The 53,526-nt window shown below is 26.5% G+C and overlaps 4 protein-coding genes across 4 annotated transcripts; 2 read left to right on the top strand and 2 right to left on the bottom strand.

The window, feature by feature from the left end:
- Positions 1-9,231: 9,231 nt before the first annotated feature.
- On the bottom strand, positions 9,232-10,127 carry LOC135926624 (uncharacterized). The gene is made up of 2 exons (XM_065462551.1): positions 9,906-10,127; positions 9,232-9,615 (listed from the first exon to the last, which is right to left on the bottom strand). Exons 1-2 carry the CDS (start codon positions 10,054-10,056, stop codon positions 9,380-9,382), a joined length of 387 nt encoding a protein of 128 aa, XP_065318623.1. The 5' UTR covers positions 10,057-10,127; the 3' UTR covers positions 9,232-9,379.
- Positions 10,128-22,084: 11,957 nt separating this feature from the next.
- Positions 22,085-49,705, top strand: LOC135926541 (eukaryotic initiation factor 4A-III-like). Its single transcript, XM_065462454.1, has 5 exons — positions 22,085-22,556; positions 28,198-28,384; positions 47,777-48,004; positions 48,758-48,925; positions 49,381-49,705. The coding sequence occupies exons 1-5, from the start codon at positions 22,117-22,119 to the stop codon at positions 49,579-49,581; spliced, it is 1,224 nt and encodes a 407-aa protein (XP_065318526.1). The 5' UTR covers positions 22,085-22,116; the 3' UTR covers positions 49,582-49,705.
- Positions 32,615-35,888, bottom strand: LOC135926543 (uncharacterized). Its single transcript, XM_065462456.1, has 4 exons — positions 35,702-35,888; positions 35,627-35,659; positions 35,319-35,468; positions 32,615-35,199 (listed from the first exon to the last, which is right to left on the bottom strand). Exons 1-4 carry the CDS (start codon positions 35,829-35,831, stop codon positions 35,063-35,065), a joined length of 450 nt encoding a protein of 149 aa, XP_065318528.1. The 5' UTR covers positions 35,832-35,888; the 3' UTR covers positions 32,615-35,062.
- LOC135926542 (uncharacterized) lies at positions 37,372-38,481 on the top strand. Its single transcript, XM_065462455.1, has 5 exons — positions 37,372-37,558; positions 37,601-37,633; positions 37,792-37,941; positions 38,061-38,210; positions 38,330-38,481. Exons 1-5 carry the CDS (start codon positions 37,429-37,431, stop codon positions 38,464-38,466), a joined length of 600 nt encoding a protein of 199 aa, XP_065318527.1. The 5' UTR covers positions 37,372-37,428; the 3' UTR covers positions 38,467-38,481.
- Positions 49,706-53,526: the final 3,821 nt, after the last annotated feature.

Genomic DNA, 53,526 nt, shown 5'->3' with positions numbered 1-53,526 from the left:
TTAGGTTTTGGTTAGAGAGAAAATAAGTGTGATTTGATTGATTGATTAAAAAGAATATGATTATATTCATTAAAAAATTATTCTCTATAAAAATATAAATAATTTCATGCCAATCTTTTTTTTTAAAAACAAATTAATGTTTTTTTAAACATTTATCTTAACCTTGATTTTTATGAAAAAATTAATGATTTAATTTATTCATCATCCTCAAACTAGAGTCGAGTTAGAGAATAGTGATTTTTGTTTTTAACAATTAAAAAGAAATTTGTCAAAAATACCCTATTTTTTTTTTTAAATCTATTTTCTAGAGTTTTCCAGAAGTTTCTGGAAAAAAAAATTTTAAATTGTCGGTCCCAATAAATTTATTTTTGTACCGCCCCCCCCCCCCTTAGTGATACGCTTTTTGATTGACAGTTAAAAGTAATTTTTTTATAAATAATTTATTTCGCATGGTTTTGACATTTTTTAAAAAAATCATCATTTTTTTTACCCTTTTACAAGGGCTCGATCCGGGTTTTCAAAAATTGGAGTAATCTTGTACGGGACTCTTTTGGGCCGGCATTTTAAAAAAATATGATAATAACCAATTGGCCGACAAAGATAAATTACATTAATCCTTTCTTAGAAAAGCATTTTTTTTTTTTAAAAAACAACTCCTTTTCAAATTCGCGAATAAAACAAGAATTGTTTTTTTTCCTTTATAAATTATATATAAATAATCTGTTTTTTTTTTCAAAATTTATTATTAAGTATTAAGTTGTTTTATTTTCCCATTCTCCGATTGAAGCACACAAACACAAATTATATATAAAATTAAAAAAAAATAAAAAACAAATTAATAAAAAACTTTATTAAATAAAAAACTAGATGTGACTGGTTAATTGCTGTAAGTTAAAGTTTAATAAAAATATTATAAAATATTTATTTTTATTGTCAAAAGTTGAAGTTCGGGTTTATTTATTTATTAAAAAATAAAATTTAATTTTATAATAAAAAATTTACGTTTTCTCGGAAAAATCAAAATTTAATATTTTTTAAACTTTATAATTTTAATTAAAAAAATTAAAAATTAATTTTAAAATGAATAGCGTTTCGGTAGCGCCCGTCAATCAATGCGAGTCCGACAAAGGTCTAGACAGCTGGAAAGTAGACGATGACCTAAGGACGGCTTACGAAAACTTGTCCAGCGAGTTGTACACCAGAGCCATTTCCATCATGGACCAAAACATGGTTATGAAACCTGATCCCACCGCCATGGATTGTATCGCCGGGGTCTTATCCAACTCCCAAATCGTGGCGTTAAACATAATGGGGTCGGAAATTCGCCCGAATACCTTCGAAGGAAGTCGGCCGGATTACGAGATCCGCAACGCGAGGAGAGACGAAATTCCGCAGATAAGCGAATGGAGGTACAAAGAATTCGGTTACCGCGCTCATATAGACTACCTGTTAAACGTGTACGACTCGGATCCGGAGGGCTGGTTCGTGGCGGTCTTGAGTAGCGGAGAAGTCATAGGTAATTAGTCACTATTTCATTATCATAAATAATTAAACGGGTGGACTTCGCACTATCGGCCTCCAATTCTATCTATAGCATTCAGGAGGCAAATCTAGGATTTTGTCACCAGAAGGCGGGAGAGGGGGGGGGGGTGAGATGGTGATCAAAAAAACAAACCACGTGATATTTATTAATAAAATTCGATCCGTAAATAAAATTTATGGAAACAATTTTTGGGATGGTAAAATTAAACCACTTCTCCTCTATTTTATTTTAACAGAATTTATTAAAGATTAAATTTTTTTTTATTTATTTTTGAATCAACAATCAAATAATATATAAATGAAATTATAAAAATTTTATCTTTATTAAATTTCCTTTTTTTTTAATTAATTTATTTTATTTTTTAAATTAAAAAATATATATAAAATTAAAATTAACATATCAAATATAAAGTAAAACAATATTATATAAAAACGGAGGTGGGACTACAAGTTCCCAAAAATTCCTTTAATATATGAAAAATGATAGACAAATAAATTCTTTAAAAAAAAATAGTAAAAACACAATTATATAAAAACGGAGGTGTGGCATGGCTTACATAGTTCCACCAAAACAAAACACGAATAATTATATAATTAAAATGGTAAAGTATATACATATTTTGTATGTTTAAAAAAAATAAAATTCTATGGGTTCTGATATTAGTGTTGTTAAAAGGCTCGCTAACCGAATATTTTAGCCAGAAAAATATAGCCCCATAATACTTTTGTTCTTTACACGAACACAATCTTCAAACATTCGTATTGCGTTGTTCTGGAGATATTAGTGTTGTTAAAAGGCTCGCTAACCGAATATTTTAGCCAGAAAAATATAGCCCCCTAACACCTTTGTTCCTTACACGAGCACGATCTTCGGGCATGCGTATAACATTATTCTGGACGAAATATTGAGTGTAGCCGTATGTTTAAAAATCGGCTTTAAAAACGAGACGTTTACCAAACACTATTTCTGATGTGAGGGTTCTTATTTTGCCCGCCTATAAAAAATAAATATAAATTAGTTATATAATAATATTATTTTTTTTTTATCCGCAAAAAAAAACATGTTTGATATTTGTTTTTTAGGACCTAAAGATAGTTTTTTTTTATTCAATATCTTTACCTCCTCCTGCATGATGACCGGGTACACGGGTCGGGTAGTGTTTTGATTTTTTTTTTAAAAAATAATATACCCGAATCGGACCTAAAAAAGTAAATATCCGGGGTGGGCCTTTTATAAAAAATAATACCAGGGGCCTAGGCCTTGCCGTATATTTTAAATCGCCATTATTAGCTATAAAAAAAATTTTTGAATAAATGTATAATACATGTTTTTTTAAAAAGCGGGCCGGGAAATAAAAAACCGGGCCGAAAAAAACCGGGCCGAAAAAAATCCGGACCGTGTAAATGGTACATCTGCAGGTCTCTGATATTTACCAATATTTTTTAACTATGAAAAAATATTCATTTAATTTTCTATGAACGAGAAACCAAGAACTCATTTTTTTTTAAAACATTTTCAGAAACCATATAAGTAAGTGTTGTGTTGTTAAAAAACAAAATTTAAATTTGTCAGTCTTTTTTTTTAATAACCAAAACCTATATATCTTATTCAAATTTTGAAATTAGACAAAAGATGGCGAGAACATCTTGAAATCTTGAGTAATAGTCGTCCATTGAAATCTGCGAGTAGGTATTTTGTCGCACCACAATCTATTTTCTTGTTGCGTAGCGTGGGGCGTTGTTCCACTCATTTTCGATAACTAAACATCTGAGCTACAAGGTTTGTTGGTATCCTTGAGAAAAAAAATCAGCATTTAGCTCACTTAGGGCAGGTCTGTGACCATGTTCTAGATAAGATAAGAAGAAAATAGTCGTCCATTTTTTTTAAAAAAAAGGAGCCCATATCGAAGTTTTTATCAATACACTTAGTTATAACAAAAATACACACCTAATTGATCTTATATATATATTAAACATGGAAATGTGGGTCTGATTTTTTATTTATGACCCCCCATTCACCACCCCCGCCCTCATTCACGTTTACGCTAAAAAAAAATCCGCGCCCACTATCACGCCCGTAAAATTCGCGGATTCCTTCTAAAAAAAAATATTATAATTCCTGCCATATCTGTTTCCGTTCCCGCAATTTTGCATGAAATAATAACTTTCTTATACATCCTTTGCAGTAATTTAAGAATTCACTAATCAAGTAGAATTTTATAAATGAAAATCTTTGTTTATTATTCTTGTGTTAGGCTTCATTCATAGTAGACACGATTTATTGGCTATGGAAAAATATCGTTCATTGGCACCAAACTGGTTAAAGCTGAACAAAATTTTTATTGGTTAATTATTTTTTTTTGGAAAAAAAATATGGAAAAGAATGAATTTATTTTTAAAAAATAAATATCCTTTACAATATAATATATTTAAATAAAAAAAAAACAATCTAAAAATACACTGAAAAAATAGAAGAAAAAAAATATATCTAAAAACATTGGAATTTCAACCCTAGAAAGGAGTGTATGCTTAGAAAATTGAACAGATAGATCTCGAGTGAAATCTGCTGGCTGAAGAAGGTAGATTCCTTCGTTGAGGTCGGTGTCTGTAATCTGTAATGAATTAAACTTTTTGCTACGAAACAAAAAAAAAATTGGCCTGGTTTCCATTTTACTTTTCATACTTTATTGCTTTAGACTATAAAAAAAACTTTTAAAACTAGGACACCCTTTTTATGTTCGGCTTTAAATATGAAAAATCTCGTCTTTTTGGTACAATAACACATCCAGATATAATTATAATAGATTAGGAACCAATCTCTTAGTGTTATCAAATCATCTCTTTGACCACCAATTCCAAAATGGCTCTGCTAAAGAATCCCTTCGAATATTTAAGTTTAGGTTCCAACTTAGATGTTTTTCGATCTATTTTTTTAGGTTGAAACCTTTGCTAAACTTTATTGGGAATTGGCTAAAGTTATGCGACATAACAACACTACTTATTTTATTAACTTATACAAATTAAAGCCAATTTATTTCAATAATAGTCTAGTCTAGTATACTCAAATTTTTTTTTGAATATTGAGGAAAGAAAATTTAAGCCAAAATATTATTGCCAATGCAATCGCGTAGTATTAGCTTTTTTCTAATGATAAATCATATTTATTATCCGTTTTTTTTTCAATATTGGTAGGCATCTTTAATTTAGAAAATTTAAATGAGTGGCATGCTTGAAATATTTAATCGCCTCCTACTTTTTTTTTGGCTGTTTAGTAGATAACTAAAATGCCGGCTAAATAGCCAACCTGTTTTAATAATAAGTCGAACTTTTAAACAGCCTAAGAAATTTTTTGAAAACTAATACTTTATCCATTTTATTTTTGTAAACGGGTTAGATATAGTTTCCTAAAGGAGTTACTCGTAAAAATCTGTTATAAAATAGGTGAGGAAGAAGGTCAGCTTCTAGGTGATTGACATAAATATTTTTATCACTGATTTTTTTTTAAAAATGACTATCACGCCCAATCACCCATCAAAATTTATTCGCACTCACAATGTGACCCACCGTTAGGTATTTAAACGACCCGCACCCCCCTCGAATATATGTATTATGATACAGTAAAACCTGCATAATTTAGGCACCATTAGGATCAAGATTTTTTTTTTCAAACTTTAGACAGTTGCCCAATTTATCAAAACATTTTTTTTTTGTAATAGATAGATTGGGAACTCGAAATTTTTGTCAAATTAGGCAAGTCGACCAAATTATCAAGCGCCTAAATTAGGCAAGTTTAACTCTTAATGCTCATTGAAACCGAGCTCAAAAATTCTGGCATACTTTAAAACCCTGCTTTTAAAGTTAAACGCGATTTGTTTAAAGCTTTGCGAAATTGATTGTTAAACCGGAAATCGTAGTTGATTCGTCCGTTATGATACGTATCGACATAAACGAGGCGGAAGCCGTAAACGCCGCGTCTAATATAAGAGCCAGATTATTTCTGTCGAGCTTAATCCCTGGAGCCGATAGTTATATAGGCAAAATCCGGAATAAAACTGTTTTTAGGATCGGCCCAGAAAAGGAGCCATTTATAAAAAATCATGGCATTTATAACTTCTTAATATGTCATAATTCTCCCTGGCAGTTTAATATTAAATACTATGTATATATATATATATATATATATTTAAAAAAAAATTCATATGCATACAGGTAATGTAGTTGGGATGATACTGAACGATCAAGTAGCCTTTGGGGGATTGTATTGCGTTAAGAAGGAGTACCGATGTCACGGAATAGGGAGTGAACTTTGGAAGGCCAGGATGAAGCACGTACAACCCAGGAATCTTGGGTTAAACTCAGTCGACACTCGTATACAGTCTAACCTGAAGTTGGGGATGAAGGCATCTTTCAATAGTTAGTTTATTTATATATATATTTATATTTTATTTTTATCAAGATCATTTGAGCAAAAAAGAATGAAATAAGGGTTATTTTTTAAAAAATTCTTAAACAAATTTTTATTAATAATTATTAAAATTTTTAGTAATTTATTATAAAACTTCAATAGGTTTTATTTGATTAATTCGTGGCATCCATAATTTATAATAAGTCAATATCTAAGTCCAAACTTAACTCTAATCTATATGGAATACAAATATTATCTCTAAATCTTAAATAAATATTTCCGAAAAATTGAAGGAAATACTATTGAAATTGGTTTCCCAGAATTTACTTTTAAAAAGCCCCCATAATTAATTTTTTTTATATAAAATATCTAGTTGCAACTTACGTAGGTACCGTCACACCTCAGAAAATAGAGAACATTAAGCGCATATATTCCAACGATTCGAGTTTAGACCAGTCAAAAGAAACTAATCGCTTTTCGATTCTAAAATTGAACTCTTTAACTGTGAAAGATTACATGGATACGTTGATATCGTACGACACCAAGATTCACAGTATAGAAAGAACTCAGTTCCTTAAAGCCATGACCATCGGCTCAAAAGATACCACCGTGGCCTTAGCTTTGTCGAAGGAAACTCCTGAATCCGAACTCACCATAGTCGGTTACGGATTATTGAAACCGAGGCACGTTGGATCAAACATAGGTCCTCTCTACGCCGACAATTCTGCAGTGGGTCAGGCCCTGTTAGGCACCCTGATAGGTGAATTGAACCCAACATCTCATTCTTTACTCGATATTTCCGTGGTGGAAGACGCTACCCCATCACCCAGACAATCGATCGTGAAAACCTTTATCCTAAGTTTGGAGCTAGTGAGGGAATGCCTGATAACTAGGATGTATAGTCAAATGAGTGTGGCGTTGCCATTGCCCAAGGTCTACTCTATATTCAGTACGGAAGCATTTTTAGTCTGAATTTAGAAAGAATAAGAAAAATAATATTCTCCTACCTCATACTATGGCATTTTTTTTTTTAAAATTATTATATATAACATTATAACATATTTTTTTTTAGCATATTTAAATTTTTCGTTGTTAAATAAAAATATTCATGTTTTATTACTCTCCCAAGTTTGGCTGATTACGAAGTGTGTTTTCTAAACTGTGTTACACACTTGAAATGAATAGATTTGTTCGAGATTATTAATTTATTATGATGTAAGAAATAGCTTTAATTCCTTTAAGCGGATGAAATTATGTGCAGTTTTAATTATCTAAAGTCTTTTAAATCATAAAAATAATTTCGAAAACGTACTTACTTTTGCGAAAAAACAAATTTGATTTTTGTTTTCAAAATTATACCTAACAAAAATATGAATCGAAATATTATACATTTCGTATTCGACTTGCAATGTGTATTTGACCGTTCTAATACGATTCGATTCAATCGATATTTGACCGGTCAAATATGGTCAAATTTAAATGTTTGTTCACTCGTCCGAGTTCCAGCTATCGACATTTTTTAAATTCGCCGTGAATAACTGAGTTTAGGAACAGGAAATTAAAGATGGAGTTTCTGATTTCCTAAAAATTTCGAATAAGTGGTCCCGTTTCGGTCCCCTAGCTTAGGTTTTCTAAAAATAGATCCTAAATAGAAGTGATGCTTCCCTAATTCTCATAGTTTTAGCATTCTAAATAACGTGGTCTAAAAAAAAGAAACTTAATAATACATCGCATATTTTGCAAGGTTTCTAAATGTATATAATTATAGTCCACTAAAGGTAATTATAGCCTGTGGGAAAATAACTAGCTACCTTTAGGAAAATTTTTTATTATAAGATAAATTTAAATAACTCTGTTAAATTATTTAATTAAATATGTGGAAATTTTTTGTTTTTAAAATTAAGTTTTAAAAAAGATCTTGATTGTAAATTCTTTCCCCGCCAAATCATATTTGAAAAATCAAATTTTGTGATAGTAGTATATTGTTTAAAATTTTATAAAAGATTTCGTATTTTTTTTTATATAAAGTAATTTTTTTAAATTTTTTTATTTTTAGATATAAGTTTATGATTTTAAATTAAATTACCGATATACTTTTAATATATTTTATAATGGTAAAAGATAGATTCTATGTACAATATATATATAGTATAAATTACCAATAAACTTTTAATATAATATATAGTCAATTAGATTCTTTGTGTGTATTCGTTAAATCTCATTTCATTGACGGAACTTTATTAATATATATAATTACTTGTTTCCATTTCATAGATAATAGATATACGGTTTTGTAAAATTAAATAATTTGAAAAGGAGCGTTTTTAAATCTTGAAAGACCTGATGGATTATGTTGGATTTGTTTTCAAACTGGAAGAGAGTCCTTTGCCCTATGATTATTAGACAATTTTCTCATAAATCTTCGAACTACAATGGAATACGATTCCCGCAAAATAAAGTATCTTAAAATTAGAAACGCGTGATAAAAGTGCTTATGAAAACCCTGAGACTGTGACAATTTTTAAGATACAAAAAAATAAATGATATAATTTTTAATTTTAAAAAGCTGCGTTTGTTTTAATGCACTTAAATGAGTCAAATAATTGATACGATTTTTTGGAAGAAAAATATAGTAAAATAAGTGAGTATAACTTGTTGCGTGTTGCTATGTAAGTTGTTACATTTTAAAACGTGGTGAGTGTTTACATCGTTACTTTTTGAAGGGTAAATTTGCATGGCACTAGTATTTTGAAACTACTATCACCACACCTTATGTCGAAATCTATGAAAGGGTATCCTAGCTTTTTAAGGATATTCTTATTTACAACAAAAATTAGGATGCAGCCTTAGAATTTAAAAATGGTAAGTTACCAAGTTATCTGAGAAGGGATAGTCATGCATAATATGTTTAATCTTGCTGCCCCACTTACCTATAAATTTTTAATAATAAGAAAATTGTCCCAGTTGACAATAACGAAATTCAAACTATATTGGTGCAGGGCTTACTACTTGTGCTTATAAAAGGCCCCAAAGTAGACACTATATGATATTCTCTAGTGTCTGCCCTAAGGTGTTTAATTTTTCTTTACAACTTCCTTGGAACCTAAAATAATTTGATGGCCGACTATTTTTTCAACGTTATTAAAAACGTAATTTATTATGGCAATTATTTCTCGACATTTAGGTAATCTAGATTGGCCCCCAAAAATCTTACATAACATAGAAATAATTTTATTTTAAAAGTAAGTTTAAAAAAAAGCATTTTTTTGTTGAAACCCAACAACGATATATTAGTGAAGGAAAACAATTTACGTAGTTTAGATTATTTTAAAGAATAGATAAAAAAATTGCATAAAAATTTTAAAAAATCATTAAAAAATAAAAATTTGAATTTCGCAATGATGCCTATTGATTAATTTGGATTGATAGAATTCACAGTCCAGATTTTTTCAACTTTGCCGCTACCAACTCCATGGCTTTAGTGCAATCTTCCAAGCTCAATTTATCGTCGTACATGCCTACAATTATGTTTTTGGCTGTTCTAGAGGTCACACTACCACCCTTGTCAGCTTTCGTTTTGATATAATTGGCCGTTTTACTGAGAAACTGATGCTTTTTACCATTGATCATGAGTCCATTGGCAGCAATCTTTTCAGATTTATCGAAGCCTTATTTTTTTTTTTAAATATTCATATAAATAACTGTATTTTTAATATGTTTTCTCAAAAAAATAATCAATAACAACCCCCAAAACTTTACAAATTTCTTTTTAAAATTTAAAAAAAAAATATATATCTAGTGAAATCCTAGAGAGCGATCTATAGAAGTTGTGGCGAGTGGCCAAAATAAAAAGCAAAAAATTTATGGTAAACGTAGCTTTTAACTTTTTATTTTAGAAAGGAATTTTAGAAATGATACATCGGGTAAAAAATTTATGGTAATAATATCGTTTATTTACCGTCAACTAAGACTTTAGCCTCTTCCTTGCTGATAGTGATATTTTTACAAGCTTGAGTTTGTCCTTCCTTGCTAACTATGGCAGCACCTGGCATTTTACTACCTATCAATTCTTCTACCAGTTTTTTGTAATCCGTTGTGGCCGCAGTCATTTTGATAAGAAAATCAAGAATATATAATTGCAAAGCAAAAAAAAATTTAAAATAAAATGACAAAAAATAATTATGTAATACAAATTATATTAAATTTGATTGATATAACGTAATTTTTTTTTTATTTGTTTATGTAATTCTAGAACATTCTATTAATGTAAAGAATATCGTATTTATGATAATTCTGCTTTCGTAAATATCATAATATTAATTAATATTTGGAATATATTACAATTTATAAAAGATCCTCTTTAAACAAAAAAAAGTATCGCGTTAAAATACGGATATTTTTTTTGAGGTTATTTCCAGATACTATTAGAACTATTCCTAGTGTTTACAGAAGAACTGAAATACTCCCCTCAATAAAAACTCTGCAAATACCTAAAATCGAGCTATCACGACGGTGTTCTGCTAGTTTATCAACATGCTAACAGGGGATTATGAATTCCTAAAGACCATACCCCCTAAAAGCCACGCTTTTCCCCTCTTCTTAGGGAATGGCTACAATTTACTATTGAACTATAGTTTAATTGCAAAAAAGTGCTTTCTAAGCCTTTATCTTCTTCAATCGAATAATCTGCCATTCTTCTAACATCTTATTCTCTCGCCTCACCTTTTTCTCGATATTTTTTTTTTATCAATTTCTTCTATTTTTTTTTTCTATCCTTAATCATAGATTTACTTTTGAACGGCTGATGTAAACTTATTTATATTATATTATAAATATGATATATTTGAGATATTCGGTGGTTGATATGATTTTTAATAACCCAAATGTTACATATTTAAATGATACTAATATATTAGTCTAGTAATTAAGATATGTGCGTCATAAAAATTGGCGCCATCAGATGGATCCACCTGGGTCACGTCATGAGTGTAAATAGATTTTCAAATTCAAACATTGGACATATCCGACAAGACGTGAATTGAATTATTTCGCCAATGAGTGAAATATTTAATTTGTTAAAATTATTTATTTTTATAGTAATATATATTTTTAATTTATTTTTAATTTATTTTGAAAATGTAGTATCTTTGATAAATTAAATACATAATATTTTTTTAATGTTGCCAACTGTTTTATAGATAAGCCCGTCCAGCCTATTTCCATTAAAGAAAAATTAGAAACCTAGGCCCAGCTCAGGCCAGAAAATATAATATTAGGCCCAACTGAGTTGGTCTATGACCTCGGGCCAGCCCGGTTCATGAAGGCCTCTAATCGGAATATCTCTTGTAAGTTATCTGTTAGAAAATAGATGATATAATAATAAGATAATTATTAATGTTAAACATTTTTTAAAACATTGTTTAACTTTGGAGAATATAGGATACTACCTTCTATTTCTTTCTTTCTTTCTTTCTTTCTTTCTTTCTTTCTTTCTTTCTTTCTTTCTTTCTTTCTTTCTTTCTTTCTTTAATATATACATAAAATCCTTATTTTCCGTAATTAATTTTCCCAAAATATACTAAAATGAAATGTGAAAATTCGGTATTGTGATTTTGTGTAAATAATTTAGGATCATGAAAATAGCCATATTTTTCCCAGTCATATTAATGTTTTATAGTTTAAAATAATAAATATATTGTAATCTGATGTTTAGAAATGTGAGAAAATGATTGAATTTTTTTATATGAATTAGATTTAGACATTTTTAAATTTTAGCTTTTAAATATTAGAAGATTTAAGTTGATCTCCATATTAATCAAAAGTATTAAAACTTCAATTTGTATTATATTTAAAACATTTATAAAAGTTTCCTACTCAAAAACATTTCCTAAATATTACAATTAAAAAAGATATCTATAGTTACATACACATTATTTTGATTTCTGTAATTATTTGTGTAAATAGAATGATTCTCTATGTGAACAACCTTAAAATCGAGTCTACATTTTAGCATATTATATGATACTGTGGGAGGTAAACCCTAAAGATTAGTCCATTCTCAGTGTTGATATTCTACTTGATTATTTTGGTATTGAGTAATTATTATTTAGCCTTTCCACCATATGCTCGATATTAACACAAAATCCTAGGTTTCAAAATAGAATATGAAAAGTCAATGTTGCGATTTCGTTCCAAGTAAATTCAGGATCGTAATACTTATATTTATCGACTTGTATGGTTGATTGATAATTTAAAATAATAATATGTTATTTCCGACATACGAATAAAAATATGAGGCCTTTATATACCTCTTCAAATTAAATTATTTACATATTAGAAGATATTAAGGGTGATCCCTATATTTATCGAAAGTTTAACCCCCCCCCCCCCCCTGAATTTAAGTATTAAAACTTAATTTGGAAAATATGTCAAAAAGATTTTCATATATAAAAGTTTGCGATTTAAAAACATTTAGTATATATATATATATAATAAGATATCATATTTAAAAAGATTTCCTATATAATTAAAGCAGTCAATGAATATGTAAAATAACGATTATTCAACAAAAGAAAACGGTTATCTAGTATTAGGTAGGTTTATTAACCAAATAGCTAATTTGTAAATAGCTAGTTTACCTAATTAGTTTGCATGTATATTAGCTAGTTTCTATGCTTGGGTTTTTTAAATTCTTTTTGTTAAAAAGTTTTGTCCATTCGATAACTCTTTGATTCCCTGAAATCTTTCTCACTATAAAATGTTTTTCTTAAGCCAAATTCTTGAACATCTTTAGGTGTTTCCCTGTCTCAGTTTTTCTTATATAATTCCCCCCCCCCCTAATTTCCTTTAAAACCTCTTTTGATCCCTTCAAATTGAATGATTTTAATTAGTTTTTTCGCCTCCTTGCCAGCTTGTCAAAGAGAACGATTGCTTGTTTACTATCTACTCATATTTCTTTTAAAGAATTACATTTACACGCCCATCAAAGTGATTGATTCACTTCTCGATTGTTCAAATAATTTTGGCTCTCTATAGTCCTCCAAGTTTACCACTTCCTTTCTAGCGTTTTAAAGAGGGGGGGGGCACCCTTGTTTTTAAATTTTTTTTATGATGATCGCGAGAATGAGGAGACATAATTTTGAAAGAAAAAAGGATATATATATATATATTTATATACTAAAGAACGACGATTTTCTAAATCGTTATTGGCAATAAACTAGGTTAATTCTATTTTCGACAAATGACACCTTTATTTGGCAGATATTTCTCTTGACCTTAACTCAAAGGCAAATTTTGGTGGCAAGGAAATCTTAAAAGGTTGATCAGCAAATCATTTATTTAAGCCGAATCTATTTGTCAAATCTCGGTGCGACTGCTATTATAAGATCAACCTAAATTAGGGCTTTTCGACACTACTCATTTGAGATAAAATAAATTTTGCTTTTCAAATATTTTTATTTTTTAGATTTTTTTTTAAAAAAAATAAACTTTGAATTATAGTATATCAAGATGCATCTTAAAAAAAAGTTATCATTTTTTAAAAATATTATCTAGATACAAATAGGTAACTTTCACAAATGTTTATACATTTTTATAATTAGATATTTTAGCAACTCTGACAGGGACTATAAAAATACTTTACATTGTGAGGGGAAGAATAATTATTTCTCTTCCCTATACGCTATGAAAGTATATTGATTTAAGTATAAAATATTTTATATGTTTGCAATAAGAAAATATATATCTATATATACTTTTTACAAAATCGTTTATCTATTTAATCTATTACAATAAATTCTAGCTTAAAACCAAATATAAAAAAATGCAATTTTATTTATTTTAATACATTACCAGTATACTTAAAATTCTCTCCCACCCCTTATAGTAATTTTTTTTTAAAACTTGATTCTATATCAGCGTCTACATGAGAATGCGAACCCCTTTCAGAAACCTATGCTACCCTCCCTCATTATTAGTTATACTTTTTTAATTATGATGGTACTCCCTTCATAAATTTTAAAAAGAATTACTTAAATTATTTTAGCCCTACTAACCAACTAATCAAAATATTGTGGATATAAAAAGAGTTTATTCTTTAGATGAATTTAATTTAAAAGTCCCCCCCCCCCCTCAATTTACAATGAACGTGTATTATTATAGTATATTGTTTGACGTGAGTATAAGTTTGCTGAAAATGCCTACCTAATCCTTTTAAATGTAGCAGAAAAGTGTTTTAATTTGGAAAATAATGTCTACGATTGTTTTTCAATATAAAGAACTTGGTCGATGATCAGCAATATATATCATTGTATAATAAAAAGTAATTAGTGTAATATATTTTGCAGCAATATATTACACTAATTTATCTAAAAATTTAATAGACAACTCCCCAATTAATTTATACTACCCACCTCAAGAAAAATTGAATGCAAACTGTTCATACCCTCACGCTCATGCAGACGCTGAAGCTATTTACTAAACAAGATTATAATTATTATCATTGATTTTTTAAAAAAAAAAAACTATTCATTGTAATATTATGTTAAAATTGTTTAGTAGAACAATAAAATTGAAAGAACTCTGATATAATTATTATTTATAACGTTGAAAGGAAAGTTATGCTCAAGAATAAATAAATTTATATATTCATGAATATCAAATTGAAAATGCTATAAGCACGATGAAAAGAAAAGCCTCTGAAACAAATCAAAATACTTGCCAAATATACGCAGAAAAAATGTCTAAATTGTCTTCCGAATCCAGAAAAAGACTTCCGAATGAAGATAGTATCAAGAGGACACTTAGAAATCACAAAATAAAAAGGTTTCCTCCTATTCCGGCCACATTGGAAGAATTAAGCATTTCAGGTTAAATCATATTTATGTCTATAAATAACTTTTTAATTGAAAATATCTTTTAATATTAGAGGATTGGGCTACAACCGGATCTCCCACGAATGAGAGATTTCTTTTGCATGATAATAGCGGAGATTCTAATGAACAAATAATTATATTTGCCACCGATTATATGCTTAAAATGTTAGCCGAAACGAAAACTTGGTCTATAAACGGGAATTTTAAATTGGCTCCTCATTTATTTTTGCAGCTACAAGTAATTAGAATACCCTTTAAAACACTGTTTATTACAGCGCCATATTTTTTGTCAAGGAAAAGTATGAAGAAATTTTTAAGATTTTACTCGAAAAAGCCCAAGAACGGAATTTAGTCATAAATCCGATAACAATTTATATGGATTTTGAAAAGGCCGCAATCAATGCCGTCGAAAATACTCTAGGTTTCTTTTTACTATTTAATTACATCTATATACTAACGAGATATGTTAGGACCTTGATTTTAAAATGTATTTTGGACCGTGAACCTTGAAATTTTTTTTAATTCTATTTTCCTTTTTCTGTTGGAATATTTTAAACGGTTTTTTTTATGAGTGTAGGATGAACGCATCCACCTCTCGTAATAAATGAAAATTGATAAAGACATAAATATTAAATAAAACCTATACAATAATTTTAATCTATATTTTTTTTCAACTTTTAGGTAGAGATATAATCATCCAAGGATGTTTTTATCATCTAACTCAATCCACTCATAGGAAGATTCAAGAATTGGGGTTAGAATCATCATATCGGAATGATTCAACGTTATGTTTATTTGCAGCTATGATCGATGGATTAGCATTCTTACCTATACACGATGTCAAACGAGGTATGGAGTATTTAAATACCATTGTATCGGATGAAAACAAAGAATTATTGATTTATTTTGATAAAAATTATGTGAATGGAGAATTGAGATATGGGAGAAACTCTCAAAGGCAAGTAGAGCCATTGTTCCCACCTGAAACATGGAATGTGTTCAACGTTACGATTGCTGGGGAAAATCGAACAAACAATGTATGTGAAGGATGGAATAATCGATTTCAGCATATTATAGGCCACAAAAAACCTAAGATATGGGAACTAATCGAAAAAATGAGGAATAAAATGGCCGTCGATATGGGCAAAATCGGCCAATGGAGTGTTGAGACATACACTCCCAAAAAAAATCGTCGTTATGCAACGAAACAAAATATTTAAAAAAATTTATGTATTGATTTTTTTTAGAAGAGAGAAGGGACTGCCTACAATTGGAGAACATACACTTTCTAGAATTGTTTCATTTGAATAATATAATTTATTATTCCATATATCATTTAATAAATTATAACTATTTCTTTTCTGTAAATTTTAAAAAAAAATTCATAAGCAAAATAATAATTGTTAGATTCGAAAATATAATACTCACTGCTGATAATCACCTCTGGATGTATTTTGATTAAAATGGTCAGCATTTTTCTACTTTTGGCAGTATTTAATTAAAATTGGGCAGTAAAAAATATAATTTTGCAAGTTTTATATTGATTTTGTATTCGGTCAGTTAAATTCTTAAAGTAGGTAAATACTTCAGTAAAATAATTTTTATCAAATAGAGGGGATCAGATTAAATTGCAAATTTCCTATTTCGCCACAGAATTTATAATTATATTTTTTAATAGCTTATCCTTATAAAAAAAAGGGCGCTATTTAAGAGTTAGTAAATTGTGAAATTCCTCTTATCTCCAACTGATATTTAAATTTTTAATATATAGAGAAGAGAAGAGAAGAGAAGAGAAGAGAAGAGAAGAGAAGAGAAGAGAAGAGAGAGAGAGAGAGAGAGAGAGAAGAGAAGAGAAGAGAAGAGAAGAAGAAGAGAAGAGAAGAGAAGAGAAGAGAAGAGAAGAGAAGAGAGAAGAGAAGAGAAGAGAAGAGAAGAGATCTAAAAAATAATGATTAAAATTTGTGTAAAAATAATTTTTTTTTTAAAGTAAAAATTTGATTTTCAATAACTATCTAAAAGTTGATGAAAATGTGTAAAGGTGAACTAGATTTATTTAACTCTCGTTTTATTATTTAAAACCTCAAATCCTCGAAGGAATTTGAACTTTAAAAAACATTTCTATTTAATTAAATAGTGCAGAGCAGATCCGGGTCAAAAACTGATATGGATTTATGCCGGGCCAAAATAAAAAATCAGAGCTGGCCATTATCATTACTTAACTTATAATAATATTTAGCTTAATATTACGGCGACTAGGTAATTTTTGAATTTATAAATCCTGGTCAAAATAAAAAATCTGAGCTGACCATAATTATTTTGCATAATATCAGAGAGACTAGGTATCCAAATCGTTTATTTTATAAATATTTGCTTTGTTTAATTTTCATTAAACCTGGGTTCGGGATAAGTCCATAACATTATACATTTTTATTTATTAGTATTAATTAATAATTTAAGTTTTTGTTAGGTTTAACACATAATCACAAGTACTATTTTATTTTGAAAATTTTTATTTAAGAAAATTTCACAGGAATTTTTGACGATTTTTCTTCAAAAATTATTTTAGGGATTTTTTTTTTCCGGGGATATTTTTTTCCTTATATTGTTAATTTTATAAAAATAATTTTATATTTTATAGGATTTAAAAAATGGGGATTTCCGAGGAAATTTTTTCAAGGGAATAATTTTCTATGATATTTTTTTTCCAGGGAATTATTTACCTGGGAATTATTTTCCGGGGAATTTTTTTCCAGGGAATTATTTTCCTGGGGATTTTTTTTCCGGGGAATTATTTTCCTAGATTTGTCTTTCCTATATTAATGTTAAGGTTCTTAGAAATTTTTACGAAGTTTCAGTCAGCTTTATACCAAAATACTTTTTTCTGGTATATTCAAGGAGTAGACCTAAGATACTTATTTTTTAAAAAAAAAAAATAGGAATACAGAGTTAATCACCTTATGGAACATTGAAACTGTGATGTAGTTCAGCTTTTCTTTAAAATATGTGATAGAGATACAAACAAGTAGGTGACCGGGGATAAGTTGTCATGTTTTTGCTCATGATGCTTTGCTCTTAATCATTAAGTATGAATGTAGAGCCAAACATCAATATTTATAATAAAATTCAAAGCTCTATTTTATAATAGGTTTTTTTTAAAAAACTAAAATCATATTAAGTAGTCAACCCAATGTATCCCTTGTGTACTGGCCATTTAAATAATTTATCATTAATGTGATATATAAAAGATGTGATAGTTTATTCAAATCCAAATCATTTGAAACTAACTCACCCCTAAACCAATTCGATTCTTGTCTTAGTCACGATCGGTTGCTTAAATTAATAATGTTGGATATTATTTAAAAAAATTAAGTCATATAAATATTTAATCATTTATGATTTTTTAATTTAATTAGATTTATATAGGATTATGATATGATTTATTAATATTAAATGGTCAATATAATAAATATTTATGTTCCTATTTTTGTGTCATTATGTATGAGTTTCTCAGTTAAATTCAATAACTCAAACTTTGAATTTCGGCCAAACCAATATCTTGAATGTTGAAAAATATAACCAGAACCAAACACCTAAGATCTCAGAAAGAATCCACTTGAAAATGTCCAGCTTTAACTTGCTTAGAGTTTCGTCTCTGTAAAAACACCCCTCTCCCATTTATAATCCTTTGTTCATTTATTTTTCTTTCAAAACTCTGTTTCATATACAGATTGGCTATTGAAGCATCTTTTCCATTTATTTTATGAATAAATTACAATATATTTTTTGCCAATTTCTAATACATAATTGATACTGTTAAACGGCTCGAATTTTAAAAAACGGTTAACTCAATATTTTTGCTAGTACTAGTAGGCAAGTCTGGATATTTTGGTCGTAGAAGATAGAAGGGTTTAGACATCTATTAACAACATCTTGAGGCTTGTGTGGTATTATTTGAATAAAAATAGTGGGCAAGCCATTTTAAAATATCCAGGCATTTAATAATACTAAACATAATCGATAATAATATTAAAAAAATAATAAATATTCATCTCTATTTAAAACACTTTTTTTTTTTACAGATAAAATAAATGTTTAAATTTCCTTTTATATCGCAAATTTTTTGCCAAGTTGAAATAGTTATTTATAGTTATAAGGCGACGAGTAAGCCACCGCTTAAAATATACATTATTTTTAAACAAAATATATACTTTAGACATAATTTATTGATTTAAAAGACATTTGAAAAAATAAAATTTACAATTCTCTCATTTTAAAGTGGCGTCACTATTGGAGGGTGCGCAGGGGCTCGAGCCCCCTGATAAATTTGAATAGCTCTCTGAAAAAAATTTTTTTTAATGGCTCCTTAATATCCACTTGAACTAAAAATAAACTTTATTGATTGCCTCCTGATCAATTTCTTTTATAATTTTATCACGTAATATATTGATTTAATTTTATTATTTAAAAATTAATAAGTCTATCTAAATTTTTATTAAATGAATACTATTTTAATTAGATAAGATTAATACATATAAATTATATTTTCACTATGTCAACGTGCAATCAAATTCTGTGTTAACAATAGAATATCAATATCACTATTATATAACCCAAATTAAATAAATATATACATTTATTAATTGAAAATTAACAAATTAAATATTGTAATTAGCCGAGTTCAAAATCATTAATCAACTATATAATTCATTTTTAAATTTAATTACCATGCCTCTTCCTAAAAAAATTTTCAATCGAAATAACTATAAAGATTTCTTTATAAAAAGTAAATAGATTGATCGTTTATAATCCTCTATTATAAATCATTGGTTAATTAAATATATTTTCTTCTTTTTTTACGTGTTTTTAGGAAAGCTATTTTTTCCTTCTTTAAATAACAGTTTTGAATTAAATTTTTAATATGAGTATATTTTTGATATTATTACAAACTTCTATTATTTTAAGATATAATATATTAACTAGAAGTAGAGCGACAATAATACATAAAATCTTAATTGCTTTCATCATATCACTCTGGTTCTTATTTTATAGTTACAAAATGTCTCATTTCTAATATGGCATCCTTGCCCTGTAACTAACTCAAGGCTACAATATATTTGCATAATTTCTTCTAAATATTTTTAGTGTTTTTGTTTTATCAATTTATCATAAATTCTGATATGTGTTAACATCGTGAGCGTCATGGCTATTACTGAAAATTTACAAGCATCTATTATTTGAGTGGCTATGTAATTTAAGATTATTACTACAGCTGCTGAAAGCGTATGATAGCATATTTTAGATAAGCAATAATGGTCAATTGTGTAGTCGTTTATATATCATTAAAAATGGAAGATAATCTTTTAGAAATTTAATATCTCACAATAATTTTTTCGATTACTTATCTAGCTTCCAATATGTCATCTAAGAGGAAGCTCTAACCACAATATAGTTTTATGATTTAGATTGGTCGTTTATATTCTCTTCTTCAAGAATTATTTGATTAGGCCTATATATTTTTCCTTATTAGTCCATTCTATGAAAATTTGTCTAAAATTGTAAGAAAGTATTATTAATTTTTTGACTTTTTGTCAATGTAAGTTGCTAAAAATTATATTGCCTTATGTGGTTTTTAAAAACCATATAAGGCAATAGGGCATACATTAATTAACCTTTTTTATCACTAGTAATTCTTTAGACGCAAAATGTTATATATCAGAAATCGTTAATATTTTATACTGTAATAATAAGATTTTGTATTAAAAAATATTATTTTTAGAAATGTCTTGTATTGTTTAAATTATATATATGTTAGAATTAAATGATTTTATATCCCTCAAAATTAATTATTTATATATTATTTTATATAATATCTAATGTCAATTATATAATGTTTTAATGTAGATTAGTAGGCTATATATTTAATTTTATATAATATCTTATGACAATATTATATGATATGTATACAAGACATCAAGTGATTGACAATCACTAGCGATCAGGGATATGACAGTGATAATCTGAAAATCAACTCCTTTGTTGATTTATATATATTTATGTTGATGTGTACAAGTTAAATTTATTTTGTTACATATATATGATTGAATTGATAAATAAAATATATATGGAAATTGAAGTTATTTTAATCTTCAAGGACATAACATCACTTTTTATACTATAAATATGTAATTTTCTATTTAGTTAAGGTTATTACGAGTAGTTCAGATCGCTTGAAGATATAAACATCTATCATCTCAGAATGTTAATTAATTACCACTATATTATCAAATTAGTTAAAATTACTGCTATGGTTGGAAATTATTGTAAAATGTTCAAAAAATATCATTTTTAAATGTTCCAAATTATTTGATATATTTTAAATTATTTATAAATATTCAGTGTTTAAGATTTAAAAAAATGCAAGAAAATATACTTAAAATTTTCGTTGGATAAATTATTAATATACAACGACAAAGTATTTTAAAAAAGATTTTTGCTAAAATTTAAAATAGAATGTAACTTATAGAATACTTTGTAATTCATAATTCTTGTAAATCTTTTACATTTTTGAAAAATCAGAATAAATATACCGATGTTTGGTAAAATTATTAGTGATTTTAAAGAAGTTTTTATTTAGTTCCTTAAAGGGTCATTTTAAAATACAATAAGAGAAAAAGTTAAATAAAAAAGGAGGGGTCTGGGTTAGTTTATATTAAAATTTAGATGAGATAAAAAAAATAGAAAACCTTCCTTTCTCTCTTTCTTTCTATTATATATTAGAAAATTAATAATATAAAATATTGTTTAGTAAAATTTAGAAATAATATAATACGATTTGTAGACATAAATTAATTATACATATATCCTATTTGGTATTCATAAGTTATATAACTTTTATTTAACTTAAAATTTAAAAATTACTAATCAAATTTATTGTGTATATAATTATGAATTTCATACTTTGTACAGAGATAAATATATTTTGATACTTATCTTATATTTAAAATAAGATTATTTAACTCCATGTCTATCGCGATACTTTCTTTCTTTTCTTTGGGTTGATTAGAGCCTAAAGAATAAAATAAAATTCGGGTCATCCTTATGTGCGATATTTAATACCTTTAGAGGTCAAAATTTAGTTGATATTTTATAGTATAGTTGGATGCTAAATAATAATCATATAAAAAAGTATTTTAAAATTAGAATTAAACAATAAAAATTTAGACTTGGAATAGTAATATTTATCCAAATGATATGTCATTGTATTTACCAAGTGGATCTTAAATCTTTAAATTTAAAATGTCCGACACTGAAACTCATAAAAAGAGGATAAGGATTAACGATGATAGCAAACTAGTTAATGTTGAATTTGAAACTAGTGAAGACGTTAAAAAAACTTCGACTTTTGAAAAGATGGGGCTTCGTAAAAGTTTGCTAGATGGAATATATTCTTATGGTTTTGAAAAACCTTCAGCAATTCAGCAACGTGCTATTATTCCTGTCATCAAAGGTAGAGACGTAATTGCACAGGCGCAATCGGGAACTGGTAAAACAGCAACTTTTGCCATATCTATTCTCGAATCGATAGATACAAAAATTCGAGACACTCAAGCTCTTGTTCTTGCACCAACTCGTGAGTTGGCCCAACAGATACAAAGAGTTATTCTAGCAGTAGGTGATAGAATGAATGTTCAATGCCATGCTTGCATTGGAGGTACAAATCTAGGAGAAGATATTAGGTTAATAATGTTATGAATTGATTTAAACTTTAAATAAAAATAAAATTATTCCAAATTTTTTGAACATAAGTTTTCTATTTATTGCTAGAACCATTTTTATCTTATGTGTTAATTAAACTGAATCTTATTAAAAGACTTCATAAATATATTTTTAATTACTATTAAATTTATTTTTCAGATATAATTTTAATATTTTTATATATTTAAATTATATTTATTTTTATATCAGTATAGGATAATAACATAATTAAAATTATAACAACATTGTTTTTTAAAATTAACTCAAATTCAAAGACAATATTAAAATTAAAAAATATATTTATAAGCTTAAATTAATTATTTGACATTTATATATTTTTTAAAATTGAACTAATACTTGCATATTATCCAATTCAATTATAAATATTATCCTATAACCAAACCTGATCTAAACAAATGTTTAGGCATATATACTGAGTTAGTTTATTAATAAAATATAACAAATAATAAAAAATACATCAAAAGCTTAATAGTAACATATTTGGTTATTGAAATAAAATGATTATCTTTTTAAAATATCTTCAATATAAATTTTTCTTAATCATCTTAAAAATTTTAAACAACTTTAGATTTTCAGGTGAAAACTTTTATTTGAGTGTTTTAGGTCAACATTTTGAATGTATTTGACTTAATTAATTTTATAAAAATACTTGTTGGTTTTTTAAAAAACATCAAAACATGCTTTTCAGATAACCCCTTTCAATTTTTAATAAATTTAGTATTCAAATAAAGCACATTTAATATTTTTACAAAAGAAGTTAAAGGGATTTTTTGCCTAATACAAAATATTAGAACCTCACCTTAATGATAGTATTTATAAAAACTAGGAAAAAATTTATTTATATCTCCTAAATTATATATATTTTTTTAAATAATAAATCATCTAGAAAATTCCTATGATATCATTTCTAATGCCCTATAAATAAGGCTTTTGGCTGGGATTTATTTTTATCATCAATTAATAGTATTTATGCAGCATCTTAACTACTAAAGATCTGTATAGGCTAGGTTAAAACCTTTATGAGTTGGGCAACTCTTACAAAATATTTTGAATATAAAATTTAAATTTCGAAGAATTTATATGTAATATATTTTAAAAAATTATACATATTGGAGATACCCTTTATAAAATCTTAACAGGCCAATTCATTGCAAATGTGTTACCCCCACTGCATTGATCACCATTGATTTTTTATGATTTTTCAAATTCATAGTTAGATATTAATTTCTTAAAAAAATGTAAAATCATAACTGATATATAAATATACAATAATTTATCTAAAAAGTTTTTGAATTTAATATTTTATAAATTATAAGGAAAATATAAGTGTTTTGAAAACTATCACCTTATACAAAGATATCCTATATGCTAAGATCACCAAAATAATTATCCATGTTAATTTATCTATCCTATTTTTAAATATTAACTATCTTCTGCTTTGTTTTTAAAAATTAATATTATAATTTTTTAGGCTGTGTCCTAAATCAAAAAAAAAAAAATTCATAAATTTTGCGAATCTCAAGACTTTCGGGAGATTTGAGAGGTACGAAATATGTCCCGATTCATATATTTATTTTCAATTTTTAACTGTTTGATATGAATGATTTACTATTTCTATTTTTTATATTATTTGTTGATATGACTGAGCGTAGAAGAAGGCATAGATTTTTAGAAGGCCAGTATATATGATATTATATGTATTATTTCGAAATCAAGGACTTTTTAAAATATTTGATAGTATTCCATCTAATACTTACAAATTTCGTCAGATGTTCCACATGCATGTTGAAACATTCAACTACATTCTTATGAATTTGAGTCTATAGACACCGCTATAGTTATACATAAAAACTCTATTAGTATGAAGCATCGACTCTATATAACACTCATGTATGATGATCATTTTTTTTATAATCTGTATATATTTATAGATATTTGACAACTGGTATGAGCTTTAGAAAAATAGCATTATAGGAAAACATCAGTAAGCACAATTGTCACAGCAACATGTAGGTTATTATGGGTAGGTCTACAGCCCAAGCATCTCTGTTTTCCGACAGTTCAACAGATGCTTGAAATATCAGCAAGATACTTCAGGAAATCAGGTTTTCTTCATATAATAGGTGCTATTGATGGAAAACATGTCAAAATAAAACAACCTAAAAAAAGTGGATCCACATTTTATAATTATAAAAAATTCAATTCCATTGTGATTCAAGGTATTTCAGATGATAAAGCTAGATATTTATATATTTTCTAAATTTTAATCCTTTTCTAGATTCATGTTGATAGAAGTTGGGTTTCCTGGATCTATATCAGATAGAAGTATATTTTCTAAAAGCCTATTTTATGAAGGGATGATCAAAAAAATCATAAAGATTCTCAATCCAAATTTTTTACCCTCAACAGATATATTATCACCTTACGTATATGTAGGTGATGATGCATATCCTTTAATGGATTTTATTATGAAACTTATAAAACAAATTTGAATGATAATAAATTAAATTTCAAAACAAAATTATCAAAAGCCAGAGTATCTATAGAGAGATGCTTTAACATCATGAGTGCCAAATTCAGACACCTATATAAACTATCGGAAACAAATATTACCAATACTATACAAATAGTTAAGGCTGACTGCCTATTGCACAATATTATAATTGATCTTGAGGTAAATCATTCTACATCAATAATTCATGAAGATTTTCCTATTCCAAATTTTACCCAATCTCAGTTCCAACAATAGACTGAAAGCTCTAATAATATCAGACAAACATTTAACCTATTTGTAAATAATTATATGTAAAATTTTTGTATACATTTATTTTTTAATTCCCATAATAACCTTAAATTTCTTAATTCTCATAACCTTATATTTCTTATGAATGTTTTCATTTGTCAAATTTATATAATTTTTTTTATAAATATTCGATAAAGAATGCAATAAAAAGTGTTCTTTTGATTATATTGTATTAGTAAAATATTTGTAATTAATTTAATGAGGAAGACTGCTACAATGAATAAATTTACACTTTTTAACATTAAATATAAGAATTTTTATTATAAAAATATACAAAATATGTTAAACATATTATAAATATGGTATTAAATATTAAGATATAAGAATATAATATGTATAAAAGATTACATATAAATAGATATAAATTCTTCTGAAAATTTCATTTTTATTTCATAAATTTCTTTTTCAGTCATAAGTTTAAAGGTTGTTTGGAAGGATTTAAAAAATCTCTGAACATGATGAATATCATCATCATATGATACTTTTTTTGCAAAATCTATTTCAAAAATAACTCTAAATATATCCATCTTTTCAGTATCATATTTTTTAATTTTGTTTATTCTTTTAGATTTGGAATTTCCCAAATTTTTCCTTTTAGAGGTACAAGGAGAAATATTTTCTTTTTGTCTAACTATCATTAAATTAATAAAATATATAATAAATATTCAACTTCTAATATTTCATTCTCAGACATATTCATGTCTATAGGACTAAATGAATTAACTATATCATTTAAGATATTTTGTGCATTTGGTTCATCATTCTAAAGTATAGTTTATTATATAGATCTAATTTCATGTAATAATGCCTGTGATGATGTTTGAACATTCATCACATCTTGAATGATTTGCTCATAATCCTAAAATATAGATTATTATATAGTTCTAATTTCATGTTATAATACATGTGGAGATATTTTTTCATTAATAGAATCCTTAGATAGTTTCAAACTGAAACTAGCTTCAGAATGCTTACAAATATCTTCAACATTTTCTTTTAGTCAATAATAATCCTCAATAAATTTGAGTTGCTTGCTATTCAAAATATTAGCACCTGAACCTAAAATATAAAATAATATATATTATATTTATAATTATACCTGATTTTCTGGATATAACAAAAATTTTATTAAATTTTGCCTTTATTTCAGCAAATTTTTTTTCTATTTCTCATAAGTAAGATCATATCTCTTACCAATCTCCTCCCACTTGATTTTGCTACCAGCGGTGTCTATGTATTTAAGGTCACTAATACACCACAAATATCTATAAGGTCTTATAGTTTCCATCAATTGAAATTCGTTAGCCATTTTTATTCCCTCAATTTGCAAGATTAATTATTATTGTGCAATATGCAGTCAGCCTTAACTATTTGTATAGTATTGGTAATATTTGTTTCTGATGGTTTATAAAGGTGTCTGAATTTGGCACTCATGATGTTAAAGCATTTTCTATAGATACTCTGGGTTTTGATAATTTTGTATTGAAATTTAATTTATTATCATTCAAATTTGTTTTCTAAGGTTTCATAATAAAATCCATTAAAGGATATGCATCATCACCTACAAATATGTAAGGTGATAATATATCTGTTGAAAATAAAAAATTTGTGTTGGGAATCTTTTTTGATCATTCCTTCATAAAATAGGCTTTTAGAAAATATACTTCTATCTGATATAGATCCAGGAAACCCAACTTCTATTAACATGAATCTAGAAAAGAATTAAAATTTAGAAAATTTATAAATACCTACTTTATCATCTGAAATACCTTGAATCACAATGGAATTAAATTTTTTATAATTATAAAATGTGGATCCACTTTTTTTAGGTTGTTTTATTTTGACATGTTTTCCATCAATATATGAGGAAAACCTGATTTCCTGAAGTATCCTGATATTTCAAGCATCTGTTGAACTGTTGGTAAACAGAGAGCTTGGGCTGTAGACCTACTCATAATAACCTACATGTTGCTGTGACAATTGTGCTTACTAATGTTTTTCCTATCTTTGCATATAATGCTATTTTTCTAAAGTTCATACCAGTTGTCAAATATCTATAAATGTATACAGATTATAAAAAAAATGATCATCATACATGAGTGTTATATAGAGTCGATGCTTCATACTAATAGAGTTTTTATGTATAACTATAGCGGTGTCTATAGACTCCAAATTCATAAGAATGTAGTTGAATGTTTCCACATGCATGTGAAACATCTGACGAAATTTGTCAGGATAAGATTGAATATTATCAAATATTTTAAAAAGTCCTTGATCTCTAGAAATAATACATATAATATCATATATACTGGCCTTCTAAAAATCTATGCCTTCTTCTACGCTCAGTCGTATCAACAAATAATATAAAAAATAGAAATAGTAAATCATTCACATCAAATATTTTAAAATCTATGAATCGGGACATATTTCGTATCTCTCAAATCTCCCAAAAATTTTACGATAATTTTTGAGAATTTTTTTTTGATTTAGGACACAGCCTAATTTATAAAATAGAAATCTGGTATCAATATCGGCAAAAAAATGTTACCAGTGCATCTCTGTCCTAAAGCCTGACCTGAAAATTTTATAGGTCTGATCATAGTCAAATATTCCTTTTGAATTTTAAGCTCAGCCCATATAAAAATATTTGAGACTTTCAAACAGAAAAATATTTAGTATATTTTTAAAACTAATTTAAATCATATTGAGTGGGTACCTTATTTTTTTTATAAATGACAAAATTTTAAATTATTTTGGATGAGTTGATTGAAAACTATTCGATATTATTTGTATACCAGAAAATTGGATTATGGACAACACGTGGTATCTGGTACACCGGGCCGAGTTTTTGATATGATACAGCGCAAATGCCTTCGCACCCGCAATATCAAGCTGCTTGTTATAGACGAAGCGGATGAAATGCTTAGCAAAGGATTCAAAGAACAGATATATGACATATACCGCTTCTTACCACCCCAGACCCAGGTTCATAGCTTTATATATTTCTGAATTGATAATTATTAAATATAAAGTATACTTAAACATTTAATGTTGGCCATGTCCTCCATGATGAATTAGTCATAATCAAGACGATAACCTTCCTGTCTGATCTTGTTAATTTTGACAAAATTTGCATACTGAGAGAAAATCATTAAAATTTTTGTTAAAAATTATTGGTTATTTAATTAATATCATTAATTCCCTTAAATTTCCGTTAATTCCCAATCAATTTTTCTTAAATTTTGCATAATGGTAGTATATGCTATAAGAAAAAAAATGAAATTTTATCTCCCAAATGGGCGTTTAAAGCGCGGAAATGCGCTTTATATATTTTCAAACATCTTGAGAAATAATTAAGTTAGAGAAATAATTTATATTTTATTGTGTAGCGTAATAAGACATAAATAAATTATATAAATCTGATTAATATTGAAAATCTGATGTTTCAAATTTTTTTTCCTGTAAATAGATATAACACTGCTTTATATTTGTACTAAATCCTAGATTGGGATGAAAATGGGTCTAGGAGTTATGACTCCTTATGTGGCTAAAATTGATCAAATTTAACATAAATATCTTCATTTAATGAACACTTGTGAAATGTTTATATTTTTTTATCTTTAAGAAAACTTTTGAGAAGTGGTTGGGATAATGTGATTTATTTAACACTCAAGTTTTATTATGACTCGAAATTACTTGACAAAATAATTCTAAACATATTTAAAATATATCATCTAAAAAATTTGAATAAATTTTGACTTCTATTTTGTTTTTGTCTAGGGTAATAAAAGCATTGTACTTTTGTGTTCCTAGCAAGTGGTCTATCTGCACATTGCATCAAAATTTTTAGCTCATTTTAATAGGTGGAAAATTAAAACAGCTAACAACTGATATTGATCATTATAATTATCCTCCTATCAACGAATATAAACATTGTATAGCACAAAATCTTTGCAATCCAGTCCAGATGTTATTTAAATAATATAAATTTTACCCTGGATCTTCCAAAATAAAAGAAAAACTTATTATTATTTGACGCGAATTCAATCCATTAGATAACATTCAAATAATGGTTAGCAGTTGATCGAACTACTACCCTCGAAACACTGATAAAATTCGCTGACGAATTCGCGGATTATTTAATTGAAAAATTAAACAATTTGATTCCTCATTCGTTTATAGCTTCACAATAATCACTACATCAGAAAAATAATAAATTTTGGTCAATCTATCAAATTTCTTTCTTTTAAGAACAAGATCATTTTTGTTTGAATTGAAATAAATAAAATGCACATGCGTTGTGCTAACAATCTGATATAACCACAAGACTTACATGTTTTATATGTTGTCTTCATGGTAATAAATGATAAAAGGGTGGAGAGTGTGGCCCTTTCGCCATTTCCTCTATGACCTCATTTGGACTAGGATTATGATCTCTATTTATATTTAGAAGAGCCAATCCATTGGTCCTCGCCTGGCCAGAGGTTGTCCTTAAATAACTTTTAAGTTGAGTCAGTGTCGAAAATGACTGCTCATTAGTGCAAGTAGTTATGGTAAGTGTTGCTAATATTATTAAAAGTGTTTTGATATTTGTTCTTAAGTTTAAAGTTTCCTTAAATAATTGTAATAACAGGGTTACTGGGATGATCTGTAGGGATCATGCTGCTTAGATCAGAATACCAAGCTTCAGTATCTGATTTTAGCTGTTCGTATCCACCGATAATGTCGGATTCAAAAAAATTATAATTTTTTTAATGCTAAGCATTATATTATTGTTAATAATTAATTGTTCTGAGGATGATGAATATTTTAATATTTTGCTATGCCCAGCAAATTTTAATTTAAAGTGAGTAATAATTGTTTTTAATAATGGTAAAAAAATAACTTTTTTATAATAATCAAAAGTTGATTCCAAAGCTAACATGTAATCTATGATTAGCCTACGTTTCTCAATATTAATTTTAAGTTTCTCACCCAAACTTAAACATCTTTCATATATTGGTAAAATAATATTGTTGGCATTTACCTAAGCATCTAAAAATATATTTTGAAGTAACTTTTCCCCTCCAAGCTCTTGTAGAAAATTCGAGCCGTGTTGCGTCTAAAATTTAAATATGATTGGCACTTTAATTAAATTGAATTTGCATGGTTCTACTCTTGGGTAAACTAAGAAAAAATAAATCTCATTTACTAATCTTTCAAATTTTATTATACATTTAAATTTAATTATAAATTAGTAGGTAATAAGAAAGTTAATTAATATTAAAATTAAATGATAGTTAATTAATATGAAAATTGAAATTACATTGAAAATAAATAAATTAATAAGAAAGTTATTTAATATGAAAATTGAAATTAAATTGAAAATAAATTAAATTGAAAATCTCCTTACCTTTATTAATTAAATGTTTTCTTGGTATATTCTTCGTTAATTAAATATTTTCTGGATATACTCTATAATTTAAGAATTTTCATTAATCATATAATTTATTGGTCTCTTTATTAATTAAATGTTTTTCTCGTATCTTCAATAATTTTTTCAATCGTAAAATTTTCTTCTTACAAAAACCAATTAATGAATAAAAATCCTTTTCCTTTGTTGCCACTGTATTTCTTTTCACAAATATCAACAAAATACATGGCTAACAACAGGTTCATAATATATACATATATTATAATAATTAATTTTATCATTTTAATACAATTATAAATAATCATTTAAAAAATTACAACAAATCATTTAAAATATTACAACAGTAGGCTTTATTATTTTTTTCTACATTAATTCCATTTTCTAACTAAGCATTCAAATATTTGTTCAAATTGCGATGATTTTGGCGGTTTGTTTGATTTAACTATTTTTTCTCTTCCAGACTATGTTAAATCATCTTATATAATTATTAGTTTATATAGTTACTTAACTATCAAAACAACACTCAGGTATTACAATAACAAACAACTACGTTTTAATGTATCTGTTTTTTTTTACTTACTTCAATTTTTTTTTCTCTTGAAACACGAAAATCGATAATTTTATTTCTTTATTTTTCTTTTCTTAAAATATGAAATCGTACATAAAATAAAATAATTGTCTCCAAGTGTTTTATTTTAATTATTTTTGCAAAGAAAATAATTTTTTATGGATAAGATAACATGTTTCATTAAATCATCACAACTAAGGGAATGCCTACCCATTGTGGCGCCACTATTTTATTATGAATAAAAATACTCGTAAGAGGAAAATAATTTCCAGGAAAAGAAAGAAAACATGATAAATTTTCCACAAAAAACCTAAGATATAGGAACTAATTGAAAAGATGATGATGGAAATAGCCGTCGACATGGACAAATCGGCCAATGGAGGAATCAGGCATACACTCCTAAAAAATCGTAGATAACATACAAAACAAAATATTTTGAAAAGATGATGGAAATAACAGTCAACCTGGACAAATCGGCCAATGGAGGATTCAGACATACACTCTCAAAAAAAATCGTAGATACCATACAAAACAAAATATTTTGAAAAATTTATGTATTGATTTTTTAAAAGAGAGAAGAGACTTACCTAATTTTCTCTTGGAGAACATATTGTTTCATTTGAATAATATAACTTATTTTTTTATATATCATTTATATATATTATAATAATTTCTTATCTGTAAATTTAAAAAAAATTTGATAAGCAAAATAATAATTGTAAGATTTGAAATATATAATATTCACTGCTTATAATCACCTCTGAAATAGTAGTTTTTTTTATTTAAAATTCAAGGTTACAGCGTTAGTAACTACGTTACTTTTTTTTACATTACTTTACAGCACAAATTAATATATAAATATTTATATTTTAGAAGGCAGATTTTATAATTTTTATTCTGATCATACTTAGGGTTGAACATCTATCGGTTACCGGATTAATTTATTAATCTATTTAATTAAAACCTATGATTGACAAAGACATATAAAAGTCTAATAATAAATTAATCAATTGTTTTAGTTAAAAAAATCAGCAATATATATTCAAAAATGATTATTTGAATAAAATAAGGATTCAAAATTTAAATTTTGTATTTCTTTTATCAATTATCTCCTTCCTTATACTTGTTTAGATGGACATGATACAAAAAAATTTGAATAATAAAATTTTATGTTACGAATTTTATAAATTATGAATTTTCTCAAATGACAATAAAATTTAAAATATCCTTTATTAAAATATAATAAATAATAAATAGTAATATGACATTTTAAAACAACTACAACTTAATTAATATGAAGAAAAAAATTTCATAGATGGAAAAGATGTAATCCATTTCACCAATCTTTTCCTCACAGATATAACACCATTCAATCTCAATATAAATATAGAACTTCCAATATAATTTTACTTTCCCAAAGAATTATAAAGTCAATTTTTATATGTTAGCATTTTTTACAATTAATAATAAAAATATCTAAAAAACAATTGAATTTGTAATAAAATGAAATTTACATTGAAACATATTCACCACCATTCTGATAAATCTAAAGAAAGAGCATTATGCAATTATGAATTAACTTAAAGTACAAATTCGAGCAACCCGGTTCAAGGCAAACGTAAAACATAAAATCAAGTTATGCATATTAGAAAAATGGATCCCCTTGTTAAACTGCATCCTAATGCTCTACCACCATTTATATCTGTGAAAACTATTATGAATCGTGTTATTAAAACATTAAGACCTCCTTTGCCTCTTATAAATTCTGATATCCGATTATACGGCAATTCTCGAAGAAATGTTTCTTACCATTTCTGTCAAGGGGTGCTACTTTCACTATTGTCAATGTATTTTAAGACGTATACAGGGAAATTTGTCAGAATTAAATCTTGAAGTAGAGTCCTTTAATTTAGATCCCATAAGAGATCTCTTTACATACTTTAAAAGTACTTGGATTAACCCAAGCGCTAAATTTAAATATAAGATGTGGAACATGTATGATGTTCAAGGTGTAAGAACAAATAACCATGTTGAGGGATTTCATCGTTCTTAAAAAGAGTATATAACATATTCTCATCCTAATTTATATCTGTTCATTGATAGAAACTTTTTATATTATGAAACTTATACACCAATGTAGTATTTAAATAAAATAATTTCTTTAAAAATATGAATATGTATTATTATTCTGAGTATAAATATAAAAACAATTTAGTCGGCAGGTATCTCATTATTTTTTTTTGAAATTAAATATCTTGATATTTTATCTAAATACTGCATTGGTGTATAAGTAGCATAATATAAAAATGTTTCTCGTCTATTATACAGTATTTTTTTTTTCTTTCAGTAACTTTTTTCCCATTATGCAATTGAATGAATTTAATGTCCATATCTTGTTGTATTTGTTTTAATATATCAATAAAAAGATATAAATTAGGATGAGAATATGTTATATACTCTTTTAAAGAACGATGAAATCCCTCAACATGGTTATTTGTTCTTACACCTTGAACATCATACATGTTCCACATCTTATATTTAAATTTAGCACTTGGGTTTGTCCAAGTACTTTTAAAGTATGTAAAGAGATCTCTTATGGGATCTAAATTAAAGGCCTCTACTTCAAGATTTAATTCTGACAATACCAATGGTATGTCCGTTTCAGTTAAAAAGGGTATCGCCATGAGTCTGTGATAAAATCTCTTAAAATCAGGATTAAGCCGACTAAATGCTGTCAATCTATTACCCTGTATACGTCTTAAAATAAATTGGCAATAATGAAAGTAGCATCCCTTGACAGAAATGGTTGGAAACATTTCTTCGAGAGCTCTTAAGTGCTCCCATTTCAAAATCTATAAGTGCTTTAGGAGGAGAAAATAAAAAACCTATAGATAGGCAATAGTTTTTTAAAAGATCCAACATTTTTAAATATGTTTCTTTGTTTTTATTTAGCAATAATATATAAGCGCAAGGAATTATTGTATGATTAATCATTACATGAATAGTGTAAAATTGCTTAAATAATAACGGACACGAAAAAAATGTACCGTCCATCAAAATTTTGTCAGCATTACAGAGGCATTCAAGTAATCCATGTGTAGAAAATATTAATAATTCATTATTTTCATTACAAATTAAAAATGTTTTATTACCTAGTGTTAACGTATAATCGCCGTATAATCGGATATCAGAATTTATAAGAGGTAAAGGAGGTCTCAATGATTTAATAACACGATTCATAATAGTTTTCACATAGAAATGTTGGTAGAGCATTAAGATGGAGTTGAACAAGGGGATCCATTTTTCTAATACGCATAACTTGATTATATGTTTTACGTTTGCTTGCTCGAATGTTCTTTAAGTTTATTCATAGTGACTAAAATTGCATAATGCTCTTCCTCAGATTCAGAAGGATGGTTGTGAATATGTGTCAATGTAAACTGCATATTTAATAATGTACCTCTTGCCGTACAATGACTTAGTCTACATTTAAATAAAATTCCAAATTTATGATGAACATACAGAAATTTATTTGAATATAACAAATTACGTTTTTTTTGGGAAAGAATAAAATTATATGGCTGTTCTACATTTAAATATGAGAATTGAATGTTATTAACTGATATTGGTAAAGTTACAGAGCTATCAGCTGCAATGGAGATATCGATTACAACTTCTTCATCTATAAAACTTTCGTCCAAAAATGGTAAAACATGTCCGGACCTTCTTCAAGGATCCCAGAAATCCCCAGAGCACCTCCATCTTCTTGTTCATGATTAATCACAGAAGTCACAATCTCTTCATTTCTACCCATCGATTCTTAAGGACAAAAATATTTTTGATTAATTATGATAAAATTAAAAAGAAAATATACTAACAAAATTGTGATTAACTATGATAAAATTAAAAAGAAAATATATTAACAAAATTTTATTAACCAAAATCAGCATCTTCTTGAATAGGATTGATCATCGAGGATATCGACTCCGGACCTTCTTCAAGGATCCCAGAAATCCCCACAGCACTTCCATCTTCTTGTTCATGAATATTCACAGAAGTCACATTATCTACATTTCTTCCTAATGATACTTAAGGAAAAATATATTTTTGATTAATTATGATAAAATTAAAAAGAAAATATATTAGCAAAATTTTGAATAACTATGATAAAATTAAAAAGAAAATATATTAACAAAATTTTGATTAAATATTTATAAAAAAATTTAAAAATAATTTTGTAAAATACTTCCTCTTCTTCCACTCAAATATTTGCAAATATCTAGAAAACAATAAATCACATCTTATATATTAAATAATTTACCGTTGCAAGCTGCTGTTTCAGTAAATAGGTTATTTACTGTGTAACCTCTCCTGAGACAGGTTGGAGAAATACAGGTAAAATATATTTTATTTTTATAACAACTTGACTTTCTATATGTAGAAGGTATCATTATTTAAAAAATTCTAAAAGATTTAGCTTGGTTTTGTCTTAATTTTATAATTTTCTACAAAAATGTCTATGTAAATATTAATTAAAACCTACTTTGCCTTGAGGTAGTGATATTTATATTTAATATTAGCTTGGTTTTGTCTTAATTTTATAATTTTCTACAAAAATGTGTATGTAAATATTAATTAAAACCAAATACCTTTGCCTTGAGGTAGTGATATTTATATTTAATATTAGCTTGGTTTTGTCTTAATTATAATATTCTACAAAAATGTGTATGTAAATATTAATTAAAACCAAATACCTTTGCCTTGAGGTAGTGATATATATATTTAATATTAGCTTGGTTTTGTCTTAATTTTATAATTTTCAACAAAAATGTGTATGTAAATATTAATTAAAACCAAATACCTTTGCCTTGAGGTAGTGATATTTATATTTAATATTAGTTTGGTTTTGTCTTAATTTTAGAATTTTCTTGGCTTTATTAATGTCTACCCTATAAATTGTAAGGATGCGAGAAAGATTCCGATTCCAAGCGACGATATTAATTTTAGAATATTCTAGAAAAATATATGATTTTAGAAAATATATATAATTTAGGAAAAATAATTTGCCATTTGACTCCAAATGGTTTGATGACAAAAGAAAAAAAAATGAATCGGACCGATACCCTTATGTTTTACGTCTTTAAATGGTGTAACTTCATCTTAAAATCATAAGTTCACGAAGTTAAATAATTCTGAAATTACTATAATATTTATAAGAAGAAAATTAATGATATTCTCAAGAATAGATAATAACTATTCTTAAAAAATTCATAAATTTTCAAATAACAAATATTTTATAGTAATTTCACAATTATTTAACTTCATGAACTTTTGATTTCACGCTGACGTCACACCATCTAAAGCCGTAATTTTTTTGGGTATCGGTCCGATTCATTTTTCTTTCTTTTGTCATCAAACCATTTGGAGTCAAATGGCAAATTATTTTTCCTAAATTATATATATTTTCTAAAATCATATATTTTTCTAGAAAATTCTAAAATTAATATCGGCGCTTGGAATCGGAATCTTTCTCGCATCCTTACAATTTATAGGGTAGACATTAATAAAGCCAAGAAAATTCTAAAATTAAGACAAAACCAAACTAATATTAAATATAAATATCACTACCTCAAGGCAAAGGTATTTGGTTTTAATTAATATTTACATACACATTTTTGTAGAAAATTATAAAATTAAGACAAAACCAAGCTAATATTAAATATAAATATCACTACCTCAAGGCAAAGGTATTTGGTTTTAATTAATATTTACATACACATTTTTGTAGAATATTATAATTAAGACAAAACCAAGCTAATATTAAATATAAATATCACTACCTCAAGGCAAAGGTATTTGGTTAATTAATATTTACATACACATTTTTGTAGAAAATTATAAAATTAAGACAAAACCAAGCTAATATTAAATATAAATATCACTACCTCAAGGCAAAGTAGGTTTTAATTAATATTTACATAGACATTTTTGTAGAAAATTATAAAATTAAGACAAAACCAAGCTAAATCTTTTAGAATTTTTTAAATAATGATACCTTCTACATATAGAAAGTCAAGTTGTTATAAAAATAAAATATATTTTACCTGTATTTCTCCAACCTGTCTCGGGAGAGGTTACACAGTAAATAACCTATTTACTAAAACAGCAGCATGCAACGGTAAATTATTTAATATATAAGATGTGATTTATTGTTTTCTAGATATTTGCAAATATTTGAGTGGAAGAAGAGGAAGTATTTTACAAAATTATTTTTAAATTTTTTTATAAATATTTAATCAAAATTTTGTTAATATATTTTCTTTTTAATTTTATCATAGTTAATCAAAATATTGTTAATATATTTTCTTTTTAATTTTATCATAATTAATCAAAAATATATTTTTCCTTAAGTATCATTGGGAAGAAATGTAGATAATGTGACTTCTGTGAATATTCATGAACAAGAAGATGGAAGTGCTGTGGGAATTTCTGGGATCCTTGAAGAAGGTCCGGAGTCGATATCCTCGATGATCAATCCTATTCAAGAAGATGCTAATTTTGGTTAATAAAATTTTGTTAGTATATTTTCTTTTTAATTTTATCATAGTTAATCAAAATTTTGTTAGTATATTTTCTTTTTAATTTTATCATAATTAATCAAAAATATATTTTTCCTTAAGTATCATTGGGAAGAAATGTAGATAATGTGACTTCTTTGAATATTCATGAACAAGAAGATGGAAGTGCTGTGGGGATTTCTGGGATCCTTGAAGAAGGTCCGGAGTCGATATTCTCGATGATCAATCCTATTCAAGAAGATGCTGATTTTGGTTAATAAAATTTTGTTAATATATTTTCTTTTTAATTTTATCATAGTTAATCACAATTTTGTTAGTATATTTTCTTTTTAATTTTATCATAATTAATCAAAAATATTTTTTTCCTTAAGAATCGATGGGTAGAAATGAAGAGATTGTGACTTCTGTGATTAATCATGAACAAGAAGATGGAGGTGCTGTGGGGATTTCTGGGATCCTTGAAGAAGGTCCGGACATGTTTTACCATTTTTGGACGAAAGTTTTATAGATGAAGAAGTTGTAATCGATATCTCCATTGCAGCTGATAGCTCTGTAACTTTACCAATATCAGTTAATAACATTCAATTCTCATATTTAAATGTAGAACAGCCATATAATTTTATTCTTTCCCAAAAAAAACGTAATTTGTTATATTCAAATAAATTTCTGTATGTTCATCATAAATTTGGAATTTTATTTAAATGTAGACTAAGTCATTGTACGGCAAGAGGTATATTATTAAATATGCAGTTTACATTGACACATATTCACAACCATCCTTCTGAATCTGAGGAAGAGCATTATGCAATTTTAGTCACTATGAATAAACTTAAAGAACATTCGAGCAAGCAACCGTAAAACATATAATCAAGTTATGCGTATTAGAAAAATGGATCCCCTTGTTCAACTCCATCCTAATGCTCTACCAACATTTCTATGTGAAAACTATTATGAATCGTGTTATTAAATCATTGAGACCTCCTTTACCTCTTATAAATTCTGATATCCGATTATACGGCGATTATACGTTAACACTAGGTAATAAAACATTTTTAATTTGTAATGAAAATAATGAATTATTAATATTTTCTACACATGGATTACTTGAATGCCTCTGTAATGCTGACAAAATTTTGATGGACGGTACATTTTTTTCGTGTCCGTTATTATTTAAGCAATTTTACACTATTCATGTAATGATTAATCATACAATAATTCCTTGCGCTTATATATTATTGCTATAAAAACAAAGAAACATATTTAAAAATGTTGGATCTTTTAAAAAACTATTGCCTATCTATAGGTTTTTTATTTTCTCCTCCTAAAGCACTTATAGATTTTGAAATGGGAGCACTTAAGAGCTCTCGAAGAAATGTTTCCAACCATTTCTGTCAAGGGATGCTACTTTCATTATTGCCAATTTATTTTAAGACGTATACAGGGTAATAGATTGACAGCATTTAGTCGGCTTAATCCTGATTTTAAGAGATTTTATCACAGACTCATGGCGATACCCTTTTTAACTGAAACGGACATACCATTGGTATTGTCAGAATTAAATCTTGAAGTAGAGGCCTTTAATTTAGATCCCATAAGAGATCTCTTTACATACTTTAAAAGTACTTGGACAAACCCAAGCGCTAAATTTAAATATAAGATGTGGAACATGTATGATGTTCAAGGTGTAAGAACAAATAACCATGTTGAGGGATTTCATCGTTCTTTAAAAGAGTATATAACATATTCTCATCCTAATTTATATCTTTTTATTGATATATTAAAACAAATACAACAAGATATGGACATTAAATTCATTCAATTGCATAATGGGAAAAAAGTTACTGAAAGAAAAAAAAAATACTGTATAATAGACGAGAAACATTTTTATATTATGCTACTTATACACCAATGCAGTATTTAGATAAAATATCAAGATATTTAATTTCAAAAAAAAATAATGAGATACCTGCCGACTAAATTGTTTTTATATTTATACTCAGAATAATAATACATATTCATATTTTTAAAGAAATTATTTTATTTAAATACTACATTGGTGTATAAGTTTCATAATATAAAAAGTTTCTATCAATGAACAGATATAAATTAGGATGAGAATATGTTATATACTCTTTTTAAGAACGATGAAATCCCTCAACATGGTTATTTGTTCTTACACCTTGAACATCATACATGTTCCACATCTTATATTTAAATTTAGCGCTTGGGTTAATCCAAGTACTTTTAAAGTATGTAAAGAGATCTCTTATGGGATCTAAATTAAAGGACTCTACTTCAAGATTTAATTCTGACAAATTTCCCTGTATACGTCTTAAAATACATTGACAATAGTGAAAGTAGCACCCCTTGACAGAAATGGTAAGAAACATTTCTTCGAGAATTGCCGTATAATCGGATATCAGAATTTATAAGAGGCAAAGGAGGTCTTAATGTTTTAATAACACGATTCATAATAGTTTTCACAGATATAAATGGTGGTAGAGCATTAGGATGCAGTTTAACAAGGGGATCCATTTTTCTAATATGCATAACTTGATTTTATGTTTTACGTTTGCCTTGAACCGGGTTGCTCGAATTTGTACTTTAAGTTAATTCATAATTGCATAATGCTCTTTCTTTAGATTTATCAGAATGGTGGTGAATATGTTTCAATGTAAATTTCATTTTATTACAAATTCAATTGTTTTTTAGATATTTTTATTATTAATTGTAAAAAATGCTAACATATAAAAATTGACTTTATAATTCTTTGGGAAAGTAAAATTATATTGGAAGTTCTATATTTATATTGAGATTGAATGGTGTTATATCTGTGAGGAAAAGATTGGTGAAATGGATTACATCTTTTCCATCTATGAAATTTTTTTCTTCATATTAATTAAGTTGTAGTTGTTTTAAAATGTCATATTACTATTTATTATTTATTATATTTTAATAAAGGATATTTTAAATTTTATTGTCATTTGAGAAAATCCATAATTTATAAAATTCGTAACATAAAATTTTATTATTCAAATTTTTTTGTATCATGTCCATCTAAACAAGTATAAGGAAGGAGATAATTGATAAAAGAAATACAAAATTTAAATTTTGAATCCTTATTTTATTCAAATAATCATTTTTGAATATATATTGCTGATTTTTTTAACTAAAACAATTGATTAATTTATTATTAGACTTTTATATGTCTTTGTCAATCATAGGTTTTAATTAAATAGATTAATAAATTAATCCGGTAACCGATAGATGTTCAACCCTAAGTATGATCAGAATAAAAATTATAAAATCTGCCTTCTAAAATATAAATATTTATATATTAATTTGTGCTGTAAAGTAATGTAAAAAAAAGTAACGTAGTTACTAACGTTGTAACCTTGAATTTTAAATAAAAAAAACTACTATTTCAGAGGTGATTATAAGCAGTGAATATTATATATTTCAAATCTTACAATTATTATTTTGCTTATCAAATTTTTTTTAAATTTACAGATAAGAAATTATTATAATATATATAAATGATATATAAAAAAATAAGTTATATTATTCAAATGAAACAATATGTTCTCCAAGAGAAAATTAGGTAAGTCTCTTCTCTCTTTTAAAAACAATACATAAATTTTTCAAAATATTTTGTTTTGTATGGTATTTACGATTTTTTTGGGAGTGTATGTCTGAATCCTCCATTGGCCGATTTGTCCAGGTCGACTGTTATTTCCATCATCTTTTCAAAATATTTTGTTTTGTATGTTATCTACGATTTTTTAGGAGTGTATGCCTGATTCCTCCATTGGCCGATTTGTCCATGTCGACGGCTATTTCCATCATCATCTTTTCAATTAGTTCCTATATCTTAGGTTTTTTGTGGAAAATTTATCATGTTTTCTTTCTTTTCCTGGAAATTATTTTCCTCTTACGAGTATTTTTATTCATAATAAAATAGTGGCGCCACAATGGGTAGGCATTCCCTTAGTTGTGATGATTTAATGAAACATGTTATCTTATCCATAAAAAATTATTTTCTTTGCAAAAATAATTAAAATAAAACACTTGGAGACAATTATTTTTTTTTATGTACGATTTCATATTTTAAGAAAAGAAAAATAAAGAAATAAAATTATCGATTTTCGTGTTTCAAGAGAAAAAAAAAATTGAAGTAAGTAAAAAAAAACAGATACATTAAAACGTAGTTGTTTGTTATTGTAATACCTGAGTGTTGTTTTGATAGTTAAGTAACTATATAAACTAATAATTATATAAGATGATTTAACATAGTCTGGAAGAGAAAAAATAGTTAAATCAAACAAACCGCCAAAATCATCGCAATTTGAACAAATATTTGAATGCTTAGTTAGAAAATGGAATTAATGTAGAAAAAAATAATAAAGCCTACTGTTGTAATATTTTAAATGATTTGTTGTAATATTTTAAATGATTATTTATAATTGTATTAAAATGATAAAATTAATTATTATAATATATGTATATATTATGAACCTGTTGTTAGCCATGTATTTTGTTGATATTTGTGAAAAGAAATACAGTGGCAACAAAGGAAAAGGATTTTTATTCATTAATTGGTTTTTGTAAGAAGAAAATTTTACGATTGAAAAAATTATTGAAGATACGAGAAAAACATTTAATTAATAAAGAGACCAATAAATTATATGATTAATGAAAATTCTTAAATTATAGAGTATATCCAGAAAATATTTAATTAACAAAGAATATACCAAGAAAACATTTAATTAATAAAGGTAAGGAGATTTTCAATTTAATTTCAATTTCCATATTAAATAACTTTCTTATTAATTAATTTATTTTCAATGTAATTTCAATTTTCATATTAATTAACTATCATTTAATTTTAATATTAATTAACTTTCTTATTACCTACTAATTTATAAATAAATTTAAATGTATAATAAAATTTGAAAGATTAGTAAATGAGATTAATTTTTTCTTAGTTTACCCAAGAGTAGAACCATGCAAATTCAATTTAATTAAAGTGCCAATCATATTAAAATTTTTGACGCAACACGGCTCGAATTTTCTACGAGAGCTTGGAGGGGAAAAGTTACTTCAAAATATATTTTTTTATCTGCCTGATTGATTAAATTTGAGGAGGCATCTTATAATATTCGTTTTTCTATCCCTTTTCTCAATATATACTATGTGTCCGCTTTAGACTCCAAATATTCTTAAAAATATTTAAACATTTAATTGTACTATAAAGTTATTTATTTTTTATTACTGTTGACATTGAAATAACGATGTACACTCTAAAATTATTTTAAAAATTACATTTTCTAAGTGTAAGCTATTATGGAATAAAATGGGGGCAATCTTCAAACTCTGCAGCCATTTTTAAGGGAAGCATGGGAAAGAAGGAAATTAATAGATAGTCATATTAAGGATAATTGCATATGACGACTCTTATGACATATCTGAATTACAGAGATTTTCAGATAAAGACAAGTCGTTCAATGCACGTTTCTTTTTAAGGTAACCGTAACGGGTTCCCTTTTTCAGATGTAACGAGTAACTGTAACGCGTTTCTTTTTGTAGTAACGTTTACAGCACTAGAAGTAATTAAAAATTTTTAATATGATATACTGGATTTTGTTAACTTTTCAATTTTTAACTATCCACTTAAAGATCTTCATAAATATATACACATTCCACTAACAATGTAAAATTTATTTTTGGGTTCAGAAATTTCAGATTAATCTTTTATACCTAACAATTAACATAAGCCAGATAGTCTACATTCTGTTATTAACAATAATCATTTATATTAATTAATTATTATTGTTAATATGACCGATTAATACTAACCTTTAAATTGTTTTTTTTATGTTGATATAAATTGATTTTTTTATAAATTGTGTAGATTGATTTTTATTATATAAATTTTTAATATTAATATGAAAATTATTATATAAACCTGATTTTTTTAGTTTGATAAACAAAATGTAAAATTTTAAAATATATTATATAAAATTAAATTAATAATTTAAAATAAAATAAACAATCTTTATATTAGAAAACTTTATGGTTACATTTTTTTATTTAGAAAACTCGTATCATTACATCATTTATCCTAAAAAACTTTATGGTGGCAGAACTTTATTAATTATAAATAACCAATTATTTTAGCGAATTTAAATACATTCTTCCTATATTTTATTTTATATTAGTTTATATATATTTAAGGTTTTTAATAATACTTTATTTATATATTTAAATATTACTTTTTAAATATTTTATAATATATTGCATAAATTATCATATAACGATTTTAATTATTTATATTTAAATATTTTTTTATATATAATTTAATATTACCTTATATATATATATTTAAATATTACTTTATATATATATTTAAATATTACTTTATGTATAATTTAATATTACCTTATATTTATATTTAAATATTACTTTATATATATATTTAAATATTACTCTAGATATATTTAAATATTTTAATTATTTATATTTAAATATTTCTTTATATATAATTTAATATTACCTTATATATATATTTAAATATTACTTTATTACTTTAGATATATATAATTATTTATTAAATATTACTTTATATATAACTTAATATTTAATATTACCTTATATATATATTTAAATATTACTTTGGATATATTTAAATATTTTATATTTAATTAAATATTCTTAAATATATATTGCATAAATTATAATATAAATATTTTAAAATTTATTAAATTTAAATGTTAAATGTGTCTTGTTAGTATTCACCATCTTTCTTTTATTTGACTCCAAACAGCTGTGGGAATATTTCGGCCCCGAACCACACATAAGGGGTTACGAAAACTACAATATGAATGTGAAATATATCAATTAAATATGATGATATTCGTTGAATTTTAATTATGGTAGATTGTTTTATGCTAAAAAAAAAAATTTAATTTATGTCATGTAATTTCGAAACAAAATTTAACTTCAGTGTTAAATAAATCACATTATCCCAACTGTTGTTACTGACTTGAAGATTGTTAGTTGGACAGTCAATCAATAATGTTTATGTTTTTATATATCGTAGAACTATTATATTTTCAAGCATATGATTATTAGCATGTCGTTGTATTCAATATATTTATAACAAGATATTTATTATCATTGTATTCAAGATATTTATAATTGATATCACATATATTACGAATAAATGATTTATCAAGAAGATTTATAATAACGTGTTACTAACGAGTTTTATGACACCAACCTCTTCTCAAAAGTTTTCTTAAAGAAAAAAAAAGTAAGGGCCTATCATTTAGACATAATTTTTAAATAAACATTATTTCATAAGTATTCATTAAATGAAGATATTTATGTTAAATTTGTCCAATTTAAGCCATATAAGGAGTCATAACTCCTAGACCCATGTTCATCCCAGTCTAGGATTTGGTACAAATATAACGTAGTATTATACCTATCTACAGGGAAAAAAATTTGAAAAAAAAAATCTTTGTTTTTCTATGACCATTTCCGGCTTTATTACATCCGGTTTTCGATATTAATCAGATTTATATCATATTTATTTGTATGTCGTATAAATGAACTATTATTAAGCTACACAATAAAATTTAAATTATTTATCTAATTATTTCTCGAGTTATTTGAAAATAAATGAAATGCATTTTGTCAAAAATTTAACATTTTTCTGCGCTTTAAACGACCATATCTTAGCGGATAAACCTTGTTGGGAGGTAAAAATTCATTTTTTTAAAAAAAAGTCATAAATATAAATGATATATCTATTATAACATAAGAATATTAATAATAATACTATTATTTTGTTTGATATGGTAAATACTTAGTGTATTTTTAATTTAATATATTTTGCTTAATTAATTTTTTTTTAAAATATATTATAAAAATGATTTATTTAAAATGAGTTAATCCAGAGTAATAAATATGTTATTAATTTTTTCCCAATAAATTAAGTTATTGCCTAAACTATGGTGGTATCGATATATTTTCAATTTATAATAAATATTAATTTTTTTATTTTATATTATATATGGTCATCAGGTAAACTTTTCCTCCTTTATTTTTCAAAATTATCAGAATAATTTATATTATGAATTTATTAGATTAACTGATAGTGACCATGATAGAACTTTTAAAAAATCTTAATGTAATTCGAACGGACGTACTGCTTTTTATAAAGCGCTTCTATATATATCTTTATTACCATCTGTTGTTCGGAGATATACTTATAATACTTTTACTTTTCCCTTAGTCATTTGAGATTGCATAACGAGTAAAATTTTTACGAAAATTTTAAGCGTTGTTTACTTGCTGAATATTTTAGCATAATTTTAAAAAAAATTCTAAAGAATCTGTAATTAATTAGACATATAAAAGTATTTAAAATTGAAATGATTTAATTGGATAAATTGCGAAATATATATTTGTATTTTACATATATATATATATAAAAGTAATTAGAGTTGTTAAGGAGCGGCTCTCCTGGAGCGGGAGCTAGCTCCTTCTGAGAAGGTAGGGACAGACGCGAGAGCTGGCTACTTTCAAAAAGACTCTTAAAATAATATTTATAAATAAAATGGAAAAAAAATTCTAAGATTCTAATTTAACAATTTTAGAGACCTCATCCAAAAATGTTAAAAAGCATCTTAGGTTTCTACGTAAATTTCGTAATCGTAATTAATTCTATTAACAGTTGATCCATTATTTATTTGAATGAGTTTAAGATCATTACAATTTATTAAAAATTTTACCACGGGTGCGCGTATGATATTTTCTGGGTTAGGGCATGATGGAACCCCTCAATGGTTTTCAGTGCGGGGTCCCACTACTCTATACCTAAATTAAAAAAAATATACCTTGACCATATTATATAAGAAAATGGTGGTCTATTCCCAAGCCAAGCTGTATCCATGTATCGCATAAAACTTAGCAAATTATCGTTAGCAGCCATTAGATAGCAAGTAAAACGCACCACTGCCACATGTTCTTCCTTAGAGAATGGGTGGCACTACTTTATGTACATCCGATTGCCCGATGTACGATCCTGATAAGCCCAATGTTTGGCATTCGCGCCATAAACCTTGTGAAAAGTGAAAATAACAGCTTAAATATATAATTTATATATTTTTAATTTAGTAATAGAGTAGTGGGACCCTGCACTAATAACTATTTAGAGGGGTTCCATCATGCCCCAAACCGGAAAATATCATACGCGCATCCTAATATTCATACGTTGATCAAAATTTTAATAAATTTTCAAAATTGTAATGATCTCAAACTCATCTAAATAAACTAATGGATCAACGATTAATCGCATTAGTTGCGCCTACGAGATAAGGAATCGGAAATTTAACAGACATTTACAAAGAAACCGAAAATGTTTTAACATTTTTGTTCTAAAAATCGTTAAATTAAAATCTTAGAATCTTTGAACATTATTTTCAATTATTAACGCTCCTTTTTAAAAGTAGCTAGCTCCCACTCCCTCTACTGAATTTTTAAAAGGCAAATCTGATTATTTATATATATATATATATATATTCAAATACAAATATATTTCGTTATTTTGAAGGTAATAATAAATTATTCGGTTGTGAAAAATTAAACTGAACATCCTTTTATTTTCAACTGTTTCGTACCAAATTCTTTTTATTAAGTAAATTTACATCATATTTTAGGCAATATTATATTAAAATAAAATTAACATATCAAAAATGGAGATAAAAAAGAATTGCAATCTTATAATAACTGTTTGTTCAAATTTTGAATAGGTCGTTCTATTCAGTGCCACATTGCCTCACGACATACTTGAAATGACCAGCAAATTTATGACAGATCCTTTGAGAATACTCGTCAAGCGCGATGAACTCACCCTAGATGGTATAAAACAATTCTTCGTTGCGGTGGATAGGGAGGATTGGAAATTCGAAACTCTGGTAGATCTTTACGATGCACTCGTAGTGACCCAAGCCGTCATTTTCTGCAATACCAAACGCAAGGTTTTTATTTAAGATACCGCATATATGGTTTTTATCAGGAACCCAGAACAAGAGCATTTTTGCGTTTCTGTTCCAGCCAAAAAAAAGTGTTTTAGTTCCGTTCCTACCTTTGGAACTTTCCTAGAAAAATGTATAGTTTAATATATTTTTTTAAATCAACACATTTTTTATCATTCATTCTTATTTAACCATTAATATCATTCAATTATTACATCTATATCTTTAAGAATAAGTTACCTTTACATTTCCTGACAATCTCGATGATTATTAATATCAAAAAAATTTTGTCCATTTAAAATTTGAAGACAAAAATTGAAAATATTATTTATTCATCAGTTTTTTTTTTAATTATCTTATTCCAAATTTAAGTGCCAACATCATATTATTGGTTAAGTTTCCCTCATTTTAATTCCTTAATTAGCTTAGGATCGTTTTATGTGATGAATGATTATCATTTATTAATATTATTTTAAAATATAATTTATCTTGGCGCCCTGCTATATGGATTTAGAATTTATATCAAAATTCTTCTTATCTTTTTATATTCATTTATAATTATGTAATAGATTTTTAGGAACGTTTCCCGAATATTTCGTTCTGTTCCATAAATTTATTCGAAGGTCCAATCTATATTCCTGTTTATCGTTAAAAAAATGCCTCCCTTTTATTATATTAAGTTTTATAAAATTTTGCACTTTGTGCCATCATAAGTAGATGCTCTTGTTATATGTTAACCTTGAATTTGAAACCTAGGTCGATTGGCTAACTGAGAAGATGCGTGCCGCCAATTTTACAGTTAGCTCCATGCACTCGGGGATGCCTCAGAAGGAGAGGAATGAAGTCATGAGCGCTTTCCGGTCTTTTACAACCCGCGTCCTTATAACGACCGACGTTTGGTCCAGGGGGTTAGACGTTCAACAGGTTATTTTAAATGAAAATTTGATAATTGTATTTTCAAAAATCTACACGATAAACTATATATGTCTTTCAAAGGGTACCTGAATCGCCATAATGTTCAGGACTTGTATTTAAGAAGAATGAAATCAATGTAAATGATAGTAGTATATCTTTTGTTTAATATTGAAATAACATTTATTTTTATTTTAAAAACTCGATTGCTGGTGTTATACCAATATCATGTCTCCATAATTTAAGATAATATTATTACTATCTGTGCCATTTTTCTTTTTCGCTTAAAAAATTTGTTTTAAAAATTATGAGTTCAAATAAACCTAAGAAATTTGCCCTAAATTAAATATCCCGATTATATTTTATAAATTTGTTTTCATGTCATGAATTTTTTGATTTTTTTAAAAAAAACAGAATGGGTTAAACATTATGATTAATTTGAAAATATTTATTTTCTTCTAAATTAGGTATCTCTGGTTATAAATTATGATTTACCCAACAGCAGAGAACTTTACATCCACAGGATAGGTAGGTCCGGTAGGTTTGGCAAGAAGGGTGTGGCCATTAACTTTGCAAACAAAGAAGACATCAGAATTTTACGGGATATTGAACAATATTATAGTACCCAGATTGATGAGATGCCAATAAATATCCACGATTTATTTTAATTAATTATAAATTTTTTTTAAAATGTTGTTATATAAACTATTATAGATTTATGACATCTGTATTATATTGATTATTCTTAATTATGATAATTTATAAATAAATATAAATATGATGGGTTATAAAGTGTCTTTATAGCTTAAAAAATCAATTTCTTCATATAAAAATATTATATTTGACCAGAAGGATCTTCAAACTAATTTTTTTTAGTAAAGCTTTGATACTTTTACTTATTGCTGTCTAGGTTCTTACTTTCTTTCTGAATTTATCCACAAATATCTTTATATGAATCAATTTATCTGAGACTAGCAAATTGATTGAGACAACTCAAGGTTTGAATGCTTTGTCGTCTATTTTTTTCGGGCAGTTAAAACAAGTCGACTTGAATCAGTACCTTAATGGGAGGAACAAGCTCACCTAGATTTGTATCTACCCCATAAAAAAATATATGAGGGCAAATGACTCCCATAGAAACTGGGAAGTTATATAAGATTCAAAGAGCAGTTCTATTTCGGTTGGTTAGTCAATCCTTGTAAGAACCAATGCAGATTATAATCTAGTGGGTTAAGAGTATTGTTGTTAAATGTTAGAAGTCGTGACCCCGACCCAAAATGATGGCCTAAATTTTTTGACCTAACTCCAATTTGACAATGTATTTAAAATGGTATAAATATATATGATTATTGATCATAAATAATGCTTGTGATAAATAATATCATGATTATTAAATAATAATTTGAATTAAAATAATATATACAAATAGTAATTTTAGTGCAAATTCTGACTATTAGAGACACTTTGCAAAGGTGTCACTAGCCTTTGCAATCTCAATGGTCTCAAAAAATCTTTTTATAACGTTATCTTAAATTACTTTTTTTTAGCTAACAATTTCTAAAATTTATGATTGATAAACTGGATTATTTTTTAAAGGATATTAATCAGTTTCTTGAGTGATAGCACACGTAGTCAGGTTCTGAAGGAATATAGAACGGATTCCGTCAATTATAGGTGAAGAATCACAGTCGAAAGTTAAGATCACTATACTAAAATAGTTGGTAGTGCAAATACTAGGTTCACGTAAACTTAATGCCTTTAATTGGTGTTTTGAAGCAAGGAGAAGCCGCCAATACAGTTAAACCCTTCTTCGTAGGTAGAATTACAGTGTAACTATATATCTATTTTCTTATCTGTTTTATATAAATAGAAAGTCATCCAGATATCATAAAACAGATGAGAATAGAGGGCCTGATTATTCTTGGGTCTGGGTGTAAAGTTTATGACAGATCTATTGTTTCAGATATCTAGTTTGATTGATATAAATTTAAGTCTCGTTTTAAGGAGGGGATGTTTGAATGTTATCTGTTGAATAAGTAATTTGGCTAAATGAATCCGATGTTTATAGGGTGTGGAAAGACGATAAAAAGTTAAATTAGTGTCCGACTTACGAATATTAAGCAGAAATGTTAGATTCTGCTATTTGAACCATTCACCTTTGGGTGATAGGATATGTGAGGCTTTACTGTAAAATGCTCTCTGGCATGAAATTCAGAGTTTAAACTATATATATAGTAGTATCCTAATAAATTTATATAACAGTAATTAAGGTTGCAGATAAATGCTTTACAATAGCCACCGGGTCATGCTTAGTTGCGAGATCTATGAATGAAGGGATGGTTACTGTTTTACTGGATTGGGGATATTTTAATTTACCTCATCTTAACCTCTATCTAATTGACCTTTGGTGCTTACTCCCCTAAAAAAATTGAAAGAAGATGACTCCCACCCGCCTTTCCTAGTTCGAATGGATCTACGATAAATATTTTAGGTATTGTCAATGGAATAAAATAATGCAGATCATTATATGATTGAGTGCAAATTACGAAATCAGAAATTTAATCAATATAAAATTTATTCATAATATTCGCGATTTATATTCTCCAGCCTTTATGACATTGACTCTAGAGACAAATAATAAAATGCAATTTGCCCATATTTTTATAATCAATAGATCTATCAAATTCTCGTCTTATCTCATTTTTCTCAAAAAATGTTAGCATAGTACACTACAATATTCAAAACTTTTGCATTCAACGATTATTATATATTTCCTATAGATACCGACATAACAAATTAATATGTAATCGTTATATAATTCATAATATATTTATTTGTATGCATTTTAGAATTCTCGGTCTATTTCGAATATCATAATAAAAAAAATAAATTGGAATATAAGTGATTAAATAGGGAATTTGTTAATATAAAAATAAATATGAAAAGCAATATATTTATAAGATAACGCACTCCTGTTAAAAAAAAAAAGGGGGGGGGGGGTTGTAATAATTAATAATCAATTAGTATAATTAATTCTGTTTTGTATTGAATATATATAAATTTCATTTATAATTATGATTAAATATATTACTGCTTGAATATTATAGAACTTCAATAAACCTTTTTTTTAACTATATTTTTGGCAAAAACTATAATATATTTAGATATAAATGTTAATTTATAAATTTTACAAATAGTTCATAGGAGTAGCCGGGTAGCAAAATCCTGGCAACGCCTGTGCGATATTATTACTCATTTATTTATTTTATAATTTCCTTATAAACTAATAACCTTGTTTTTAAAAATGGAAAAAAAAATTAATATAGAAAAACTGAGGATAGAACCTTCCTTCCTTTCTTCCTTCCTTCCTTCCTTCTTCTTTCCCTTCCATTCTTCCTTCTTTCCCTTCCCTCCTTCCTGTAATCATTCAATTTGATTTGTATAAATAAAGATTTTTTATACCTTCCTTCCTTCCTTCCTTCCTTCCTTCCTTCCTTCCTTCCTTCCTTCCTTCCATCCTTCCTTCCTTCCTAAGAAAGAAAGAAAGAAAGAAAGAAAGAAACTGTTTTAAATTCTATCTATATTGTTTACCTATCCCTTCTTACGTGACTATTTAATTCTGTCAATCAATATTTGAGTAGGCTTAGTAGATTAATGTTTCTTCGAATATTGCGGTGATTAGCTAGAGCGGGTTAGCGGGTTTTGATTGGCATTTTATTATAAACTCATTTTTATAACTTTTCTCTTTTAAATAAATTAACATATAATTCGATATTAATTTTTCTTCATTATTATATATTCACAATTTTACCAATTAACAATAGAACCCAATGACATCGTTAGCTTTTTCACCTTAAACTCTTTTCCATGAAATCTATATTATTAACAAAAGGAAATTCTAGCTAAAATTAGAATTAATTTTCAGAAGAGCTCTTCAAAGTTTCCAGAGAACTCGACCTCTGAACCCCCTAGATATATACTTTTCAACCTACTAATTTTATTCAACATTTTTTTAAAAATATTATAATAAAAAATAAATACATTCAATAAATATTTTATTTATCGATATATATACGTTGATAATATTTTAGAAAAATTTAAATAGCCCGATATTTTTTAGATTGAGACGATTTATATATTCGGTTAGCCAAAGCGTTTACCTAGCTTACTGAACTCCTCGTGGAAATTGTTGTCGAATAACATGAATAGGTAAAATATGAGGGTAACAAATATTAGCTCCATCGTGTCGGAAATATCGATAACCAACTCGGATTTAATATGATCTCTCAAGATGGTAAACACTATGTTGGGGATTTCGCAAAGGCAAAAAAGAGCGAAATATATTAAAGCTGATAGGTTGCGAGCCAAAATTTTCGCAGATTTTTTGTTGGTAACTTTTTTCGATATTTGGACAAATTTGGCATTGATGGACATTCCTTCCAAGGGTGCGGAAGGAGTAATATAGAAGACCTTTGATTAGTCTCGTCATTTCCCATAGGTGCTCTGCCGTGGGTAATGTTATATCTAGTTGCCAAGGTCAAGAATTTTGGCCTTAAGTCAATTGGGCCTAATGAATTGGTAATTTCTATTTTATTGTTAGAGCGTAAAGGTTC

The sequence above is a fragment of the Gordionus sp. m RMFG-2023 genome, chromosome 3 (assembly GCF_954871325.1).
Source record: "Gordionus sp. m RMFG-2023 chromosome 3, tfGorSpeb1-WG-v2, whole genome shotgun sequence".
In the NCBI taxonomy this organism is placed as follows: domain Eukaryota; kingdom Metazoa; phylum Nematomorpha; class Gordioida; order Chordodea; family Parachordodidae; genus Gordionus; species Gordionus sp. m RMFG-2023.
This window is presented reverse-complemented; position numbering and strand designations above follow the sequence as displayed.

What these genes read in the sequence shown, in the direction of transcription:
- LOC135926624 (XM_065462551.1), bottom strand. Translation starts at nt 10,056, where the DNA reads ATGACTGCGGCCACAACGGATTACAAAAAACTGGTAGAAGAATTGATA. An exon ending in GGCTAAAGTCTTAGTTGACG is followed by an intron (nt 9,616 to 9,905) that starts GTAAATAAACGA and finishes AAAAAAAATAAG; the next exon opens with GCTTCGATAAATCTGAAAAG.
- LOC135926541 (XM_065462454.1), top strand. Translation starts at nt 22,117, where the DNA reads ATGTCCGACACTGAAACTCATAAAAAGAGGATAAGGATTAACGATGAT. An exon ending in AATCTAGGAGAAGATATTAG is followed by an intron (nt 22,557 to 28,197) that starts GTTAATAATGTT and finishes TTTGTATACCAG; the next exon opens with AAAATTGGATTATGGACAAC. An exon ending in TCTTACCACCCCAGACCCAG is followed by an intron (nt 28,385 to 47,776) that starts GTTCATAGCTTT and finishes AATTTTGAATAG; the next exon opens with GTCGTTCTATTCAGTGCCAC.
- LOC135926543 (XM_065462456.1), bottom strand. Translation starts at nt 35,831, where the DNA reads ATGATACCTTCTACATATAGAAAGTCAAGTTGTTATAAAAATAAAATA. An exon ending in TGAAACAGCAGCTTGCAACG is followed by an intron (nt 35,660 to 35,701) that starts GTAAATTATTTA and finishes ATTGTTTTCTAG; the next exon opens with ATATTTGCAAATATTTGAGT. An exon ending in TTTGAGTGGAAGAAGAGGAA is followed by an intron (nt 35,469 to 35,626) that starts GTATTTTACAAA and finishes TTTTTCCTTAAG; the next exon opens with TATCATTAGGAAGAAATGTA.
- LOC135926542 (XM_065462455.1), top strand. Translation starts at nt 37,429, where the DNA reads ATGATACCTTCTACATATAGAAAGTCAAGTTGTTATAAAAATAAAATA. An exon ending in TCAAGAAGATGCTAATTTTG is followed by an intron (nt 37,942 to 38,060) that starts GTTAATAAAATT and finishes TTTTTCCTTAAG; the next exon opens with TATCATTGGGAAGAAATGTA. An exon ending in TCAAGAAGATGCTGATTTTG is followed by an intron (nt 38,211 to 38,329) that starts GTTAATAAAATT and finishes TTTTTCCTTAAG; the next exon opens with AATCGATGGGTAGAAATGAA.